This window comes from Pseudochaenichthys georgianus, chromosome 10 (assembly GCF_902827115.2).
Source record: "Pseudochaenichthys georgianus chromosome 10, fPseGeo1.2, whole genome shotgun sequence".
NCBI classification, from domain to species: domain Eukaryota; kingdom Metazoa; phylum Chordata; class Actinopteri; order Perciformes; family Channichthyidae; genus Pseudochaenichthys; species Pseudochaenichthys georgianus.
In genome coordinates, this window is record NC_047512.1 from 2,077,510 (window position 1) to 2,144,749 (window position 67,240).

Genomic DNA, 67,240 nt, shown 5'->3' on the forward strand with positions numbered 1-67,240 from the left:
ACAGGTGCTCCATAGAGAGCATCCTGACCTTCTACAGGTGCACCATAGAGAGGACCCTGACCTTCTACAGGTGCACCATAGAGAGCATCCTGACCTTCTACAGGTGCTCCATAGAGAGGATCCTGACCTTCAGGTGCTCCATAGAGAGGATCCTGACCTTCTACAGGTGCTCCATAGAGAGGACCCTGACCTTCTACAGGTGCTCCATAGAGAGCATCCTGACCTTCTACAGGTGCACCATAGAGAGGACCCTGACCTTCTACAGGTGCTCCATAGAGAGCATCCTGACCTTCTACAGGTGCTCCATAGAGAGGACCCTGACCTTCTACAGGTGCTCCATAGAGAGCATCCTGACCTTCTACAGGTGCACCATAGAGAGGACCCTGACCTTCTACAGGTGCTCCATAGAGAGCATCCTGACCTTCTACAGGTGCACCATAGAGAGGATCCTGACCTTCTACAGGTGCTCCATAGAGAGGATCCTGACCTTCTACAGGTGCTCCATCGAGAGCATCCTGACCTTCTACAGGTGCTCCATAGAGAGGATCCTGACCTTCTACAGGTGCTCCATCGAGAGCATCCTGACCTTCTACAGGTGCTCCATAGAGAGCATCCTGACCTTCTACAGGTGCTCCATAGAGAGGATCCTGACCTTCTACAGGTGCTCCATCGAGAGCATCCTGACCTTCTACAGGTGCACCATAGAGAGGACCCTGACCTTCTACAGGTGCTCCATAGAGAGCATCCTGACCTTCTACAGGTGCACCATAGAGAGGATCCTGACCTTCTACAGGTGCTCCATAGAGAGGATCCTGACCTTCTACAGGTGCTCCATCGAGAGCATCCTGACCTTCTACAGGTGCACCATAGAGAGGACCCTGACCTTCTACAGGTGCTCCATAGAGAGCATCCTGGCCTTCTACAGGTGCTCCATAGAGAGGATCCTGACCTTCTACAGGTGCTCCATAGAGAGGATCCTGACCTTCTACAAGTGCTCCATAGAGAGGATCCTGACCTTCTACAGGCGCTCCATAGAGAGGATCCTGACCTTCTACAGGTGCTCCATAGAGAGGACCCTGACCTTCTACAGGTGCACCATAGAGAGGATCCTGACCTTCTACAGGTGCTCCATAGAGAGGATCCTGACCTTCTACAGGTGCACCATAGAGAGGATCCTGACCTTCTACAGGTGCTCCATAGAGAGGATCCTGACCTTCTTCAGGTGCACCATAGAGAGGATCCTGACCTTCTACAGGTGCTCCATAGAGAGGATCCTGACCTTCTACAGGTGCTCCATAGAGAGGATCCTGACCTTCTACAGGTGCACCATAGAGAGGATCCTGACCTTCTACAGGTGCTCCATAGAGAGGATCCTGACCTTCTACAGGTGCACTAGAGAGCATCCTGACCTTCTACAGGTGCTCCATAGAGAGCATCCTGACCTTCTACAGGTGCTCCATAGAGAGGATCCTGACTGGCTGCATCACGGCCTGGTACGGCAGCTGCTCCGCCCTCAATCGTAAGGCTTTACAGAGGGTGGTGAAAACTGCACAGCACATCTCCAGGACGGAGCTGCCATCCATGGAGGACCTCTACTCCCAGCGGCTCAGGAAGAAATCCCTCAGGATTACAAAAGACCCCCATCACCCCAGCCACACACTGTTCAGTCTGCTGCCGTCTGGCAGGCGGTACCACAACATCCGGACTAAAACCACCAGACTCAGTCAGTTTCATCCCACAGGCCATAAGACTATTAAACACCTGAACTGCTGAAAGAACATCCATAACATCTGTTTGCAACTTACTAATTATTTATCTATTTATCTAATACATCATTCCAATAACTTGCACATAGACTCTTATTGCACTATTTCACTTTTTTAAACTATTTTTCTTTTTGTATTCACTATTTACTTGCACTATATTTGTCTGTTTATCTGTGTGTTGTGTTGCTCTGTTGGAGAAGCCTGTGACCTAAGATTTTCATCGGCATAACTACTCTGTAGCTTCTCAGATGGGTAGGTATTAGCGGTGTAACGGTAGGTATTGTTAGCTAGCTAAGATATATAGATACGATAGATAGAGAGCGAGAGAGATGGATGGATAGATGACTTCTTACCACCAATCAAAACACATGCACACAAACTTTACCAACACAAACAAACACACCGTGAGATGTATCTTATGAAAGGAAATGAGATGGAAAGAGTTCACTCCCTCTTGGATAATCATCATTACCTGTCAAAACATTTAGCACACAGCAGACCCCGACTATGTGGAGTCTTCTCTTTTAGTCAAACAGACAACATGTTTCCAGCTAGGTGTGTCTATCACTTATTCAAATTTGAACTCACTCCCCATGGTCTCCACCCTCTGCTCGTCTTTGAGGACAAACCTCAGCGGGGAGAGGGAGCGGAGAAGAGGGGCAACAGGCTTCCTCAAACTAGAGAGCATCTTAACACGTCAACTCATGTTTCCAGGTGAAAAAGAAAATGTGGGCAAAGAGAAACAAAGGAAATGATGTCTGTTCTGCAACAACATACAGGACATGATAAAGTGCTGCTCTGAGTGTTATCAGGCGTGGGGAGTTTCAGATTACATTTTACGGGATAATCAGGACACAAGGAAAGGAAGTGTGTTCCCTGCAGTTACATCAAAAAGACGTAATCTGATAACGGTTACATTTCTAGCGATATAGAAGCTAGAAAGCTAACATTTGCTAGCTAGCTTGATGGGTAGGTATTGTAAACGGGGTGGGGGAGCATCACATAATTCGGCCTTAAATGTCACCTAATATGCAAAATGCACGTTTTGATGTCTTTGATATAAACATGTGTCCCCGGCGTGTCAGGAGACAAAGTGTCAGAAAATAAAACCCTCTCTTTTCCTCCGTAACCCACATCTCTAAAAACTGGTTATTTGACTTGATGTCATGGTGCATACATAAAAGTAAAACAAAAACAAAAACACACATATAGAGAACTATTTTAAGAAAACTATAATAACATAACAAAATAATACAAATAATACAAAATATAGTAAACTTTGAGAAACCGGCTCGAGATACATTTGTTGTTATATTCCATGGAATGCTCTTAACATCCCGATAGCAATGAATATCTGAAGTGCTTTGACAATAAGTACATACAAAAAACATCATCAGTGGAAGCCGTGGCGCTGTAAAAAGCACGACCAATCATCTGAGCCGGCTAAAGTAACTGGATGGCCTTCCATCTGTGCACAAACTTATCTCGTGCCCTCATGGGTCATGTGCGCGTTCGTGTGTGTTGGAGGAGGGGCTCTCTAAGGAAGTGGCAGATTTTTTCCGGTTGTGTATTTTCAAATTCTCGCGCACTCGAGCTGGTTTCTCCAAAATTACCTACCCCACCTTTAAGAAGTACTTTATTTGATATTATTATATTATATGATATAATCAGGCGCCATCTGCATAGAGCTTTATCTGGGTCTTCTTCATGAGCCTTTTCATGTACTGGCAGAGGAACGGAGGCAACCAGGTGACACCTTTCTCTGTTTCCTGTTTCACAAACAGGATGTGGTCAGAGTCAATGCATTGGTGGCAAAAACTGTGAAAACAAATGAGAGAATTCAGGCACATCTACCTATAATATAAATGTTATTTTAAAGGTCTCCTATCATGCAAATGCACTTTCGGATGTCTTTTATACATAAACATGTGTCCCGGTGTGTCAGGAGACTCACAAAGTGTCAGAAATAAAACCCTCCCTCTTTTCCTCCGTACCCCCCACATCTCTAAAAACAAGGGAACAACGATCCAGATTTGCTGCGTCATGACGACATTACTAAAATGTGGGCTGGCTTTACGTTGAACTCCTGGCAACATCCCGACCAAGCGGCAAACTCTGGGCCACTTCCGGGATGCGAATCAGGAAGTGCCTCAAACTGCAGTTCATCTAGTGGCCAGTAGGAGCAATCTGCAGAAGGGAGCAATTTCCATAGACCCCAATGGTAAAATGCCCAACTTTACAGCAGAAATAAACACGTTTACATCGTGGTTTCAAACATTTATTCTCAGTAGTTAGATTCCCCCTTCCTGTCTATGGATCCTGGAGTGAATTTGTTCTCAACTCATCTGTTTAATTAATATTAAGCCTTAAAGTTATGCATATATTAGGGTGTGGTCACATTGAGTGAAAGCTCTGTCAAGTGACTGCTGCTTCTAGCTTCTTGTCTCTCTGCTAGCTGCTCCATGAAGCTAGCTACAGGGGGACTCTGCCTGGTCAGTTCATCCAGGAAATACAACTTAAAGCCGGCCGTGGTTGTTTGTTCTTCATGCTTATATATCGGACTATTGTGACTCGCTCTGCAGTTAAAACAGACGTGCATGAATGCGGTAAGTGAAATTTGAGTACTTATTTATGTGTTAATGATTTTAATCAGCTACGTAATGAATGTTAAGGCTTGGGTTAGTGTGTAAGCGAGTGGTAGCTACATCGGTGCTAATCGTAGCGTCCAAGTTAAAATCATAGACTGTATATATAAAGGTTGAAACGAAAAAGACACGTGTTAAGCGTTAAATGGGATAATACTGTACAACAAACAGCTTCTGTTTGAGGTTGATAAAATAAGGTCATCCTTGTAACTTAGAGAGATATTTTATTATGAAGGTAGGAACTGTATGCATCGCTAAGGTTAATTTAAATTGGCTATGCTCAAGTATGTAGACAAGCTCATGTCAAAGTAGTGTATGTGAAATCAACCTCACAATAAGATGTGTGTATATTACAAATAATGTCATATTTCAAGATGATTACTTAGATATCACAATATGGTTGGTTGAGCTGGAGTTCATTACTGAGCTTACACGTTAACGTCACAGTCATCTGAAGATCGAACCCAAACCTTGTTGTTTTTATTAATTGCATTACCAAATGGGTATCAAATAAACAGTAAGATGAGATGATGAGAGCCTGGACCAGAACCTGCGTCGCTTTCTGGGTGAGCTGGGGACGTATCCTCCTGATGGTGTAGAGCGTGTATCTGCAGCAGCGGGTTGTAGCAGCGATGTTTGCAGTGAAGGACAGTTTGTTATCTAGGGTCACACCCAGATTCCTTGCAGTCTGAGTCGGGGAAACAACAGAGGGGCCGATGTTGATAGTTAGGTCAAGAGTGGGACAATCTTTTCCCGGAAGGAAAAGCAGTTCAGTTTTGTTGAGCTTGAGGTGATGAGCAGACATCCACTGAGAGATGTCAGCTAGACGAGCAGAGATGCGCGCGACGACCTGGGTCTCTGAGCGGGGAAAGGACAGAATTAATTGGGTGTCGTCAGCGTAGCAGTGGTATGAAAAACCATGCGGGCTAATGACTGATCCGAGCGGGTTTGTGTACAAGGAGAAGAGGAGGGGACCAAGAACAGAGCCCTGAGGGACCCCTGTAGTTAATTGACAAGGGGCGGACTCCGACCCTCTCCAAGTAACCCTATAGGTGTGGTCTTTGAGGTATGAGGTGAGGAGGGAAAGTGCAGAGCCTGACACTCCAAGTTCTTGAGAGTGCGAAGGAGGATCTGATGGTTCACCGTGTTGAATGCAGCAGACAGGTCCAACAGGATGATGACAGAGGAGAGGGAGGCTGCTTTAGCCGTGTGCAGTTCCTTAGTGACAGCAAGGAGGGCAGTTTCTGTGGAGTGACCTGCCTTGAAACCAGACTGGTGCGGATCCAGAAGGTTGTTCTGATGGAGATAACAGGAGAGTTGTTTAAAGACAGCGCGTTCAAGTGTTTTAGACAGGAACGGGAGGAGAGAGACAGGCCTGTAGTTTATAACATCAGACGGGTTGAGAGTGGGTTTCTTTAGGAGAGGGTTTTTACTCTTGCCTCCTTGAGACTGTTTGGAAAGTGACCAGAAGTTAGAGAAGTGTTGATGAAATGGGTGAGAAACGGTAGAATATCAGGAGTGATAGTCTGAAGGAGGTTGAAGGGATAGGGTCCAGAGGACAGGACATTTCTAAATAATTGGAAATATCTGCTCCAGCCTTTACTCTAAATGTCCTGCCTGTTCAAAAGGCCCTTACCCAATTGAACATTCTCCCTCCCATACCCATACTCAATTTGATCAGTAATCCCTCCCTCCACATAGTCATACGCCTTTTCAATGTCAACGTACACTATTGCCATTATCTCTTTCAATTTCAATGTTTTTCCCCCATCATTACTCACTCTTACTAATTCCACATCCAGGGCTGACCTATTATCCTGTCTCTTCTCCTTCACGTTTTCATTCTCTGCTAGTAACTGCTGTTTTTGCTGCCTATGGATATCACTGAGATGCTCCCCACTATGTACTGCTGCAAGTGTCCTTCCTAACATACCTGCCTTCTCTTTATCTGTCACTGCCAGCCTCTCCCCATCAACCAAAGCTGGAATTTTAATGGATTTCCTTTTCCCACTCATCCCCTTACGGACCGTCCACATAGCGGCGTGCGTTGACGCTTGGCGTGTCTGAAGCTTGGGGAGTCAACGTGACCAACAACCAATCACATGAATCTCCCGCCCCCGACATAGCAAAAAAGGAAAAGCCCGGTTCTTCTCCACTAATGCCAAAATGGATGCCGGTTTTGTAGCAAGGGTAGCACGGGCAAGTGTAGTAGCAAGGGTGGCGTCGCTGTTGGGTACATCCGATACTCAGAAAACGTCTGCAACGGGGGGAATACCACGCTCTGGTCCAAGAGCTCCGCCTGGATGATGTACTGTTTCAGCAGTACTTCAGGATGAGCAAAGACGTGTTCGACGAGTTGCTCGGAAAAGTGGGCAGACACCCAAATGCGTTTGTCAATCGGACCCGCCGAGCGACTCGCCATCTGCCTACGGTAAGTTTTGTGTATTTCTACTTCTGTAACCTGACTCTGTATATAAAGAGAGAGAATGCATGCCATGGATGAATGAAGTCTGTGATTTAGTTCAGATGGATGACATTAATTAAGAGAGCTAGGTAAATACAGTATTGTATTGTTATTGTGTGTACATGGTGTGTGTGTGTGCAGTGTGAGAAAAAGTTTTTAGAGAGTACTTGTCCATGGACAAGTGAGTTTGGAAATGTACTTGTCCGAATACATTTTTCACTTGTCCAAAATGGACAAAATTGGGGCCACTGGAATCTTCTTCTTCGTCATCGTATTTTTACATTTTCCCACGGTTTTTACGACACCGCTAACGTAAGTGAGAAGTGAGATTTTACTGCATCACACATAGGGTTGGGTATCGTTTGGATTTTAACGATTGCGGTTCTGCTTTTCGATTCTGGTTATTTTAGGTTCTCGGTTCCGGTTCTTTGAGAGGGTAAATCAGTCCCATGACAAACTGGGAGAAAAATATATTTATGAAAACATTAAGTCACATCTGTATTCCTATTTACAAATCACTTCATACTGTTTAATTCTTACGGTTATTGAATACAATTATATAAAAATAATCTCTGCATTGTTTAGTTAGTTCCAAGTGGTGCAGTTTGAGAATGTACAAAGACTCCAGCTCATTCAACACTCTGCAGCTAGACTACTAACGAATACCAAAAGGAGGGAACACGTTAGTCCTGTCTTAGCTACTCTACACTGGCTTCCTGTAACTTTTAGAATTGATTTGAAGGTGCTTCTCCTCATATACAAGCTCTAAATGGACAAGGACCCGGCTACATTGCTGACTCTCTAATGAACTACACACCTGCCAGAACACTGCGATCATCAGATGCAGGTCCATTAGAGGTCACCAGAAAGAGTCCTAAGAAGATCGGTGATGCAGCCTTTGTAAACTACGCCCCAAAACTGTGGAACATGTTACCCAACAATATTAGGGAAGCCAATACATTAGGCATTTTTAAAAGGCAGCTTAAAACCTATCTCTTTACCAAAGCAAATCTCTTTACCAAAGCATTTTACTGATTTTACAATATTATACTGCTCTATTCTCTGTGATTGACATTGCACTATTTCTCTGTTTTATTCCCCATGTTTTATTTTTAATTATTTTATCCCACTTTATGCTTTGCTCTTGCTGCTTGTTTTACACAGATGTTATGTCTTATTTTTTACTGATGTAAAGCACTTTGAACTGCAATCCCCTGTATGAAAGGTGCTATACAAATAAAGTTATTATTATTATTATATTTATAGCCTATAGGCCTAGCGCTTTTCTACAACTCAAAGACACTTGCACGCTTACACATGTCCTGCAATACACATGCTGCAGCTGCCCAGCTGCTCACTGTTTGTAAAAGTTAATAAATAGTATAAATAGCATTTCAATAATGTACTTTCTATACCCTGCTTCATAAATAATACTGACATCCGTGTGCTCCTCCGAGTCTGGGGTCCGGGGATGTGAGGACAGCGCGAGGACACAGACAGGGAGGCTGCTTCCACTTCATAAAGGAAATGGCGGTCAATATTAACAACACAGGAGCTAAAACGCTTAATAACCTTCATTACGTGTTAGAGAAAGAACACAAGAAAGTTTGACAAAGATGAGGCTGTTAAACAGGCAGCGGATGCGCTGTGTGTAGAAAGAGAGAGAGAGAGACGCTGAGCCGCACCGTGCAGCGATCAGCTGATACGGAGCATAGAGAGAGCTGCGGTCCGGGGCTCGGCCTCGCCTCCTGTCCTCACTACTCTTAATCCTGGGACCGGACAATTGTTATTTGTTCCTACTCGGAACCGAGTTTTGCTTCCCAGCCCTGCCACTGTGCTACACTTCCCACCCCGTCCCCGTCTAACTGTACAGAAAGCGGCGAGATGCATTTCCTTATGAATCGACAAGCAGAACCGAAACTAACACTTCTAAACGAACAATGTCGGACACGTACAATTTGCGAATGAGTTCTGCCTTTTGTAAACTGAATGTATCAATAATTTGTCAATAAATCGGGGCGAAAAACGTCACTTGTCCGTCGGACAAGTCAATTGAAAGATCTACTTGTCCGATATTGTAAATAACACGTCCCGGACGGTGGGACGTGTACTTTTTCGCACACTGGTGTGTAGTTGAACAGAGTGTGTGTGTGTAGTTGAACAGAGAGTGCGTGTGCAGTGTAGTTGAACAGAGTGTGTGGTCTGTGTGTGTGTCTGGTCTGTGTGTGTTGGGGGGGTGGTCTGGGGGGGTCTGTGTGTGTGGGCGGTGTGTCTCTGTGGTCTGTGTGTGTGGGGGTTCTGTGTGTCTGTGGGCTGTGTGTGTGGGGACATATACTTTTTTTTAATCATGTATATTATTTTTTTCTCAGGTACCTGGCAACCGGTGACTCATACAGGACCATAGCATTCAGCTCTCGGGTCGGGCATGCAACCGTGGCTGTCATTGTCAGGGAGGTTGCGGGTGCCATCTTGACCGCCCTGGTTGAGGAGACCATGCCGGTACCACAGACGGAGGACTGGAGAGCCATCGCTTTCCGAATTGCGTTGGTGCCATTGATGGGAAGCACGTGGTGATCCAGGCTCCGGCAAATTCTGGGTCCCTGTACTTCAACTATAAGTCCACCCACTCCTTGGTACTACTGGCTGTCGTGGATGCCCAGTACCTCTTCAGGGTAGTGTCTGAGGTTTTGGAAGGAGCAGCGACGGTGGGAGCCTGCGGAATTCTGCATTTGGAGAGCGCCTCAGAGATGGCAGTCTGCAGCTACCGCCTGACACCCTCATCCCAGGAGCAGAGCGGCTCGGCCTTCTTCCCCATGTCTTCGTTGGAGATGAGGCTTTTCCGCTGATGGACAACCTGCTGCGTCCGTTCCCTGGACGTCACCTCACACGCGAAAAGAGGATGTTCAACTACCGCCTCAGCCGGGCCAGGTTGGTGGTTGAATGTGCGTTTCGCATCCTCTCATCCCAGTGGAGAATGTTCCGGCGTGTCATCACCACCAGCCCGGAGGTAGCAGAGTTGTGTGTGAAGGCCACCTGTGTGTTGCACAACTTCCTCCGCAGGAAGACGATGTCGCAGAGTCCACGGATGAAGCTCCAGCTACTCCAACCCTGCGTGATGCACCGAGGATGGGCTCCAACAACGCCACACGCAGATCCATCCAACTGCGGGAGACCTTCTGCAGCTATTTCAATGAGGAGGGTGCAGTGCCATGGCAGCATAACGTGGTGTAGGGTCACCATGGCTCTTTTAAGAGCCTCCAAACCAAAAGCTCTTTTAAGAGCTACCCATATTTTCTTTAAAAAGCAAATATTCCATATGAGCCATTTTAAAAACAAACATTCCTAATAAACATGTTTCTTAAATTGATATTATGCATTGCTAACGACCTTTTTCCTTCAGCCCTGTTTTTACTGATAAACCACTCGTGATTTCAACAGGTTTTCACATGAACAATTATACAGCACATTATACATCGACATACATGAAGCTTCTGCATCTTCCGTATGTTGTAATTGACAAACGACATAAACAAGTGAAGACACAGTATAGCCATAACATACTTTAAATAACTTTTATTTATAATAATGTATATGTAATATTGTGAGTGAAGTGTGTGCAGTGATGAGTGTAAAACATGTAGTGTGGATCAGTATGGCTGTAAATAACAAAAAAAAAAGTGATGAATCAGTCTTCCTCCTGCTCTGCTTCATAAAATGCCTTATGAATGGCAAATTTCAGCCTTATTTTCTTTGCCATGGACATCCTTCGCAATGAAGGCAAGAGGCCCCGGAGAAACAACTCGTCCTCGTCCTCCTCCACCACCACTGGACGAGGTTGAGGTAGTGGCATGGAGAGAACAGGAGCGATGGCTGACAGCAACCCTTTCTCAAAGGCGGACATCTCCCTTCCCCTTCTTCCCCGGCCCTCAACATTATCCTCCTCCTCTCCTGCCTGCCCTGCCTCAGCTTGCTGACTGAGTCTCACCAAGGCTTTCATCTAGCTGGCTTTGGCTCTCATCCTCTGGCACCTGGCTGGGGTCAGGAGTAGTACAGGGGGGTGGAGGCAGGGTTTTCCGGGGCATATTGCTGGACGTCTCACGGTCAATGAGAAATAGGGTTAAAAAACCCATCACTTATATCTTATATATCTTATATCCCCCTGACGACCCTGCCCCGCTTCTTTTTGCCTCCTTCTCCCTAGGTTTCTCCTTCCAGAACCTGTCCCTCAGAGACTTCCACCTTGTCCTGCACAATTCCTCTAATGAAATGAAATAATAAAGTTAATTTGTTGAACTACTTGAAGAATTGACTAAATTATTCCTACATTAATGAAAAGCAAATTCCTTTATCACTGTCATTTGCATAAAAGGTTTTACATTCACACTTTATATGATGAACATTTATGACATTAATGTCTATGGTGCTATTTTATGCTACATTCCATGCTGGCTAAATATACTGTCTATGCCTGCAAGCTGTCCATTCAATGTTAAAATTAAGTACACTGGATATATCAAATCAAGTTTTATTTATATAGCACATTTATAAACGATTTTTGGTCGAGCCAAAGTGCTGTACATATAATAAAACTAGCCTACAGTAGAGACACGTTACAGCTAATACAACAGCACAGTTTGTTCAGAATATCATATATAATATAAACTCCCCAAACTGGCGAAACCTACCAGTTCCACCCACTGTCTCTGCCACCTCCCTCCATGCCTGGCTTCTCCGGTTTGTATCCCGGTAAATTAACAGAGACTGATCATATAGCACCGGGTGATTCACTACCGCTATAATTAATTTCTCCTCCATTTTTTGGAATATGAGGAAAAGACCTGCGTAGTCTCTCCCAGCATACACCCGGTTTGATTGGCTAGCGCTGTACTGGCAGATTTGCATAAACGGGATTTCATTGGCTCCGTCGAGGCGTCAAAAGTTGAACATTGCTCAACTTTTGACGCCAGTTACGCCAGCAACACTCCACGTCGCTTCCCAAAATGCAGTTCGGCTAAAAGTGACGTCACCCCATTCAAAGTGAATGGGCAGAAGCGTTGGAAGCCTCAACGCACGCCGCTGTGTGGACGGGCCGTTAGAAATGGACCAGACATCACCTCATGTTACTCCTCTGCCAATGGTAGAACACAATTCTCTCCATGTTCTCTTTTTTGTATATTTGATTGTCCTTCGAGCAGCTGCCCTTTTCCTTTGATACTCTATAACATTCTTTTGTGTAATATCTTTCTTTAATTCTCTAAATGTATCGTTTTGCTCTTTAATAGCCCTGCTGCATTCCTCATTCCACCACTTTCTTCCTACCCTTGGTTGTTGCTTTGGGTATACTGTTCTCTGCTGCATTTAGTATATGTTGCGTTATGTGCCTCGTAATGACCTCTATGCTTCCCTCTGATGTTAGCAGGTGTACCGACTCCTCACACCATATCCTACATTTCCCCAATCAGCTTTAGCAAAGCACCACCTGGTTATTACACCTCCTTCCTGCATATACAGTGGGGCAAAAAAGTATTTAGTCAGTCACCAATTGTGCAAGTTCTCCCACTTAAAAAGATGAGGCCTGTAATTTTCATCCTAGATATACCTCAACTATAAGAGACAAAATGAGAAAAAAGAAATCCAGAAAATCACATTGTCTGATTTGTAAAGAATTTATTTGCAAATTATGGTGGAAAATAAGTATTTGGTCAATAACAAAAGTTCATCTCAATACTTGGTTATATAGCCTTTGTTGGCAATGACAGAGGTCAACGTTTTCTGTAAGTCTTCACACACTGTTGCTGGTATTTTGGCCCATTCCTCCATGCAGATCTCCTCTAGAGCAGTGATGTTTTGGGGCTGTCGCTGGGAAACACGGACTTTCAACTCCCTCCAAAGATTTTCTATGGGGTTGAGATCTGGAGACTGGCTAGGCCACTCCAGGACCTTGAAATGCTTCTTACGAAGCCACTCCTTCGTTGCCCGGGCGGTGTGTTTGGGATCATTGTCATGCTGAAAGACCCAGCCACGTTTCATCTTCAATGCTCTTGCTGATGGAAGGAGGTTTGTCACTCAAAATCTCACGATGGAATCTCAGAGGAAGCCTCTTAAAGAAGAAGTTACAGGTCTGTGAGAGCCAGAAATCTTGTTTGTTTGTAGGTGACCAAATACTTATTTTACCGAGGAATTTACCAATTCATTCATTAAAATCCTACAATGTGATTTCCTGGATTCTTTCCCCCCATTCTGTCTCTCATAGTTGAAGTGTACCTAGGATGAAAATGACAGGCCTCTCATCTTTTAAGTGGGAGGAACTTGCACAATTGGTGCTGACTAAATCCTTTTTGCCCCACTGTATACATTATTATTCATTTTAGTAAGCACTGGATAATGGTCACTTCCAACAGTGGTGTTATTCAAAACAAACCATTCACATGTATGAACCAAACAGTTTGACACGAATGTCCAGATCCAGGCACGAAAACTTTCCCCCTGTGTACATCTACTCGTGCCATGTCCATCATTAAGGCATACTAGTGTTCTTTCCTCCAGCATTTCTTCCATTATATTTCCGTTACTGTCTGCATGGTTGCTGCCCCATAGACTGTTGTGTGCATTGAAATCACTAGGGATGGGAATTTGAAAGCAAATGTATATTCGAATATTCGAATCCCCCAAAAAACTGTTAACCGGCGTGTACATATCCTATAAAAAAAAAAATGGGGTCAAAAAAATAAAGAAATACATGTTCAAATAAGTATCGAAACCAAGTCGAATTTGTCAAATGTATTGACTGGTGATCACAGTTTGACAGAAGGCCTACCGCTTTCATGCTTAAAACATCAAAAACCTACAACAGGGCCTAAGCACAGAATGCAGCTATTCAATAGGCTACTCATTCTTGTTTAAAAATATGAGCATGTCTACATGCTCAGGGGAGATGCGGTGCTGAGGCGATTCACAATCAGGCCAACTGTAGAGAAGACCCTCTCAGCTGGAACGGAGGTTGCGGGTATAGCAAGGTATAGTATGTATATATAAGTTTAATTTGGCATAGTTTGACCTCTATACCGCACTCACTAACCTGGTCAAAATATTTCCACACATTACTCCTTTTTGACGCCATGTCTGTGAAGGACTCTTCTTAGAGTGCAAATCATTATTATCATGACTGGTAAAATAAGTTGAATACCGGCAAAACTAAATCTCTCCTTTCAACATTTGTTTGTACTTTGCCGCCACACACGGTTGCCAAGCAGCGTTTATTGTTGTTTAGGCTGGCCACTCATGTGTCGCGAGTGTTGACAGGGGGCGGAGGAGCACGCTCATGAACTGTTAGCGCCGGAACCTCGCAACGGCTGCGGAAGTCATTTGCGCAGCATTTGGGCATAAGATGACAGCAGCCATATAATTTAGCTAGAACTAGCTAGATCTGATGGATTTGGACATAAACGTGATGCGAGAGAGAGAGAGATCAGCACCTGCAGCTCTGCCCGCTGTGAGGGGCCGGTGAGCGGAGCAAAACACACCTTTATACCTAACACATTGAGCTATGGCACTGTCGTATACATTGAATTATTAAATTTGATAATATGTAATCAACTTAGGCATACCTCCCAGAAATTCGAATACCTGAATAATTTCGATTAATCTTTCCCATCCCTAGTAATCACCACACCAAACTTCCTTCCTATGTTTATCGCCTGCTATTTCTTTAAATATGTCAGTGGTTAGATTTGGACATGGGTTGTATAAATTGTAGGGCTGTCAGTCGATTAAAATATTTAATCGCGATTAATCTCATGATTGTCCATAGTTAATCGCAAATTAATCGCACATTTTTTATCTGTTCTAAATGTACCTGAGAGGAATATTTTTCATGTTTTAATACTCTTATCAACATATGAGTGGACAAATATGCTTTATGCTAATGTTTATTATCATTTGAACAATGACAAATATTCTCATGCATATTAAACACAACAACCTCTGAACATTACAAATATTCGCCTCAATTCAACCTGGAACCTCTCTCATACAATACAAATGGTGTGTTGTGTGTGTGTGTGATCGTTGGAGCTATGTGCAACTCAAGGCATATGCTCGAACGGGAGCTGCCTGGACGCTGCAATCATGTTGCTGCAATCATGAGTGTGCTGACTTTTCGTACAATGTCCCACTGTCTGCTTCCTGCATCAAGTCAAGTGCTTGGCGCAGTTGTGTGGATAGAGCGCTCCTCTGTTTTCATTGAAACAGCTCCTTATATCCGTTAGCGCAGCTAGCTAGCACCAGATGCTAACAACAACAATAGCCGCGTTCACACTGCGGTACGGTAATGCACGTAAGGTCTCTCGCTCGCTCGGGCCACACACCCTCCCGGTCCTCCCGATGGCCAGTCGGTGCCTGCCGGTGAGCGTGGAAGTGTGGTCTGCCACAAGCGGCGGCAGGAGCGGGGCTGTCAGCAGCATCAGCTTGTAGATGGTATTTTAAACTCGATGCGCTCTGAAACTACAGGGCGGCCGAGGAAAAAAATACACATGCGTTAATCGCGTTAAAATAATTAGTGGCGTTAACTTGACAGCCCTAATAAATTGATTATCCTAATGTGATCTTGTTTCCTAGGGTTGCAGATTTCCACTATAATACAGTCTCATCAGGAGATTGCACCTCCCTATATACCCACCGTCTTTGAGAAATGACTGCAGGATCTCAGGTATGCAAAGTGGACAGGTAGGCGAGAAAGGCTTTTTTGAGTCTGAGACCAAGGTCCTGAACACAATACGTTTTTAGATGTAAACCTATCATCCATTAGCAGGTGCCATATTTGAGACACCTCAATAATATAATACATTAACTGTGCTTTACGTGAACCTCATCCTGACAAGAGAGGACAGCAGGACTGCAATTTCCCGTGTTCAGTGAATGCAACAGAGGTAAGTCACCTGACCAATCAGAGAGTTGCATGGAAATACACGTGTGCTTGTGTCATTCAAGCTCGGCTCTGTGTGTTTAAAGTCACAACATTTTATTAAACAACAATCTGCAGAGAAACTACTCTGCAGATTAATGAACAGTGAAACTCGCTCATGGATTTTAAAGTGAATACTTTAAGAAAAAGTTTTCCCACACTCTTAACACCACTATGGTTTTAAGAGTGTGTGAAGACGAAGATGTAATTTGAGATGAGTTGATGTAGTGAACATTTTCCCACACTCTTCACAGCTGTACGGTTTTTCACCAGTATGAATACGTTGATGTGTTATGAGACCACCTGATTGAGTGAAAGTTGTCCCACACTCTTCACACCAGTACGGTTTTTCTCCAGTGTGAATACGGTGATGTTTTTTGAGACTACTTGATGTAGTGAACATTTTCCCACACTCTTCACAGCTGTACGGTTTTTCACCAGTATGAATACGTTGATGTGTTATGAGACCACCTGATTGAGTGAAAGTTGTCCCACACTCTTCACACCAGTACGGTTTTTCTCCAGTATGAATACGGTGATGTGATGCGAGAGCATCTGATGTAGTGAACGTTTTCCCACACTCTTCACAGCTGTACGGTTTTTCTCCAGTGTGAATAAGGTGATGTTTTTGGAGATGACTTGATCTAGTGAACGTTTTCCCACACTCTTCACACCAGTACGGTTTTTTTCCAGTATGAATACGTTGATGTCTTTTGAGATTACCTGGTTGAGTGAACGTTTTCCCACACTCTTCACAGCTGTAAGGTTTTTCTCCAGTATGAATACGTTGATGTGATGTGAGAGCACCTGATGAAGTGAAAGTTGTCCCACACTCTACACAGCTGTATGGTTTTTCTCCAGTATGAATACGTTTATGTATTTTGAGATAACCTGATTGAGTGAAAGTGTTCCCACACTCTTCACAGCTGTAAGGTTTTTCTCCTGTGTGAATATGCAGGTGGCGCTTTAAATGTCCAGATGTTGTAAAGGATTTGTCACATTGCTGACAGCTGTGACGTCTCTCTCTTCCTTTCGGTTTCTAGAACAGACAGAGAAAGAGAGAAAGTCAATCGAAAAAGCATAAATACACAAGTTAATACAATAAAAACTCACTTCATATAAACCTTGAGTTATCAAAATACTACTTATCAACTGTTTGTGTTTATTATATTTGATACAGTAATATTATAACCAAAGTATATACCAGAGGTGGGGGACTCGAGTCACATGACTTGACTCGCATATTTTTTTACTTGAGACTTGCTTGACTAACATTGATAAAAGACTCGACTTGACTTTGAATTCATGACTTGAGACTTGACTTAGGCGTGAGACAGATGACTCGAAAGGACTTTACTTTTTAAAATAAAATATTTGCATTGTACTAAGCACCTAGAGGGCAATGAAAAAAAAAAAGAGAAAGTATCTCGTTCGCAGGAGAAAGTAGGAAGTGGAGCGCACAGTAGACAGCCGTTTCATTGCAGACTGTTATGTTTATGTGGGGAAATACATACATTATTTGAGATATATTTCAAACTCGGACTTCATTTTAGGGACATTTCGGCCAGGGGTGTAGAGTTATTTGTTCAAGCACCGGATGGGCAAAACAGGAGAGTCTGTGAACCAGTCTGCCTTGACCTATGTATTCATGTCTGTGACTCATTATCTGCTGCCCACAGCTGTTTTATAGAAGAAAAACCTCCTTCATTTCATGAAATCTCGGCAGCACCAGGAGGCAGTAACGTGTAACTCAGCAGAATCTCAGAAGAGCAGCACCAGCTGCAAAGAGCTGTGCCTTCCCTGTGTTTACCTTCATTAGAACAGCTACCGCATGCTGCTATGTTTTTTTTTACACACACACACACACACACACACACACACACACACACACACTTTATGATTTCAGAGCCCCACTCTCCATTGTTGTTAATGTTGAAAATAAAACCCTAGTTTTCATAACCACTGTCTCTTAACTGATTTAAATGCGGAAATTGGGGTTATTCATCAGGATTTCGTAGGACTTAACTTGTTTGACTCTCACCCCAGTAACTTGAGAGTTGCATGTATGACTTACTCCAACACTTGTCTGGCCATTCAACTTTCCAAGACACACCTGAGTGACAGCACGAACAGGTATGGCGAGGAGACCCGGCCTCTACGCTGCTACAGCCGCCAGGCTATGCTAGAGCTACAATGCGATCGGCTTCCTACGAATACAACAAGCCACCTGTGCTCTTCGATATTAGATGAAATCCCTCGGGAGCCGCTTAGAAACACCAGGAAAAAGAGATGAGGAAGGAGGGGAGGCGTTCAGAATCGCCTACGCCGGATATTCAGCCGGCCACCACTTCCATCATTCTCACAAACCTGCGCTCATTGAGCAACAACATGGACACACTAAGGACATACACAAGGTACTGTCATGAGTTTCTTGAGGCCTCTTTATTATGTTTCACGGAAAGTTGTCTACAATCTACAAAGCCTGAATCTCTTTGAAGTACCCGGACTCACCCTTGTTCGAGCAGACAGTGATGCGAACTCGGGGAAAACCAGAGGAGGCGGTATTTGTGTGTAAGGCAAGGCAAGTTTATTTATATAGCACTTTTCAACACAAGGCTATTCAAAGTGCTTTACAAAAAATGAAAGACATTAAGAAAATGGCATTTAAAATAAGCATTAAAAGAAAAAATACATGGATAAAAGTTACAGTGCAGTCTAAGATATGAATAGTTCAATTAAAAGCAGCGACAAAAAGAAAGTAGTCAGAGTTGCAGCGGACCTGCAGGTTTCTGGGAGTTTGTTCCAGATATTTGGAGCATAATAACTGAACGCTGCTTCTCCATGTTTAGTTCTGACTCTGGGGACAGAAAGTTGACCAGTCCCTGAAGACCTGAGAGATCTGGATGGTTCATAATTTAGCAGGAGGTCAGAAATGTATTTTGGGCCAAAACCATTCAGTGCTTTATAAACCAGCAGCAGTATTTTGAAATATATTCTTTGACACACAGGAAGCCAGTGTAAAGACTTCAGAACTGGAGTGATGTGATCCACTTTCTTAGTGTTAGTGAGGACTCGAGCAGCAGCGTTCTGAATCAGCTGCAGCTTTCTAATAGATTTTTTAGTGAGACCTGTGAAGACACCATTGCAGTAGTCGAGTCTACTGAAGATAAAAGCATGGACAAGTTTTTCCAAATCCTGCTGTGACATTAGTCTTTTAATCCTAGATATATTCTTTAGGTGATAGTAGGCTGATTTAGTAACTGTTTTAATGTCACTGTTGAAACTCAGGTCAGAGTCCATGACTACACCTAGATATCTGGCTTTATCTGTTGGTTTGAACATTGCAGACTGAAGATCAGCGCTAACTTTTATACGTTCTGCCTTGGCTCCAAAAACCATTACCTCAGTGTTATCTTTGTTTAATTGGGAGAAAGTTCTGACACATCCAGTCATTGATTTGTTCAATGCACTTACTCAGTGTTTGAATTGGAGCATAGTCTCCTGGTGAAATTGTTACGTAAATGTGCGTGTCATCCGCATAGCTATGGTAACTTATTTTGTTGTTCTTCATTATCTGAGCCAGGGTAGCATGTAGACGTTAAAGAGAAGAGGCCCAAGATGGAGCCTTGAGGTACCCACATGTCATATTTGTCAACTCAGATGTGTATTTACCTATAGAAACAAAGTTGTTTCTGTCCTTTAAGTAGGATTCAAACCAATTTAGATCTGTTTCCGAAAGTCCCACCAGTTTTCCAGTCGGTCTAGTAATATGTTGTGGTCAACAGTGTCAAACGCAGCACTGAGATCTAATAATACTAACACTGAAGTTCTGCCACTGTCTGTGTTTAAGTGGATGTCATTAAAGACCTTTACAAGAGCAGTCTCAGTGCTGTGGTTTGGACGAAAGCCTGACTGGAACACATCAAAACAGTTATTAAATGCTAACAGGTGCACCATAGAGAGGATCCTGACCTTCTACAGGTGCTCCATAGAGAGGATCCTGACCTCTTCAGGTGCACCATAGAGAGGATCCTGACCTTCTACAGGTGCTCCATAGAGAGGATCCTGACCTTCTACAGGTGCTCCATAGAGAGGATCCTGACCTTCTACAGGTGCACCATAGAGAGGATCCTGACCTTCTACAGGTGCTCCATAGAGAGGATCCTGACCTTCTACAGGTGCACTAGAGAGCATCCTGACCTTCTACAGGTGCTCCATAGAGAGCATCCTGACCTTCTACAGGTGCTCCATAGAGAGGATCCTGACTGGCTGCATCACGGCCTGGTACGGCAGCTGCTCCGCCCTCAATCGTAAGGCTTTACAGAGGGTGGTGAAAACTGCACAGCACATCTCCAGGACGGAGCTGCCATCCATGGAGGACCTCTACTCCCAGCGGCTCAGGAAGAAATCCCTCAGGATTACAAAAGACCCCCATCACCCCAGCCACACACTGTTCAGTCTGCTGCCGTCTGGCAGGCGGTACCACAACATCCGGACTAAAACCACCAGACTCAGTCAGTTTCATCCCACAGGCCATAAGACTATTAAACACCTGAACTGCTGAAAGAACATCCATAACATCTGTTTGCAACTTACTAATTATTATCTATTTATCTAATACATCATTCCAATAACTTGCACATAGACTCTTATTGCACTATTTCACTTTTTTAAACTATTTTTCTTTTTGTATTCACTATTTACTTGCACTATATTTGTCTGTTTATCTGTGTGTTGTGTTGCTCTGTTGGAGAAGCCTGTGACTAAGATTTTCATCGGCATAACTACTCTGTAGCTTCTCAGATGGGTAGGTATTAGCGGTGTAACGGTAGGTATTGTTAGCTAGCTAAGATATATAGATACGATAGATAGAGAGCGAGAGAGATGGATGGATAGATGACTTCTTACCACCAATCAAAACACATGCACACAAACTTTACCAACACAAAACAAACACACCGTGAGATGTATCTTATGAAAGGAAATGAGATGGAAAGAGTTCACTCCCTCTTGGATAATCATCATTACCTGTCAAAACATTTAGCACACAGCAGACCCCGACTATGTGGAGTCTTCTCTTTTAGTCAAACAGACAACATGTTTCCAGCTAGGTGTGTCTATCACTTATTCAAATTTGAACTCACTCCCCATGGTCTCCACCCTCTGCTCGTCTTTGAGGACAAACCTCAGGGGGAGAGGGAGCGGAGAAGAGGGGCAACAGGCTTCCTCAAACTAGAGAGCATCTTAACACGTCAACTCATGTTTCCAGGTGAAAAAGAAAATGTGGGCAAAGAGAAACAAAGGAAATGATGTCTGTTCTGCAACAACATACAGGACATGATAAAGTGCTGCTCTGAGTGTTATCAGGCGTGGGGAGTTTCAGATTACATTTTACGGGATAATCAGGACACAAGGAAAGGAAGTGTGTTCCCTGCAGTTACATCAAAAAGACGTAATCTGATAACGGTTACATTTCTAGCGATATAGAAGCTAGAAAGCTAACATTTGCTAGCTAGCTTGATGGGTAGGTATTGTAAACGGGGTGGGGGAGCATCACATAATTCGGCCTTAAATGTCACCTAATATGCAAAATGCACGTTTTGATGTCTTTGATATAAACATGTGTCCCCGGCGTGTCAGGAGACAAAGTGTCAGAAAATAAAACCCTCTCTTTTCCTCCGTAACCCACATCTCTAAAAACTGGTTATTTGACTTGATGTCATGGTGCATACATAAAAGTAAAACAAAAACAAAAACACACATATAGAGAACTATTTTAAGAAAACTATAATAACATAACAAAATAATACAAATAATACAAAATATAGTAAACTTTGAGAAACCGGCTCGAGATACATTTGTTGTTATATTCCATGGAATGCTCTTAACATCCCGATAGCAATGAATATCTGAAGTGCTTTGACAATAAGTACATACAAAAAACATCATCAGTGGAAGCCGTGGCGCTGTAAAAAGCACGACCAATCATCTGAGCCGGCTAAAGTAACTGGATGGCCTTCCATCTGTGCACAAACTTATCTCGTGCCCTCATGGGTCATGTGCGCGTTCGTGTGTGTTGGAGGAGGGGCTCTCTAAGGAAGTGGCAGATTTTTTCCGGTTGTGTATTTTCAAATTCTCGCGCACTCGAGCTGGTTTCTCCAAAATTACCTACCCCACCTTTAAGAAGTACTTTATTGATATTATTTATTATATGATATAATCAGGCGCCATCTGCATAGAGCTTTATCTGGGTCTTCTTTCATGAGCCTTTTCATGTACTGGCAGAGGAACGGAGGCAACCAGGTGACACCTTTCTCTGTTTCCTGTTTCACAAACAGGATGTGGTCAGAGTCAATGCATTGGTGGCAAAAACTGTGAAAACAAATGAGAGAATTCAGGCACATCTACCTATAATATAAATGTTATTTTAAAGGTCTCCTATCATGCAAAATGCACTTTCGGATGTCTTTTATACATAAACATGTGTCCCCGGTGTGTCAGGAGACTCACAAAGTGTCAGAAATAAAACCCTCCCTCTTTTCCTCCGTACCCCCCACATCTCTAAAAACAAGGGAACAACGATCCAGATTTGCTGCGTCATGACGACATTACTAAAATGTGGGCTGGCTTTACGTTGAACTCCTGGCAACATCCCGACCAAGCGGCAAACTCTGGGCCACTTCCGGGATGCGAATCAGGAAGTGCCTCAAACTGCAGTTCATCTAGTGGCCAGTAGGAGCAATCTGCAGAAGGGAGCAATTTCCATAGACCCCAATGTTAAAATGCCCAACTTTACAGCAGAAATAAACACGTTTACATCGTGGTTTCAAAACATTTATTCTCAGTAGTTAGATTCCCCCTTCCTGTCTATGGATCCTGGAGTGAATTTGTTCTCAACTCATCTGTTTAATTAATATTAAGCCTTAAAGTTATGCATATATTAGGGTGTGGTCACATTGAGTGAAAGCTCTGTCAAGTGACTGCTGCTTCTAGCTTCTTGTCTCTCTGCTAGCTGCTCCATGAAGCTAGCTACAGGGGGACTCTGCCTGGTCAGTTCATCCAGGAAATACAACTTAAAGCCGGCCGTGGTTGTTTGTTCTTCATGCTTATATATCGGACTATTGTGACTCGCTCTGCAGTTAAAACAGACGGTGCATGAATGCGGTAAGTGAAATTTGAGTACTTATTTATGTGTTAATGATTTTAATCAGCTACGTAATGAATGTTAAGGCTTGGGTTAGTGTGTAAGCGAGTGGTAGCTACATCGGTGCTAATCGTAGCGTCCAGTTAAATCATAGACTGTATATATAAGGTTGAAACGAAAAAGACACGTGTTAAGCGTTAAATGGGATAATACTGTACAACAAACAGCTTCTGTTTGAGGTTGATAAAATAAGGTCATCCTTGTAACTTAGAGAGATATTTTATTATGAAGGTAGGAACTGTATGCATCGCTAAGGTTAATTTAAATTGGCTATGCTCAAGTATGTAGACAAGCTCATGTCAAAGTAGTGTATGTGAAATCAACCTCACAATAAGATGTGTGTATATTACAAATAATGTCATATTTCAAGATGATTACTTAGATATCACAATATGGTTGGTTGAGCTGGAGTTCATTACTGAGCTTACACGTTAACGTCACAGTCATCTGAAGATCGAACCCAAACCTTGTTGTTTTTATTAATTGCATTACCAAATGGGTATCAATAAACAGTAAGATGAGATGATGAGAGCCTGGACCAGAACCTGCGTCGCTTTCTGGGTGAGCTGGGGACGTATCCTCCTGATGCTGTAAAGCGTGTATCTGCAGCAGCGGGTTGTAGCAGCGATGTTTGCAGTGAAGGACAGTTTGTTATCTAGGGTCACACCCAGATTCCTTGCAGTCTGAGTCGGGGAAACAACAGAGGGGCCGATGTTGATAGTTAGGTCAAGAGTGGGACAATCTTTTCCCGGAAGGAAAAGCAGTTCAGTTTTGTTGAGCTTGAGGTGATGAGCAGACATCCACTGAGAGATGTCAGCTAGACGAGCAGAGATGCGCGCGACGACCTGGGTCTCTGAGCGGGGAAAGGACAGAATTAATTGGGTGTCGTCAGCGTAGCAGTGGTATGAAAAACCATGCGGGCTAATGACTGATCCGAGCGGGTTTGTGTACAAGGAGAAGAGGAGGGGACCAAGAACAGAGCCCTGAGGGACCCCTGTAGTTAATTGACAAGGGGCGGACTCCGACCCTCTCCAAGTAACCCTATAGGTGGTCTTTGAGGTATGAGGTGAGGAGGGAAAGTGCAGAGCCTGACACTCCAAGTTCTTGAGAGTGCGAAGGAGGATCTGATGGTTCACCGTGTTGAATGCAGCAGACAGGTCCAACAGGATGATGACAGAGGAGAGGGAGGCTGCTTTAGCCGTGTGCAGTTCCTTAGTGACAGCAAGGAGGGCAGTTTCTGTGGAGTGACCTGCCTTGAAACCAGACTGGTGCGGATCCAGAAGGTTGTTCTGATGGAGATAACAGGAGAGTTGTTTAAAGACAGCGCGTTCAAGTGTTTTAGACAGGAACGGGAGGAGAGAGACAGGCCTGTAGTTTATAACATCAGACGGGTTGAGAGTGGGTTTCTTTAGGAGAGGGTTTTTACTCTTGCCTCCTTGAGACTGTTTGGAAAGTGACCAGAAGTTAGAGAAGTGTTGATGAAATGGGTGAGAAACGGTAGAATATCAGGAGTGATAGTCTGAAGGAGGTTGAAGGGATAGGGTCCAGAGGACAGGACATTTCTAAATAATTGGAAATATCTGCTCCAGCCTTTACTCTAAATGTCCTGCCTGTTCAAAAGGCCCTTACCCAATTGAACATTCTCCCTCCCATACCCATACTCAATTTGATCAGTAATCCCTCCTCCACATAGTCATACGCCTTTTCAATGTCAACGTACACTATTGCCATTATCTCTTTCAATTTCAATGTTTTTCCCCCATCATTACTCACTCTTACTAATTCCACATCCAGGGCTGACCTATTATCCTGTCTCTTCTCCTTCACGTTTTCATTCTCTGCTAGTAACTGCTGTTTTTGCTGCCTATGGATATCACTGAGATGCTCCCCACTATGTACTGCTGCAAGTGTCCTTCCTAACATACCTGCCTTCTCTTTATCTGTCACTGCCAGCCTCTCCCCATCAACCAAAGCTGGAATTTTAATGGATTTCCTTTTCCCACTCATCCCCTTACGGACCGTCCACATAGCGGCGTGCGTTGACGCTTGGCGTGTCTGAAGCTTGGGGAGTCAACGTGACCAACAACCAATCACATGAATCTCCCGCCCCCGACATAGCAAAAAGGAAAAGCCCGGTTCTTCTCCACTAATGCCAAAATGGATGCCGGTTTTGTAGCAAGGGTAGCACGGGCAAGTGTAGTAGCAAGGGTGGCGTCGCTGTTGGGTACATCCGATACTCAGAAAACGTCTGCAACGGGGGGAATACCACGCTCTGGTCCAAGAGCTCCGCCTGGATGATGTACTGTTTCAGCAGTACTTCAGGATGAGCAAAGACGTGTTCGACGAGTTGCTCGGAAAAGTGGGCAGACACCCAAATGCGTTTGTCAATCGGACCCGCCGAGCGACTCGCCATCTGCCTACGGTAAGTTTTGTGTATTTCTACTTCTGTAACCTGACTCTGTATATAAAGAGAGAGAATGCATGCCATGGATGAATGAAGTCTGTGATTTAGTTCAGATGGATGACATTAATTAAGAGAGCTAGGTAAATACAGTATTGTATTGTTATTGTGTGTACATGGTGTGTGTGTGTGCAGTGTGAGAAAAAGTTTTTAGAGAGTACTTGTCCATGGACAAGTGAGTTTGGAAATGTACTTGTCCGAATACATTTTTCACTTGTCCAAAATGGACAAAAATTGGGGCCACTGGAATCTTCTTCTTCGTCATCGTATTTTTTACATTTTCCCACGGTTTTTACGACACCGCTAACGTAAGTGAGAAGTGAGATTTTACTGCATCACACATAGGGTTGGGTATCGTTTGGATTTTAACGATTGCGGTTCTGCTTTTCGATTCTGGTTATTTTAGGTTCTCGGTTCCGGTTCTTTGAGAGGGTAAATCAGTCCCATGACAAACTGGGAGAAAAATATATTTATGAAAACATTAAGTCACATCTGTATTCCTATTTACAAATCACTTCATACTGTTTAATTTCTTACGGTTATTGAATACAATTATATAAAAATAATCTCTGCATTGTTTAGTTAGTTCCAAGTGGTGCAGTTTGAGAATGTACAAAGACTCCAGCTCATTCAACACTCTGCAGCTAGACTACTAACGAATACCAAAAGGAGGGAACACGTTAGTCCTGTCTTAGCTACTCTACACTGGCTTCCTGTAACTTTTAGAATTGATTTGAAGGTGCTTCTCCTCATATACAAAGCTCTAAATGGACAAGGACCCGGCTACATTGCTGACTCTCTAATGAACTACACACCTGCCAGAACACTGCGATCATCAGATGCAGGTCCATTAGAGGTCACCAGAAAGAGTCCTAAGAAGATCGGTGATGCAGCCTTTGTAAACTACGCCCCAAAACTGTGGAACATGTTACCCAACAATATTAGGGAAGCCAATACATTAGGCATTTTTAAAAGGCAGCTTAAAACCTATCTCTTTACCAAAGCAAATCTCTTTACCAAAGCATTTTACTGATTTTACAATATTATACTGCTCTATTCTCTGTGATTGACATTGCACTATTTCTCTGTTTTATTCCCCATGTTTTTATTTTTAATTATTTTATCCCACTTTATGCTTTGCTCTTGCTGCTTGTTTTACACAGATGTTATGTCTTATTTTTTACTGATGTAAAGCACTTTGAACTGCAATCCCCTGTATGAAAGGTGCTATACAAATAAAGTTATTATTATTATTATATTTATAGCCTATAGGCCTAGCGCTTTTCTACAACTCAAAGACACTTGCACGCTTACACATGTCCTGCAATACACATGCTGCAGCTGCCCAGCTGCTCACTGTTTGTAAAAGTTAATAAATAGTATAAATAGCATTTCAATAATGTACTTTCTATACCCTGCTTCATAAATAATACTGACATCCGTGTGCTCCTCCGAGTCTGGGGGTCCGGGGATGTGAGGACAGCGCGAGGACACAGACAGGGAGGCTGCTTCACTTCATAAAGGAAATGGCGGTCAATATTAACAACACAGGAGCTAAAACGCTTAATAACCTTCATTACGTGTTAGAGAAAGAACACAAGAAAGTTTGACAAAGATGAGGCTGTTAAACAGGCAGCGGATGCGCTGTGTGTAGAAAGAGAGAGAGAGAGACGCTGAGCCGCACCGTGCAGCGATCAGCTGATACGGAGCATAGAGAGAGCTGCGGTCCGGGGCTCGGCCTCGCCTCCTGTCCTCACTACTCTTAATCCTGGGACCGGACAATTGTTATTTGTTCCTACTCGGAACCGAGTTTTGCTTCCCAGCCCTGCCACTGTGCTACACTTCCCACCCCGTCCCCGTCTAACTGTACAGAAAGCGGCGAGATGCATTTCCTTATGAATCGACAAGCAGAACCGAAACTAACACTTCTAAACGAACAATGTCGGACACGTACAATTTGCGAATGAGTTCTGCCTTTTGTAAACTGAATGTATCAATAATTTGTCAATAAATCGGGGCGAAAAACGTCACTTGTCCGTCGGACAAGTCAATTGAAAGATCTACTTGTCCGATATTGTAAATAACACGTCCCGGACGGTGGGACGTGTACTTTTTCGCACACTGGTGTGTAGTTGAACAGAGTGTGTGTGGTTGAACAGAGAGTGTGTGCAGTGTATTGAACAGAGTGTGTGGTCTGTGTGGTGTGGTCTGTGTGTGTTGGGGGTGGTCTGGGGGGGTCTGTGTGTGTGTGGGTGTGTCTCTGTGGTCTGTGTGTGTGGGGTTCTGGTCTGTGTGTGTGTGTGGGGACATATACTTTTTTTTAATCATGTATATTACTTTTTTCTCAGGTACCTGGCAACCGGTGACTCATACAGGACCATAGCATTCAGCTATCGGGTCGGGCATGCAACCGTGGCTGTCATTGTCAGGGAGGTTGCGGGTGCCATCTGACCGCCCTGGTTGAGGAACCATGCCGGTACCACAGACGGAGGACTGGAGAGCCATCGCTTTCCGAATTGCGTTGGTGCCATTGATGGGAAGCACGTGGTGATCCAGGCTCCGGCAAATTCTGGGTCCCTGTACTTCAACTATAAGTCCACCCACTCCTTGGTACTGCTGGCTGTCGTGGATGCCCAGTACCTCTTCAGGGTAGTGTCGGAGGTTTTGGAAGGAGCAGCGACGGTGGGAGCCTGCGGAATTCTGCATTTGGAGAGCGCCTCAGAGATGGCAGTCTGCAGCTACCACCTGACACCGTCATCCCAGGAGCAGAGCGGCTCGGCCTTCTTCCCCATGTGTTGTTGGAGATGAGGCTTTTCCGCTGATGGACAACCTGCTGCGTCCGTTCCCTGGACGTCACCTCACACGCGAAAAGAGGATGTTCAACTACCGCCTCAGCCGGGCCAGGTTGGTGGTTGAATGTGCGTTTCGCATCCTCTCATCCCAGTGGAGAATGTTCCGGCGTGTCATCACCACCAGCCCGGAGGTAGCAGAGTTGTGTGTGAAGGCCACCTGTGTGTTGCACAACTTCCTCCGCAGGAAGACGATCGCAGAGTCCACGGATGAAGCTCCAGCTACTCCAACCCTGCGTGATGCACCGAGGATGGGCTCCAACAACGCCACACGCAGATCCATCCAACTGCGGGAGACCTTCTGCAGCTATTTCAATGAGGAGGGTGCAGTGCCATGGCAGCATAACGTGGTGTAGGGTCACCATGGCTCTTTTAAGAGCCTCCAAACCAAAAAGCTCTTTTAAGAGCTACCCATATTTTCTTTAAAAAGCAAAATATTCCATATGAGCCATTTTAACAACAAACATTCCTAATAAACATGTTTCTTAAATTGATATTATGCATTGCTAACGACCTTTTTCCTTCAGCCCTGTTTTTACTGATAAACCACTCGTGATTTCAACAGGTTTTCACTGACACAATTAATACAGCACATTATACATCGACATACATGAAGCTTCTGCATCTTCCGTATGTTGTATTGACAAACGACATAAACAAGTGAAGACACAGTATAGCCATAACATACTTTAAATAACTTTTATTTATAATAATGTATATGTAATATTTGTGAGTGACGTGTGTGCAGTGATGAGTGTAAAACATGTAGTGTGGATCAGTATGGCTGTAAATAACAAAAAAAAAAGTGATGAATCAGTCTTCCTCCTGCTCTGCTTCATAAAATGCCTTATGAAATGGCAAATTTCAGCCTTATTTTCTTTGCCATGGACATGCCTTCGCAATGAAGGCAAGAGGCCCCCGGAGAAACAACTCGTCCTCGTCCTCCTCCACCACCACTGGACGAGGTTGAGGTAGTGGCTGGCATGGAGAGAACAGGAGCGATGGCTGACAGCAACCCTTTCTCAAAGGCGGACATCTCCCTTCCCCTTCTTCCCCGGCCCTCAACATTATCCTCCTCCTCTCCTGCCTGCCCTGCCTCAGCTTGCTGACTGAGTCTCACCAAGGCTTTCATCTAGCTGGCTTTGGCTCTCATCCTCTGGCACCTGGCTGGGGGTCAGGAGTAGTACAGGGGGGTGGAGGCAGGGTTTTTCCGGGGCATATTGCTGGACGTCTCACGGTCAATGAGAAATAGGGTTAAAAAACCCATCACTTATATCTTATATATCTTATATCCCCTGACGACCCTGCCCGCTTCTTTTTGCCTCCTTCTCCCTAGGTTTCTCCTTCCAGAACCTGGCCCTCAGAGACTTCCACCTTGTCCTGCACAATTCCTCTAATGAAATGAAATAATAAAGTTAATTTGTTGAACTACTTGAAGAATTGACTAAATTATTCCTACATTAATGAAAAGCAAATTCCTTTATCACTGTCATTTGCATAAAAGGTTTTACATTCACACTTTATATGATGAACATTTATGACATTAATGTCTATGGTGCTATTTTATGCTACATTCCATGCTGGCTAAATATACTGTCTATGCCTGCAAGCTGTCCATTCAATGTTAAAATTAAGTACACTGGATATATCAAATCAAGTTTTATTTATATAGCACATTTATAAACGATTTTTGGTCGAGCCAAAGTGCTGTACATATAATAAAACTAGCCTACAGTAGAGACACGTTACAGCTAATACAACAGCACAGTTTGTTCAGAATATCATATATAATATAAACTCCCCAAACTGGCGAAAACCTACCAGTTCCACCCACTGTCTCTGCCACCTCCCTCCATGCCTGGCTTCTCCGGTTTGTATCCCGGTAAATTAACAGAGACTGATCATATAGCACCGGGTGATTCACTACCGCTATAATTAATTTCTCCTCCATTTTTTGGAATATGAGGAAAAGACCTGCGTAGTCTCTCCCAGCATACACCCGGTTTGATTGGCTAGCGCTGTACTGGCAGATTTGCATAAACGGGATTTCATTGGCTCCGTCGAGGCGTCAAAAGTTGAACATTGCTCAACTTTTGACGCCAGTTACGCCAGCAACACTCCACGTCGCTTCCCCAAAATGCAGTTCGGCTAAAAGTGACGTCACCCCATTCAAAGTGAATGGGCAAGAAGCGTTGGAAGCCTCAACGCACGCCGCTGTGTGGACGGGCCGTTAGAAATGGACCAGACATCACCTCATGTTACTCCTCTGCCAATGGTAGAAACACAATTCTCTCCATGTTCTCTTTTTTGTATATTTGATTGTCCTTCGAGCAGCTGCCCTTTTCCTTTGATACTCTATAACCATTCTTTTGTGTAATATCTTTCTTTATTCTCTAAATGTATCGTTTTGCTCTTTAATAGCCCTGCTGCATTCCTCATTCCAACACTTTCTTCCTACCCTTGGTTGTTGCTTTGGGTATACTGTTCTCTGCTGCATTTAGTATATGTTGCGTTATGTGCCTCGTAATGACCTCTATGCTTCCCTCTGATGTTAGGCAGGTGTACCGACCTCCTCACACCATATCCTACATTTCCCCAATCAGCTTTAGCAAAGCACCACCTGGTTATACACCTCCTTCCTGCATATACAGTGGGGCAAAAAGTATTTAGTCAGTCACCAATTGTGCAAGTTCTCCCACTTAAAAAGATGAGGCCTGTAATTTTCATCCTAGATATACCTCAACTATAAGAGACAAAATGAGAAAAAAGAAATCCAGAAAATCACATTGTCTGATTGTAAAGAATTATTTGCAATTATGGTGGAAAATAAGTATTTGGTCAATAACAAAAGTTCATCTCAATACTTGGTTATATAGCCTTTGTTGGCAATGACAGAGGTCAAACGTTTTCTGTAAGTCTTCACACACTGTTGCTGGTATTTTTGGCCCATTCCTCCATGCAGATCTCCTCTAGAGCAGTGATGTTTTGGGGCTGTCGCTGGGAAACACGGACTTTCAACTCCCTCCAAAGATTTTCTATGGGGTTGAGATCTGGAGACTGGCTAGGCCACTCCAGGACCTTGAAATGCTTCTTACGAAGCCACTCCTTCGTTGCCCGGGCGGTGTGTTTGGGATCATTGTCATGCTGAAAGACCCAGCCACGTTTCATCTTCAATGCTCTTGCTGATGGAAGGAGGTTGTCACTCAAAATCTCACGATGGAATCTCAGAGGAAGCTCTTAAAGAAGAAGTTACAGGTCTGTGAGAGCCAGAAATCTTGTTTGTTTGTAGGTGACCAAATACTTATTTTACCGAGGAATTTACCAATTCATTCATTAAAAATCCTACAATGTGATTTCCTGGATTCTTTCCCCCCATTCTGTCTCTCATAGTTGAAGTGTACCTAGGATGAAAATGACAGGCCTCTCATCTTTTTAAGTGGGAGAACTTGCACAATTGGTGGCTGACTAAATCCTTTTTTGCCCCACTGTATACATTATTATTCATTTTAGTAAGCACTGGATAATGGTCACTTCCAACAGTGGTGTTATTCAAAACAAACCATTCACATGTATGAACCAAACAGTTTGACACGAATGTCAGATCCAGGCACGAAACTTTCCCCCTGTGTACATCTACTCGTGCCATGTCCATCATTAAGGCATACTAGTGTTCTTTCCTCCAGCATTTCTTCCATTATATTTCCGTTACTGTCTGCATGGTTGCTGCCCCATAGACTGTTGTGTGCATTGAAATCACTAGGGATGGGAATTTGAAAGCAAATGTATATTCGAATATTCGATCCCCCAAAAAACGGTTAACCGGCGTGTACATATCCTATAAAAAAAAAATTGGGTCAAAAAAATAAAGAAATACATGTTCAAATAAGTATCGAAACCAAGTCGAATTTGTCAAATGTATTGAACTGGTGATCACAGTTTGACAGAAGGCCTACCGCTTTCATGCTTAAAACATCAAAAACCTACAACAGGGCCTAAGCACAGAATGCAGCTATTCAATAGGCTACTCATTCTTGTTTAAAAATATGAGCATGTCTACATGCTCAGGGGAGATGCGGTGCTGAGGCGATTCACAATCAGGCCAACTGTAGAGAAGACCCTCTCAGCTGGAACGGAGGGTTGCGGGTATAGCAAGGTATAGTATGTATATATAAGTTTAATTTGGCATAGTTTGACCTCTATACCGCACTCACTAACCTGGTCAAAATATTTCCACACATTACTCCTTTTTGACGCCATGGTCTGTGAAGACTCTTCTTAGAGTGCAAATCATTATTATCATGACTGGTAAAATAAGTTGAATACCGGCAAAACTAAATCTCTCCTTTCAACATTTGTTTGTACTTTGCCGCCACACACGGTTGCCAAGCAGCGTTTATTGTTGTTTAGGCTGGCCACTCATGTGTCGCGAGTGTTGACAGGGGGCGGAGGAGCACGCTCATGAATGTTAGCGCCGGAACCCTCGCAACGGCTGCGGAAGTCAGTTTGCGCAGCATTTGGGCATAAGATGACAGCAGCCATATAATTTAGCTAGAACTAGCTTAGATCTGATGGATTTGGACATAACGTGATGCGAGAGAGAGAGAGATCAGCACCTGCAGCTCTGCCCGCTGTGAGGGGCCGGTGAGCGGAGCAAAACACACCTTTATACCTAACACATTGAGCTATGGCACTGTCGTATACATTGGAATTATTAATTTGATAATATGTAATCAACTTAGGCATACCTCACAGAAATTCGAATACCTGAATAATTTCGATTAATCTTTCCCATCCCTAGTAATCACCACACCAAAACTTCCTTCCTATGTTTATCGCCTGCTATTTCTTTAAATATGTCAGTGGTTAGATTTGGACATGGGTTGTATAAATTGTAGGGCTGTCAGTCGATTAAAATATTTAATCGCGATTAATCTCATGATTGTCCATAGTTAATCGCAAATTAATCGCACATTTTTTATCTGTTCTAAATGTACCTGAGAGGAATATTTTTCATGTTTTTAATACTCTTATCAACATATGAGTGGACAAATATGCTTTATGCTAATGTTTATTATCATTTGAACAATGACAAATATTCTCATGCATATTAAACACAACAACCTCTGAACATTACAAATATTCGCCTCAATTCAACCTGGAACCTCTCTCATACAATACAAATGGTGTGTGTGTGTGTGTGTGTGATCGTTGGAGCTATGTGCAACTCAAGGCATATGCTCGAACGGGAGCTGCCTGGACGCTGCAATCATGTTGCTGCAATCATGAGTGTGCTGACTTTTCGTACAATGTCCCACTGTCTGCTTCCTGCATCAAGTCAAGTGCTTGGCGCAGTTGTGTGGATAGAGCGCTCCTCTGTTTTCATTTAAACAGCTCCTTATATCCGTTAGCGCAGCTAGCTAGCACCAGATGCTAACAACAACAATAGCCGCGTTCACACTGCGGTACGGTAATGCACGTAAGGTCTCTCTCTCGCTCGGGCCACACACACCCTCCCGGTCCTCCCGATGGCCAGTCGGTGCCTGCCGGTGAGCGTGGAAGTGTGGTCTGCCACAAGCGGGCGGCAGGAGCGGGGCTGTCAGCAGCATCAGCTTGTAGATGGTATTTTAAACTCGATGCGCTCTGAAACTACAGGGCGGCCGAGGAAAAAAATACACATGCGTTAATCGCGTTAAAATAATTAGTGGCGTTAACTTGACAGCCCTAATAAATTGATTATCCTAATGTGATCTTGTTTCCTAGGGTTGCAGATTTCCACTATAATACAGTCTCATCAGGAGATTGCACCTCCCTATATACCCACCGTCTTTGAGAAATGACTGCAGGATCTCAGGTATGCAAAGTGGACAGGTAGGCGAGAAAGGCTTTTTTGAGTCTGAGACCAAGGTCCTGAACACAATACGTTTTTAGATGTAAACCTATCATCCATTAGCAGGTGCCATATTTGAGACACCTCAATAATATAATACATTAACTGTTGCTTTACGTGAACCTCATCCTGACAAGAGAGGACAGCAGGACTGCAATTTCCCGTGTTCAGTGAATGCAACAGAGGTAAGTCACCTGACCAATCAGAGAGTTGCATGGAATACACGTGTGCTTGTGTCATTCAAGCTCGGCTCTGTGTGTTTAAAGTCACAACATTTTATTAAACAACAATCTGCAGAGAAACTACTCTGCAGATTAATGAACAGTGAAACTCGCTCATGGATTTTAAAGTGAATACTTTAAGAAAAAGTTTTCCCACACTCTTAACACCACTATGGTTTTAAGAGTGTGTGAACACGAAGATGTGATTTGAGATGACTTGATGTAGTGAACGTTTTCCCACACTCTTCACAGCTGTACGGTTTTTCACCAGTATGAATACGTTGATGTGTTATGAGACCACCTGATTGAGTGAAAGTTTTCCCACACTCTTCACACCAGTACGGTTTTTCTCCAGTGTGAATACGTTGATGTTTTTTGAGACTACTTGATGTAGTGAACATTTTCCCACACTCTTCACAGCTGTCGGTTTTTCACCAGTATGAATACGTTGATGTGTTATGAGACCACCTGATTGAGTGAAAGTTGTCCCACACTCTTCACACCAGTACGGTTTTTCTCCAGTATGAATACGGTGATGTGATGCGAGAGCATCTGATGTAGTGAACGTTTTCCCACACTCTTCACAGCTGTACGGTTTTTCTCCAGTGTGAATAAGGTGATGTTTTGGAGATGACTTGATCTAGTGAACGTTTTCCCACACTCTTCACACCAGGTACGGTTTTTGTCCAGTATGAATACGTTGATGTCTTTTGAGATTACCTGGTTGAGTGAACGTTTTCCCACACTCTTCACAGCTGTAAGGTTTTTCTCCAGTATGAATACGTTGATGTGATGTGAGAGCACCTGATGAAGTGAAAGTTGTCCCACACTCTACACAGCTGTATGGTTTTTCTCCAGTATGAATACGTTTATGTATTTTGAGATAACCTGATTGAGTGAAAGTGTTCCCACACTCTTCACAGCTGTAAGGTTTTTCTCCTGTGTGAATATGCAGGTGGCGCTTTAAATGTCCAGATGTTGTAAAGGATTTGTCACATTGCTGACAGCTGTGACGTCTCTCTCTTCCTTTCGGTTTCTAGAACAGACAGAGAAAGAGAGAAAGTCAATCGAAAAAGCATAAATACACAAGTTAATACAATAAAAACTCACTTCATATAAACCTTGAGTTAACAAAATACTACTTATCAACTGTTTGTGTTTATTATATTTGTATTATATTTGATACAGTAATATTATAACCAAAGTATATACCAGAGGTGGGGGACTCGAGTCACATGACTTGACTCGCATATTTTTTTACTTGAGACTTGCTTGACTAACATTGATAAAAGACTCGACTTGACTTTGAATTCATGACTTGAGACTTGACTTAGGCGTGAGACAGATGACTCGAAAGGACTTTACTTTTTAAAATAAAATATTTGCATTGTACTAAGCACCTAGAGGGCAATGAAAAAAAAAAAGAGAAAGTATCTCGTTCGCAGGAGAAAGTAGGAAGTGGAGCGCACAGTAGACAGCCGTTTCATTGCAGACTGTTATGTTTATGTGGGGAAATACATACATTATTTGAGATATATTTCAAACTCGGACTTCATTTTAGGGACATTTCGGCCAGGGGTGTAGAGTTATTTGTTCAAGCACCGGATGGGCAAAACAGGAGAGTCTGTGAACCAGTCTGCCTTGACCTATGTATTCATGTCTGTGACTCATTATCTGCTGCCCACAGCTGTTTTATAGAAGAAAAACCTCCTTCATTTCATGAAATCTCGGCAGCACCAGGAGGCAGTAACGTGTAACTCAGCAGAATCTCAGAAGAGCAGCACCAGCTGCAAAGAGCTGTGCCTTCCCTGTGTTTACCTTCATTAGAACAGCTACCGCATGCTGCTATGTTTTTTTTTACACACACACACACACACACACACACACACACACACACACACACACTTTATGATTTCAGAGCCCCACTCTCCATTGTTGTTAATGTTGAAAATAAAACCCTAGTTTTCATAACCACTGTCTCTTAACTGATTTAAATGCGGAAATTGGGGTTATTCATCAGGATTTCGTAGGACTTAACTTGTTTGACTCTCACCCCAGTAACTTGAGAGTTGCATGTATGACTTACTCCAACACTTGTCTGGCCATTCACTTTCCAAGACACACCTGAGTGACAGCACGAACAGGTATGGCGAGGAGACCCGGCCTCTACGCTGCTACAGCCGCCAGGCTATGCTAGAGCTACAATGCGATCGGCTTCCTACGAATACAACAAGCCACCTGTGCTCTTCGATATTAGATGAAATCCCTCGGGAGCCGCTTAGAAACACCAGGAAAAAGAGATGAGGAAGGAGGGGAGGCGTTCAGAATCGCCTACGCCGGATATTCAGCCGGCCACCACTTCCATCATTCTCACAAACCTGCGCTCATTGAGCAACAACATGGACACACTAAGGACATACACAAGGTACTGTCATGAGTTTCTTGAGGCCTCTTTATTATGTTTCACGGAAAGTTGTCTACAATCTACAAAGCCTGAATCTCTTTGAAGTACCCGGACTCACCCTTGTTCGAGCAGACAGTGATGCGAACTCGGGGAAAACCAGAGGAGGCGGTATTTGTGTGTAAGGCAAGGCAAGTTTATTTATATAGCACTTTTCAACACAAGGCTATTCAAAGTGCTTTACAAAAAATGAAAGACATTAAGAAAATGGCATTTAAAATAAGCATTAAAAGAAAAAATACATGGATAAAAGTTACAGTGCAGTCTAAGATATGAATAGTTCAATTAAAAGCAGCGACAAAAAGAAAGTAGTCAGAGTTGCAGCGGACCTGCAGGTTTCTGGGAGTTTGTTCCAGATATTTGGAGCATAATAACTGAACGCTGCTTCTCCATGTTTAGTTCTGACTCTGGGGACAGAAAGTTGACCAGTCCCTGAAGACCTGAGAGATCTGGATGGTTCATAATTTAGCAGGAGGTCAGAAATGTATTTTGGGCCAAAACCATTCAGTGCTTTATAAACCAGCAGCAGTATTTTGAAATATATTCTTTGACACACAGGAAGCCAGTGTAAAGACTTCAGAACTGGAGTGATGTGATCCACTTTCTTAGTGTTAGTGAGGACTCGAGCAGCAGCGTTCTGAATCAGCTGCAGCTTTCTAATAGATTTTTTAGTGAGACCTGTGAAGACACCATTGCAGTAGTCGAGTCTACTGAAGATAAAAGCATGGACAAGTTTTTCCAAATCCTGCTGTGACATTAGTCTTTTAATCCTAGATATATTCTTTAGGTGATAGTAGGCTGATTTAGTAACTGTTTTAATGTCACTGTTGAAACTCAGGTCAGAGTCCATGACTACACCTAGATATCTGGCTTTATCTGTTGGTTTGAACATTGCAGACTGAAGATCAGCGCTAACTTTTATACGTTCTGCCTTGGCTCCAAAAACCATTACCTCAGTGTTATCTTTGTTTAATTGGAGAAAGTTCTGACACATCCAGTCATTGATTTGTTCAATGCACTTACTCAGTGTTTGAATTGGAGCATAGTCTCCTGGTGAAATTGTTACGTAAATGTGCGTGTCATCCGCATAGCTATGGTAACTTATTTTGTTGTTCTTCATTATCTGAGCCAGTGGTAGCATGTAGACGTTAAAGAGAAGAGGCCCCAAGATGGAGCCTTGAGGTACCCCACATGTCATATTTGTCAACTCAGATGTGTATTTACCTATAGAAACAAAGTTGTTTCTGTCCTTTAAGTAGGATTCAAACCAATTTAGATCTGTTTCCGAAAGTCCCACCCAGTTTTCCAGTCGGTCTAGTAATATGTTGTGGTCAACAGTGTCAAACGCAGCACTGAGATCTAATAATACTAACACTGAAGTTCTGCCACTGTCTGTGTTTAAGTGGATGTCATTAAAGACCTTTACAAGAGCAGTCTCAGTGCTGTGGTTTGGACGAAAGCCTGACTGGAACACATCAAAACAGTTATTTAAATGCTAGAAATTACTCAACTGTTGAAAAACAACTTTTTCAATGATTTTACTTAGAAATGGGAGGTTTGATATGGGCCTGTAATTGTTCATTACGGAAGCATCTAGATTATTCTTTTTTAAGAGCTGTTTAATGACTGCAGTTTTCAGGGCCTGTGGAAAAATACCTGAGTGAAGAGATTTGTTTACTATATGAAGTAAATCTGAGGCCATGCAAGGCAAAACATCTTTGACAAATCCTGTTGTGTCATGGTGTTTGAATTGATATTAGTTGGACACAAAGACAACACATTTGCTGTTCCTGATGCAGAGGCACTGACTGCTTGTCTGATTTTCTGAATGTTGTCAGTGAAAAAGGAGGCAAAATCATTGCAGGCCCTGGTGGATAGAAATTCAGAGGCTACTGACACTGGGGGGTTAGTTAGCCTGTCGACGGTAGCAAACAAGGCACGTGCGTTGTTTTTGTTTTTGGTAATGATGTCAGAGAAGAACGATTGTCGTGCGTTTTTCAATTCCAAATTATAAAGGCCAAGTAACTCTTTATAGATTTCAAAGTGAACCTGGAGATTTGTTTTTCGCCACCTGCGTTCAGCTTTTCGACATTCTCTTTTTTCTGTTTTAACGGTCATGGCCTTTCTCCATGAAGATATTTTCTTGCCAGTCACTTCCTTTACCTTAATTGGAGCAATGGCATCTATAACATTTTTAATTTTTGAATTAAAATGATCTACTAGCTCATTTACTGAGATTTTAGCAGGGGCAAGTGTGGAAAAAAGATTCTGAGTAAACATTTCCCTAGTATTTTCAGTTAAATATCGCTTTGTGGTTACCTCTTGTTGAACATTTTTGTGAACAGAAATAGAGCTCTCAAAGAAAACACAGGAATGGTCAGAGAGTGCAACATCAGTCACCACCAGAGATGGGGTCGTTACTAAAAAAAAAAGTAATATATTACATATTACTTTAAAAAAAAAAAAGTAATACATTACACTACTTCGTTACTCTCTACATAAAGTCATTCGTTACTTTACTCGCAGGGCCGGCCCGCCCCTCCCTACAGGCAGATCACGCAGACTGCTAAAGTTTCAAATGTTCCCTTTAGTTCAGTTTCCATAAGACTGATCCAGATAGCTCCTGAATGTTTTCATATCTGACCATGGCTGTCCTCTGTCTCCTGCCATCTGTATATTTTGCGCAGTCTATCTCTGCTCACGCTGTTGCGTCAGCGTGTTCTCCTGTGTGTTGGCGATGTGTTGCACTGGAGCCAGACTGGAGCACACCGCAAAGACTTCAGCCGAGCACGTACGAACTGCGCATGCGTAAGTGGCAATAACTCTCCTTACCAGCAGGCGGCGGTAGTGTGTATTCTTCATTCAAAAACAGGCAACAACCGGAAAACAGAGAAGAAGAACAAACTGATATAAACAAACAACAAATAGCGTGTGCGGTAGCTCCACCTGTGTTCCACATGTGTTCTTTGCGAATTAGCTATATTTTGTTATTCTTAATGCTCGTCATTCACACGTTGAGAAAAGACGGACTCCACCGCCCGGACCTAACGGAGCCGCAGTGGGCTGGCTCCGGGACACCGGCTGGAGCTAGCCCCCTATGGCTCCATTAGCTCCGGCGGCCACCACTGGGATAATTGGGTCCCCTATTAACATTTGCTCCCGTTTAGCATTATGGGCGTCATAGCCATAGACTATAAAAGTCTTACCCAAGATTGAATCATAAACTAAAATGTAAATGTATGTATAAAGGGTTACGTCCTTAAATGGCTAATAAGTAGCAAGCTAAGCTACCAAGCACACAAACACCGGCGAACGGGGTTAACATGTATAATATTATAATTTTAGACTTCTTGGAAGTTCTGTTCGTACATTCAAGGGCACAGCACAACATTTTAATTGTCTGGTATTTGTAACAATATTCCCTAAAAGGCACAATCACCACGAACACGGCTAAAGGGTCAAGTACAGTAACTACAACTAACTAACGTTGTAGCCTCTATGGTTGTAGCCTAGCAGAGTGGACAAGTTGCTGTTAGCTGACAGTGAGACATGTACATCAAAGTGACCACGCCCTAATTTATGCAAAAGCTTTAAGGCTTAATATTAATTAAACCGATGAGTTGAGAAAAAATTCATCCCCCACACAGTAGTCATGAAGGGGGAATCTAACTATACACAGAATTTGGTTTTTTGAACCACGATGTAAACATGTTTATTTCTGCTGTAAAGTAGGGCATTTTAACATGGGGGTCTATGGAAATTGCTCCCTTCTGCAGCCTGCTCCTACTGGCCACTAGATGAACTGCAGTGTGTGGCACTTCCTTATTGGCGTCCTGGCTCTTCCCCAGAGTTTGCCGCTTGGTCAAAACTAGCATTGTGATCCATGTTTATTCATACGTTAGACCGGCCGCTCTCCCCCATGTTACGTCACGTGCGGAGGCTTATATGTATATTTCTGTATATCATTTTTGAAAATCTAGTGTATTCATCATTTTCCTACACATGTATTCACGGATCTCTAACATGCAAGTTGCTCTTTAACACTCAGTTAATGGGGCTCATTGTTGAGCTTCCACAAACAACAATCAACTTAATTATTACATTCAAATGATGTACAAGACTACATTCACTTTGGATAATAACTAGGGTTGCAAAGGGGCGGAAAGTTTCTGGTAAATTTCCGGAAAGTTTCCATGGGAATTTAAGCTGGTGAATTTTGGAAATATTCGATGCAAAATTAAACAAAAAACATGACATTTCAGTTTTTTTTTTTTTTTTTTAAGTAGAACAGAACAAGTTTTAATTATTTTATTGAACAATAATTTGTTTCATTGAAGAACGAAAACAGGAATGTTGAGTTAAATATTACTCATCTGTGCATGTGATGGAGGAATGCACAGTGCCTGTAGGGGGTGTGGTCCCAATAGCCATGCAGTGAGCAGTGTGCTATGGCATGGATATGGAAGTGTACTTGAACGGCATCCGTTTGTTTTAGTCAAGATTATGCTAAAATATACTTTTCCCAACTATATTTAAGTTCCCCACGAAGAGCAAACATTCAACTTTGAAAATTCCGAGTTTATTTCCATAAATTCCCATGGAAAATGTCCATCTTTGAAAATTCCCGGAATTTTGCAACCCTAATAATAACACGGGAGAAATGAGCGGAAGCGCTCTCTTTTCCTCTCTCCCTCTCCTGACAGCCTGTCAGTATCTCATGCAGCTCACTGATCCAGTAATGAGTGACCCGACAGTGAAGAATAAATATATGTATATCTAGTGTAGCTAGTTCCAGAGGTAGATCAAATAGCTAAGTGTGTCAGGTCTAACTCTTGTGTGTTTTGCTCCGCTTACCGGTGCGGCGGGCGCAGCTGCAGGATTTCAGCTTCACGTTGCATACCACTATTTTACTGTCTTTTTCGGACATATTAAAATACTGCCAGACCGGTGAAGCCATTCTGGCGAGTTTGTTTTGCCGCACAGAGAAAAGTGTCATGTATTTTACGTCATGCAATCGGCATGTTTAGAGAGCACCGATCGATCGGTAGAGAGTGAGTATCGGCCGATCTCGATCGGAGACCGATCGATCGGAGCATCCCTAAAGACTATATTAACTTCTGTGTTCCCACTAAAGAAATACAAATCTATCCAAGTAATGAATCATATGTGACTAACGACATTAAAAAAAGTTATAAAAACCAGGAAAATAGCTATGGGAGCACTTGGACAGAGAAATAACTGAAAGTCAAATTGAGGGAATCAAAACTGGCACACAGAGAGCTTTTGGGAAATGCTTTTAAAAGCCAAAGACCCCAAAAAAGTGTGGGACACCATGAGAAGAATGACCTCTTCAGCTAAACCTATTGTGACGGACAAGACATACTCGATCCATACCAATTTGCCTGTAAGCAAGGGGGTGGTACTGTTGCTACTCTGGGTCATATCATCACTAAACATTTAGATAAACGTCACACCTATGCAAGAGCGCTCTTCCTAGACTTCTCAGCAGCAACACAATACAAGCAGACATCTTGGTGTCAAAAATGGCCAAAATTGAAGTAAATCCATACCTGATTTACTGGTATGCCGCTTTCCTCACCAGGAGAGAGCAACTTGTGAAGGTTAACAAAACCCTGTCATCTGCCATCACAACCAATGTAGGGGCCCCCCAGGGCCGCGGGAGTTCAGCTGTGCTCTTAGCTTCTTTTAGCTTCTTTTGATGACTTTACTGAGCTGCTGTCTATAGTGTGTTTTGACTTTGACCATCTAGTCAGTGTTGGTGATTTTAACATGTTGACAACCCCCAGGACAGAGGGGCTGTCTTGATAACTATGGACTGACTCAGCATGTGACGGAGCCCGCTCAAAATAAGGGGCACACTGGACTTAAGGATCTCAAAGGGTCTGAATATCTCTGAGGTTGTGGTGACTGATGTTGCGCTCTCTGATCATTCCTTTGAGAGCTCTATTTCTGTTGACACAAATGTTCAAAAAGAGGTAACCACAAAGCGATATTTAACTGAAAATACTAGGGAAATGTTTACTCTGAATGTTTCTTCCACACTTGCCCCTGCTAACATCTCAGTAAATGAGCTAGTAGATCATTTTAATTCAAAAATAAAAATGTTATAGATGCCATTGCTCCAACTAGGGTAAAGGAAGTGACTGGCAATAACATATCTCCATGGAGAAAGGCCATGACCGTGAGAACAGAAAAAAGAGTGTTGAAAATCTGAACGTAGGTAGAGAAAAACAAATCTCCAGGTTCACTTTGAAATCTATAAAGAGAGACTTGGCCTTTATCATTTGGAATTGAAAATTGCTCGACAGTCTTTCTTCTCGGACATCATTGCCAAAAACAAAAACAACGCACGTGCCTTGTTTGCTACCGTCGACAGACTAACTAACCCCCCAGTGGCAGAAGCCTCTGAACTTCTATCCACCAGGGCCTGCAATGACTTTGCCTTCTTCACTGACAACATTCAGAAAATCAGACAAGAAGTCAGTGCCTCTGCATCAGGAACAGCAAATGTGTTGTCTCTGTGTCCAACTAAAATCAATTCAGACACCATGACACAGTTCCATCAGATTAATGATAAAAACAGTTTGCGAAGTACACGTCCCACCGTCCAGGACGTGTTATTTACAATATCGGACAAGTAGATCTTTCAATTGACTTGTCCGGCGGACAAGTGACGTTTTTCGCCCTGATTTCTTGACAAATTATTGATACATTCAGTTTACAAAAGGCAGAACTCATTCACAAATTGTACGTGTCCTCCATTGTTCGTTTAGAAATGTAGTTTCGGTTCTGCTTGTCGATTCCTAAGGAAATGCATCTCGCCGCTTTCTGTACAGTTAACGGGGCGGGCGGAGCGGAGCGGGAAGTGTAGCGGGAAGTGTAGCACAGTGGCAGGGTTGGGAAGCAAAACTCGGTTCCGAGTAGGAACAAATAACAATTGCCCGGTACTGGGATTAATAAGAGTTGTGAGGACAGGAGGCGAGGCCGAGCCCCGCGGACTGCAGCTCTCTCATATGCTCCGTATCAGCTGATCGCTGCACCGTGCAGCTCAGCGTCTCTCTCTCTCTCTCTTTCTACACACAGCGGACCCGCTGCCTGTTTAACACTAGAACCGCCAGAGGTCGCTGTATACCTAAAACCGCCAACGGGTAAAATGTACCCGCTATTGATTTTCAAGGTACAATGTTCATTTATTTATCATACAGAACAGTGAGTTTTGATCGCACAGGGATGAAACTTATACCAATAGAATCTGTGGACTCTCAGCTTTTCACATGACATAGTTTGTGCAGATAACATGAAGCATAAAATATCTCTAAGAGTGCTGATTTAAACGCTTGTGTTTTGTTTAGGTACAAATCTCTCTATCTCTCTCTATCTATCTATAACTATCTATCGATCTGTAATCTTCTGTTCTATGGACATATAATTGTCTACATAAACAGACGACGCGGACTACTTCTCTCATTCCGAGTGTCCATCTTTATTCAACTGGCACGTAACCTGCACACATGCATTACGTCCTCAACGTGAGCTCAGTCATCCAAGATCTTGTATTCTCCAAGATGTTACACTATCTAGCTCTCTATCCATCTATCTCTCTATCTATCTATAAGGAACCGCAGTAGACAAAAGGCGTTGCTATAGCAACACGTCATGTTTACGCTGCATTTTCTATGAGGTAAATATTACCTGCTGGCGGATATAGGTATAAATGGCATTTTTTTTTTAAATCTGACTTCATATTGACAATTGTTAACAACAGAGGGTGCTACATAACACACTTTCAGGAAAAGTCACGGACTGGGAGACTTTAATATGTTATTGAAAAAAAGTTACACACAATCAAAAAACAGCTGCGGGTAAAATGTACCCGTTGGCGGTTCTAGTGTTAATGGCCGCATCTTTGTCAAACTTTCTTATTTTTTTTTCTGGCTTAGTTTCAACCAAAATAGACTAATGCTAATAATAGTAATAGTATTAATCATTGTAAATGGCCATTGGTCACACCACCAGTTTGTTTTAATGTAAACTTGGAGGAAGCCTGCATGCATTGCAGAGCAGACTGCTGCTGCAGCACACACCGACACACATGCGTGGAACCAGAGTACAGGGTCCCGGGCCGTACTACAATGACCACACGTATTGAAAAGCTGTACAAGGATAAGGCAGAAGATCTGCGCAGAAGCTTGTCAACTGTCTCAAAGGTGTCGATAACCACCGACGGGTGGACAGCACTCACAACAGAATCGTACGTTACCATAACCTGCCATTACATCGACAGTGAATGGGAGATGAAGAGTGCGGTTCTACAGACCCGTGCAACGCCCGAACGGCACACGGCAGAGAATTTAGCCGAGGGGCTCCGCAGTGCTACCGAGTCCTGGGGGATACTGGAGAAAGTGACTGCGTGTGTACATGACAACGCGAGCAATGTCACTCTCGCCAATAATGAGTACTTGGATTGGGATTCAAGTCCATGTTATGCCCATACACTCCAACTTGCAATCAATGATGGATTCAAGCTGAAGGCCATCCATCATATTGTCGCTGGTGCCAGTCGACTTGTGTCACATTTCCACCACAGCACAGTAGCAACACAGGCGCTGTGTCAGAAACGGGTTTCTTTGTTTCTTTGTTTGCACCCCCTTTCTTTTTCCTTTTCTTTTTTATGGAAGTAACAAAAATGATAGAACTTGCATACAAACACGTTTTTGCTTCTTTTCTTTTACTTAAAACTGTGATGTGACAAAGCTAATTCTGATTATGTTTCAGGTTGATCAAACACTGCCAGTTCACCGCCTGATACAGTACTGCCGTACAAGGTGGAATTCCATCTACGACATGTTTGATCGCCTGCTGGAGCAGCGCTGGGCTGTTGCTGCGGTTCTTTCTGACCGAAGTGTCACAACTCTGTCAGACGCTAGGACCCTTGACCTAGCCGATGACAGCTGGATCGTGATGGAAGAGATGCTGCCGGTGTTGCGCTCCCTGAAATGCGCTACTACTGCCCTGTGTGGAGAGTCAGGGGTTTCCAGCTCCATGATTTATCCTGTCACGGCAACTTTGCTGACCAAACACCTGCCTGTTGCTCCAGGAGAGTCTAAAAAGGTTGCGGAGTACAAGCAAACCGTGTCTGTGTCACTGAAACGGCGACCGAAACCCGACAAAGTGGAGAGTGCCAAGAACGTTCCGTTCATCGCATCGTTTCTTGACCCACGGCATAAACATCTGAAGTTTGCTAACGATGCGCTCAGGGATGCTGTCAAGGCCAGAGTCAAGGAGCTGCTTTCAGCTTTAGGAGCAGACGCCAGACCAGAGATCACCGAGGACTCCTCCTCCTCCTCCTCCTCCTCTGAGTCAGCGAGGGGGTCTGCAGCGACCAAGAGACCACGTTACGACAACAAGTCAGCAATGCTAACATTGTTTGGAGAAGAATACCACGCGGAGGAACCTGTAACTCCTGAAATGGAGTTAAGTCACTACTGTGATGAAAAGTGCATCGCTCCCCATTTGGATCCCCTCGATTGGTGGAGAGTAAATGAGACGAAGTACGGAAGGTTGGCAAAACTTGCGAGGTCATATTTGTGTGTGCCGGCCACATCTGTGCCCTCGGAAAGGGTTTTCTCGGCGGCAGGACTAATCCTTAACCGGCTGCGCTCTCGGCTACACCCTGACCACGTTGACCAGCTCATCTTTTTGAACAAGAACAACTAAATAGTAAGACGTTTTGTTGTTGCAAGTGAAGCTTTAATTTGTATTATTTGGAGCCTAATTTCTATAGCCTAAAAGACTCACTCGCTACTGTTTGTTAATGTTCAATACAATAGGCCTACTGTTATTTATAGACTATAATGCCATTTTGATTTATTATTTCGATGCATAAGCAAGTGATGCTATTGTATTTGTTAACTGATTACTGCATTATTATTTATTCGTGATTGTTAACTAGGCTATGAAGGTGAAATTGTACGGCCTATTGTTCTAGTGCCTGCCATTGACTTTTTTTTGAAGATGCGAGATGCACGCACACACAATAGGCTATTTATTGAATGTATTTAAATGCTGCTTATTAATACAGGCTACATGATGGTGGTTTATTTTTTGTTATTGTCTAAAGTGCCTGCTATTGCCTTTATTTGAAGATGCGCGCACAATTTATTTATTGCAATGCTGCTATTATTAATAATAGTCTATAGCCTGTATTAATAATAGCATTGCAATAAATAAATTGCTATAATAATATGTATTGCAATACTGATATTATTAATACAAGCTGTAGCCTGTATTTAATAATGGCTGTATTGCAATAAATACATTGTGCGCGCATAGCGCATCTCCAAATAAAAGCAATGGCAGGCACTTTAGAAAATAACCAAAAATAAACCAACATCATGTTGATGAAGGCTTATTTGTCGTTTATTTTGTTTGTACTGTTAAACATGTTCCAGTAAAGAAAACAATGGAATTCCTTTTGTCTGAGTTTTGTTTGGGGGGGGGGGGGGGGGGGGTGGCGGCGGTCGGTCGAATAATCGATTATTATTCGCCAGGGCTGCCGAATAATCGATTTTGATCATGGTCGGTTTCTGGCAACCCTAATAGGTAGGCCAGGCTCACTTGATCCTGCGTTTCCAATACAGTTTAGAAACTGGGGCAGTAACTATAGTAACGCAGTGTAGGCGGAGCCGTGACGTCATCTTCAATGTGAACCACAAAACCAACATCAGCCGTTAGCTGTTAGCCCTCAGAGCTCACAGCTCCTCGTATCTGTTCAGAAACTAGACACAAGTGAAACAAGTCCAAACCACAGACTGCCTGTGTCATGGCGAATACAGTCGCTGGTTTATTTCTGTCTGTAGGCCGTTGTTGTGAGTGTGGACGGTCGGAGCATATACTGCGTTAGCTTAGCCGATCTCCATTCAGAAAACACACATTTTAAAAGGAGTAAACAGGTATTATCTTGAACTGTATTGAAGTGAACATGTATTATTTGGGACTGTTTTTAAGTAATCCTATATATATATAAACCTTCTTACATACACTTTCCCAGACACCCTGACAAACACACACAATACACTCCCTGACCCACACACACACACACACCCACACACACACACTTTCTCTGACACCCTGACACACATACACTCCCTGTCCAAGATATCAACACACACACACTTCCTCTTTACCAAACGCACACACATGTCCTTTTCAAGGTTCTTTTTGGGGCCAATGTTTGATTGTTTGAGAAAGAACAGTTTGTGGGAAACCTTCCCTGGGAAATTAAAGGAGTAGAATCCAGTGGAAGATAAGAAGTGACTCTCCGCCCCAAAAAGGTTCATATATACTGTTGTTTATTCATGCCAAATGCCCCCTGTTGCTGACTGGCCGGTCCCGATACCTGTATCGCACGGCAGTGGAGCGGGGAGCCCGGAGTGCTCCGTTACGGGGCACTCTGTATTTTCGTATTTTGTCTTTTTACCATTAAAATCAGATTATTGTTATAACTTGTATGCCGGTGTTTTGAACTCCTTTTCTTATTAATCTGACCAGGCTCATCTAAACGGACGGCGCGGAGCAGAGCTGGGCTTTAAGCCACCACAACTGAGTCTGCTCCTACACTTGTCAAAGCATTAATTCATGGTTTTTACTAACCGGTATCAGGATGTTGTTACTTCGGCAAAACTGCTCCACCTGTTAGAAATCTGCTCAAAGATTGTTGGTCACCCTGCCAGAGACTTTCTGACTCACAGACCATAATAACCTGAGAGGCTGTCCACCAGCATCACCTGGGACCCAAAGCATGCTCCAACAGAGAATCTGAACTGCTACCATCTGATGGAGATTCACTGAAGTCAGCCTGAAGCATCCTTTGTGCTCCAGTCAGTCCTCTCAGGGAACACAGAGCTGCAGATCAGATGCAGGCTGAAGGCTCTTTGAGCAGCTCTCACTGGTCCTGCTGTTATGTTACATGTTAGTTGTTTGTTTCTCATGTATTGTGTTTGTCTTATGTGTCTATGTTGATGTTACTCATGGAGCAGCTGTGATGCAAGTCACATTTCAGACTTGATCTGACAACTAAAGAACCGTAGACAACAACGTTCTAACCTCCATCTAACCATATTGTGCATTCATATTGTATATTTCAAACGGGTTGTGATCTTTCATTTGGGGATAACAGTGTTAGGCATTCGTGAGGTGCAACAACGTGAACGTGAACCTTTCTGTTGGCTGCTTGTTAGCAGACCCTTCACGCGATAGCAGAGCGAACAGGTACAGCCAGCGAGGGATCATTGTCCACTAGCAAATCGATTGCAGATGGCGTCGTGCTCGCGGACGGATACAAAAATAATAATGAATGGGTCGGGAAATATCCTTTGGTGGCCGTTAAACCTGGGCGGCCCAAGTGAAGGCTCTGTGAGGGGAAACCCTGGACTTGAATTTTGAATTGAGCCGTCCCTTACAGATACTATCTCTTCACGTATTAGTGATGGGAATCCCGGCTCTTTTTAGTGAGTCGGATCATTTGGCTCGGCTCACTAAGAAGAGCCGGCTCTTTCGGCTCCCAAGCGGCTCTTCATGTTACCACAGTTTACCAGAGCCTCAGTTTCGCCGCTGCGAGGCTCCGGCGCTCGCAGTTCACGCGCGTGCTCCACTAGCACAGGAACACGCTTTGCTGGCGGTGAAAAGAATCCCACCAGACTCCTTTGCCCCTCCAGCAGAGGGATGTCCTTCTCCTGTTTCCTCATTTCAAGCGATAAAAACTCTTCTGGACGCCCTCGGCTCGAGTCCAGGGCGTTCCGAGCTGAATAAGGGCGTCAAATGACGGCAAGACGCCCGCCTGGCGGAAACGATGGAATTAGGAATATATTGTGATGAAGTGCACACTGACCTGAGCTCCAGGGGTCTCCTTGTTCTCCTCCATGCTGCTCTCAGTGCTCCTTCTCCGGCTGGGTCTCTGAAATAATCAACACAACTACAGCTGACACAAAACAAGACAACTCAATACAACCGACACACACAACCAAACTAATCCACAGCTACTTCGTAGGTTCATAGCAGAGGTGAGAAGTAACCAAGTACATTTACTCAAGTACTGTACTTAAGTACTATTTAGAGGTACTTTTACTTTACTTGAATATTTCCATGTAGTGCTACTTTGTCTGCGACAATAGGAGACAGTAATAAAGCTGCTTCTCTGAAGAGGAGAAACTCACAGCTCCAGGACTCTAAGTCAGGAGGAGACTAGAAACAACAAGTCAATAAACTGAGGCTTCATCCTGTAACATAAAGGAGTTACCTCACAGAAACCAGTATGCTAACGGCAATAAAGAAGAGTTACCGTACTAACACAATATGCTGAAGGCACAAGGGGAGCGTTTACTCAAACTAAACGGTATGCATATAACTTATGAATATACTGTGGGATAAATAATGTACTCAAACTAAACGTGTGTAATGCCTGAAAACACTTCTGCTGTGACACAATCATTTCTCAGTTTAAGGTAAATAATTATTTAAATAAAGTATATCTATTTATCTAATGAGCTGAACCGTCGCTTAGCTTAGCGCTAGCTGCTAACTGAAGAACCCCATTCATTTCAATGGGAAAATGCTGCGTCACAGAATTGCGATGCTAACAAGCATATATTTAAAACTATATCTATGGTAAAGACACCAACACAACAACTCAAACTGTCTTAAAGACAACTGGTGTAATAAATAACTAACATAAAGTCAGCTTAGCATTACAAATCAACTGTTCCTCACCCAGAGCCGCACTGGAATAATAACTGTAGCTGTTAGACTTTTAGACTTTAGCTGTTAGGCTTTATTTAAAGATAATTTGAGACTGTTTTTGGCGCATAATTTCACACGTTTTTTTGTGAGTTTCTTTCTTCCAATATTACAGCTGTGTTAAATAAGATAACTTCTGATTCGTGATTAACTGTAAACTAAGCTAACAGGTGTAAATACACGTAATGAAACCTCTGCGTGTGTTTAATCCACTCACCTCTTCTTCTTGTTCTTCTCTCGGTTTTTGTCGGATTGCAAAGAACTTTAAAATCACGTCCATCTACTTCCTTCTTTTTCTTCTTCTTCCGTGTTTATTGGCAAACCAACCTGTAGGTGCATTACCGCCACCAACTGGACTGGAGTGTGGACAAGAGACTAAGCAGAAAACAATAAACAAAAGAAACAAAACAAAGAACCAAAACTCTAGATTATTTTAAATGTATCAATTTCTCTTAGAAACGTAATAATCTCTCAATATATATTGCCTGATGTTTTCCCTAACAGCCCTGATAGCGACAAGTCATGGCATTTTGCTTTCTTCAGTGTCTGGAAAAGCACATTTCTCTGAGTACTATATTTCCTGCAAAGCAGTAAAACATGCTCAACAGTTCCTGGCTGGCTGCAGTGTATACACTTTCCGGTTGGATGCTTTCCTATTATACTTAATGTATGATTGAGACCTGTATGACCTATTCTCATCCGAGAAATGACATTTTCCTCTCTTCTTTTAAACCCACCTTCCTTCCATCCCCCACATACCTTTGAATGTTATAAGATGTCTTCCTGTATCACTAAGGTCCCAATGATCTTGCCATGTTGTTTGTGCATATTTCTGAATGAATGTTTGAACCTCCGCTTTGCTGAGTGGAACTTCTATGTCTATGTTCATACTTCTGAGTGTTTGTTTGGCCAGAATATCCCCCTGTTCATTACCCTCCACACCAACATGAGCAGGAACCAGATGAAACGAGTTGCTATGCCTTTGATTTGCATTTTATATAACATTAGAAATACTTCATTTATTATGTCCGTTCTAGATGAAGATCTGCCTGATCGTATACTCGATAATGCTGAAAAGCTGTCAGATGCAATTACACTGTTATGTATTTCTTTCTCCTCTATCCATTTCAATGACGGCACCAATGCCAACAGCTCTGTGGTGTATACTGACACATGGTCTGTTACCCTTTTCTCTATATGTGTATTCCTCACTGGGATATAAGCTGCTGCCCCTGCACGCCCTGTCTCTGGATCTTTGGAGCCATCTGTAAATATGAGTGTTGAGTCTGAGTGATATCTTGCAAAGTGATTCTGGACTATGCGCCATACTGGTAGTTCTTTCTTGTCCTTTAACTCCTCTCGTATATTGAGGTCTTTGGCAATGGGAACAACCAGGGTGGAATGGACGAGATTGGAGCTGTGGGGCAATACTTGCTGCTTTGACGGGACGGGTGGCGCAGTGGTCTGTGCATCTGATCATCAGATCAAGGGGGGTGCTGGGGGACTCCTGTTCGAAACCCGCTCCCGTTGCCACTGCGTCAGGCCGTTGTGTCCTTGGGCAAGACACTTCACCCGGATTTGCTCCTGTGGGTATTGTCCACAGTACATGTATGATACTAATGTGTACTTGTAAAAGCGCCTCGATGACCTCGAGGCGTGAAGATGGACGGTGTGGCGCAGTGCGCTGCGCAATGATCATCAGATCAAGGGGTGAAACCCGCTGCTGCTGCGTCTGTAAAGCCGGTGTGTCCTTGGGCAAGACACTTCACCTGAACTTGCTCCTGTGGGTATTGTCCACAGTTTCTGACCATTGCATGTATGATCACACGTTGATGTAGAAGAGACACGAAGAAGAGGGGACACATGTTGATGTAGAAGAGACAGGAAGAAGAGGGGACACTTGTTGATGTAGAAGAGACACGAAGAAGAGGGGACACATGTTGATGTAGAAGATACACGAAGAAGAGGGGACACATGTTGATGTAGAAGAGACACGAAGAAGAGGGGACACATGTTGATGTAGAAGAGACATGAAGAAGAGGGGACACATGTTGATGTAGAAGAGACATGAAGAAGAGGGGACACGTGTTGATGTAGAAGAGACATGGAGAAGAGGGGACACGTGTTGATGTAGAAGAGACAGGAAGAAGTGGGGACACATGTTGATGTAGAAGAGACACGGAGAAGAGGGGACACATGTTGATGTAGAAGAGACACGAAGAAGAGGGGACACATGTTGATGTAGAAGAGACAGGAAGAAGAGGGGACACTTGTTGATGTAGAAGAGACAGGAAGAAGAGGGGACACATGTTGATGTAGAAGATACACGAAGAAGAGGGGACACATGTTGATGTAGAAGAGACACGAAGAAGAGGGGACACATGTTGATGTAGAAGAGACACGAAGAAGAGGGGACACATGTTGATGTAGAAGAGACATGGAGAAGAGGGGACACTTGTTGATGTAGAAGAGACATGGAGAAGAGGGGACACATGTTGATGTAGAAGAGACAGGAAGAAGTGGGGACACATGTTGATGTAGAAGAGACACGAAGAAGAGGGGACACATGTTGACGTAGAAGAGACATGAAGAAGAGGGGACACTTGTTGATGTAGAAGAGACATGAAGAAGAGGGACACATGTTGACGTAGAAGAGACAGGAAGAAGTGGATCATGAGAGGTGACCTTAAACAAAAGCTTGCCTTTACTTGCCTCCCTGTTTGCGAGCTGTCCTTCATGCAGGTCCCAGAGTCCCGTCCCTCCTGGCTGGCTCCCAAATTCATGTTGGAGGTTGAACATCCATGTTCGGGCCAGGATATGAACACGGACTTCCTTACCACCGTTTGCTCTTCAGCACAGTTAGAGTAACAGACTCTGATTGCACAGAACAAAGGAGAGTTTGATGTGTAGCTTATTCTTAAAAGACAGAATTGAACTTTAGTCCATGGAGAGTTTAGTACTTTCTTCTCTTTTCTATCACTTATCTCTTCGTAAAGCTCTTTAGTCAAACTGTGCTGTTTTTAAATGTGCTTCATAACTAAACTTAACGAAACGTAGGAAAGACAAAAGTGCCTGAATGAATAGAAAATATTTTATTGAAAGTATTTTAGAAACATAAGAAGATATGGGACAGTAAAACTCTGTGTGTGTGTGTGTGTGTGTGTGTGTGTGTGTGTGTGTGTGATGGTGAACACACCGAGCTGACTTCAGCAGCTGATCTGCAGTCAGTTTCTGTCCACAGGAAAGACTCTCAGCCCTTCAGAGGACACAGAGACACTGAAGCAGGAAGAGACCCGCACCCAGACCCAGTCAACAACCCAAACCCAAAGCCAAAGCCAGCATAGAGAGGTTCAGTGAATGTGGTTCTGAAGGTGTGGAGGTGGATCAGTCTGTCTCTGGAGGAGACTCTGTAGAAGGAGAGAGAGCCAGCAGGATGGTCCAGATACACTGCTAGTCTACTAGAGGAGGGGTAGGTGGAGGCTAAGAGGGGGAAGGAGTAGAAGCTTGTTCTGATGTTATTGTGACTGACGGAGTAATCATCACCAACAGCGCACTCCAGACTCCAGGACTGATCATTCCCTCCACACCTACAGTCCCCTCTGTCTCCTCTGTAAGTCACTGATATATAAACCTCTCCTCTGTACTCGACCTCCCAGTAGCAGCGACCAGTCAGAGCTTCTCTACACATCAGCTGAGGCTCCTTCTCTAACATCCCTGGGTGATCAGGATATGGCCACTCCTCCTCCTCAGATGTCACCGTCCTGTTGTCTTCAGACAGTTTGAGTTTCCGGTGAGCTGTGTTTGGGTCCAGCTCCAGCTCACAGGCATCTGATGGAGAGAACACAGCTGCAGGTTATCATCTGTTCATTTTAGGGCTGGACTCGAATATCCGAATATTCGGTCGTTGGCCGACTATTCGGTTTTCAATTTGGTTATTTTAAACGTTATAGACATAGGTCACATTCACACCAGCCTTGTATAGCCACCTGTCGTCGGTGAAACGTCTTTACTGCAGAACGCCTCTCATATGGGTTATGTTTGTTATCGCACGTTGTCTGTATAATCATATGTGCCGTTGCTAGAGTCTGTTGAAGTCCAGATTAACTATTTGATACTATCGACCATGATATCCTATTGCAAAGACTAGAGCACTTAGTTGGCATACAGGGAACTGCTTTAGGCTGGTTTAGGTCCTATCTATCTGAACGCTCTCAGTTTGTACGTGTTAACGATGAATCTTCCACGCAAACCAAAGTTAGCCATGGAGTGCCACAGGGCTCAGTGCTCGGACCTATTTTGTTCACATTATATATGCTTCCGTTAGGCAATATTATAAGGAATCATTCTGTAAACTTTCATTGTTATGCGGATGATACTCAACTATATTTATCAATCAAGCCTGATGAAATTAATTATCTAAATAAAATTCAAGACTGCCTTAAGGACTTAAAAACGTGGATGACCTTAAACTTTTTGATGTTAAACACGACCAAAACTGAAGTTATTGTACTTGGCCCGAATAATCTACGAAACAAACTATCTAAAGACATACTAACTATGGATGGCATTAATTTGGCCTCCAGTGAGACTGTAAGGAATCTTGGTGTTATAGTTGATCAGGATTTATCCTTTAACGCCCACATAAAATCAATCTCAAGGCCCGCCTACTTCCATCTACGTAACATTGCAAAAATCAGGCATATCTTGCCTCAAAACGATGCAGAGAAACTAGTCCATGCATTTGTTACTTCAAGGCTGGATTATTGTAACTCTTTATTATCAGGGAGTACCAAGAAGTCAGTCAAGTGGCTTCAGCTGATTCAAAATGCTGCGGCTCGTGTACTAACCAGAGTTAAGAAAAGGGACCACATTACTCCTGTTCTGGCTGCCTTACACTGGCTCCCTATAGAACACAGGATAGAATTTAAAATTCTTCTTCTCGCCTACAAAGCCCTTAACGGGCAGGCGCCATCTTACCTTAAAGAACTCATTATACCCTACTGTCCTACTAGGGCATTGCGTTCCAAGAATGCAGGGTTGTTGGTTGTTCCTAGAGTCTCTAAAAGTACAATGGGAGCCAGAGCCTTTTCTTATCAAGCTCCACATTTGTGGAATCAGCTTCCAGTTTGTGTTCGGGCGGCAGACACCCTATCCGTTTTTAAGAGTGCGCTTAAGACCTTCCTTTTTGATAAAGCGTATAGTTAGGGCTGATTAGATTCAGCCCCTAGTTTTGCTGATATAGGCTTAGTTTGTCGGGGGACATCTTACTTCTTCCTTCTCTCTGTCTGTACCTGTGTCCTCTCAAGTTCCGATTAACCCAGCTTCCCCACATCTCTTTCTTTTTGGTGTCTATATACGCTGGGATCCGGAGTCATGGATGGTCCTGCGGTCCTATGTCCTAGATCGCGAGCCCTGATTGATTGATAATAATACAATTCATGGTATTTATAAAGCACTTTTCCTGGAGCTCAGAGACGTTACTTTCAGTCTTCGTCTTTAAATGCAGCAGGTGGAAACCTGATGAGTTCAAATCACTGGTGCTACCAACACGTATACTGTAGGAAGAGCAGACTGGGTTTCTTGTGAAAGGAGCAGGTTTTATTTATTTCTTTAACGATGGGGAGAAGAAGTGAGCTTTCTGTTAAGAAATGTATTTGTATTGGTTCTGTTGGATCACTGTGTTCACTTTGTAGTGTCTGTGGATCTCATGTGCAGTGTAACATATGCAGCTCTCATGAATCAAACTGAAAACACTCACACTTCCTCAGACCAGGTTTCAACCACTGAGGTCCACCGTGGTCCATCCTGCAGGAAGAAACACAGAATCAACTTCATACACCTTCACTCATATCCACCATCACACAGGAAGCGGAGTCCTTCAGTTAGTGACGGAGACACAGCCTGTCTGTCCGTCCGTCCGTCCGTCCGTCCGTCTGTCTGTCCGTCCTCCGTCCGTCCGTCCTCCGTCCGTCCTGTCTGTTCATCTGTCTGTGTCTGTTCGTCTGTCTGTTCGTCTGTCTGTTCGTCTGTCTGTCTCTGTTCGTCTGTCTGTTCGTCTGTCTGTCTGTCTGTGTCTGTTCGTCTGTCTGTCTGTCTGTCTGTGTCTGTCCGTCTGTCTGTCTGTCTGTCTGTCTGTGTCTGTCCGTCTGTCCGTCCGTCCGTCCGTCTGTCCGTCCGTCTGTCCGTCTATCTGTCCGTCTGTCCGTCTGTTCGTCCGTCCGTCTGTTCGTCTGTCCGTCCGTCCGTCCGTCTGTCCGTCTGTCCGTCTGTCCGTCCGTCCGTCCGTCCGTCCATCCGTCCATACCTGAGTGTCTCCAGGCTCCAGAGTGGATCCTCCAGTCCCACAGACAGCAGCTTCTCTCCTGAGTCTCCTGGATGATTGTAGCTCAGGTCCAGCTCTCTCAGATGGGAGGGGTTGGAGCTCAGAGCTGAAGCCAGAGAACCACAGCCTTCTTCTGTGACCAGACAGCCTGACAGACTGAACACACACACACACACACACACACACACACACACACACACACACACACACACACACACACACACACACACACACACACACACACACACACACACACACACACACACACACACACACACACACACACACACACACACACACACACACACACACACACACACACACACACACACACACACACACACACACACACACACACACACACACACACACAAAAGTTTCAATATATAACTTGCATTGTAACTCAGCTCTCTCAGACAAAAAGCTGATCAGCTCTACACTAACCTGAGGGTCTCCAGTTCACAGCGTGGACTCTCTAGTCCAGCACACAGCAGCTTCACTCCTGAATCCTGCAGGTCGTTGTTACTCAGGTCCAGCTCTCTCAGATGGGAGGGGTTGGAGCTCAGAGCTGAAGCCAGAGGAACACAGCCTTCCTCTGTGACCAGACAACCTGACAGACTACACACACACACACACACACAACTAAAAAGTTTCAAAATATAACTTGCATTGTAACTCGGCTCTCTCAGACAGAAAGCTGGACAGCTCTACACTAACCTGAGGGTCTCCAGAGTACAGTGTGGACTCAGCAGTCCAGCACAAAGCAGCTTCACTCCTGAATCCTGCAGGTTGTTGTTACTCAGGTCCAGCTCTCTCAGACTAGAGGGCTGGGAGCTGAGGACTGAGGACAGAGCCTCACAGCTTCTCTCCGACAGGTTACAGCCACTCAGTCTGAGGAGGAATCAGAAACTTATTACAAACTGTTTTTGTTGCAGAGTTAATAAGAACACATTTCATCTGGATAGTTGTGTGTTCACCTACATAGCTTTCCTGGCGGCTTTGACCACTGGCAGCAGCCTCAGAAGAGCCTCCTCTGAAGCAGAGTATTTCTTCAGGTCAAACCCGTCCAGATCTTCTTCTGATGACAGTAAGATGAAGGCCAGCACTGACCACTCAGCAGGAGACAGATAGTCAGAGAGATGTCCTGAACTCAGGTACTCTTGGATCTGCTCCACTAGAGAATGATCATTCAGTTCATTCAGACAGTGGAACAGGTTGATGCTTCTCTCTGCAGACAGACCCTCATCCATCTTCTCCTTGATGTACTGGACTGTTTCCTTATTGGTCTGATAGCTACTTCCTGTCTCTGTCAACAGGCCTCGTAGGATATGCTGATTGGTCTGCAGTGAAAGACCCAGGAGGAAGCGGAGGAACAAGTCCAGGTGTCCGTTTGGACTCTGTAAGGCCTGGTCCACAGCACTCTGGTAGAAATGTGTTAGTTCCGGTTCATCTTCAGACTGCTGGGAGGTTGCTGGTTCTTCTGACAGCAGGTTGACTCCAGAGTCGATGAAGGTCAGATGGACATGAAGAGCAGCCAGAAACTCCTGAACGCTCAGATGGACGAAGCAGAACACCTGGTCCTGGTACAGTCCTCTCTCCTCTCTGAAGACCTGTGTGAACACTCCTGAGTACACTGAGGCTGCTCTGATATCGATGCCGCACTCTGTCAGGTCGGACTCGTAGAAGATCAGGTTGCCTTTCTGCAGCTGCTCGAAAGCCAGTTTCCCCAGAGACTCCATCATCTTCCTGCTCTTTGGACTCCAGTGTGGATCTGTCTCAGCTCCTCCATCATACTTGATGTTCTTCACTTTGGACTGAACCACCAGGAAGTGGATGTACATCTCAGTCAGGGTCTTGGGCAGCTCTCCTCCCTCTCTGGTTTTCAACATGTCCTCCAGAACTGAAGCAGAGATCCAGCAGAAGACTGGGATGTGGCACATGATGTGGAGGCTTCGTGAGGTCTTGATGTGGGAGATGATGGTGCCGGCCTGCTCCTGATCTCTGAACCTCTTCCTGAAGTACTCCTCCTTCTGTGGGTCAGTGAACCCTCGGACCTCTGTCACCATGTCCACACACTCAGGAGGGATCTGATTGGCTGCTGCAGGTCGTGTGGTTATCCAGAGGCGAGCAGAGGGAAGCAGCTTCCCCCTGATGAGGTTTGGCAGCAGCACATCCACTGAGGTGGACTCTGTGACGTCAGTCAGGACCTCAGTGGTGAGGAAGTCCAGAGGAAGTCGACTCATCCAGACCGTCAAAGATGAACACGACCGGGAACTGATCGAACCTGCAGATTCCTGCGTCTCTGGTTTCAGGGAAGAAGAGATGAACGAGTTCCACCAAGCTGAACTTGTTCTCTCTCACCACGTTCAGCTCTCTGAAGGTGAATGGAAATATGAACTGGATGTCCTGGTGGGCTTTGCCTTCAGCCCAGTCCAGAGTGAACTTCTGTGTTAAGACTGTTTTCCCAATGCCAGCCACGCCCTTTGTCAGCACTGCTCTGATTGGTGCATCTCTTCCAGGTGGGGCTTTAAAGAGGTCTTCTCGTCTGATGGGTGTTTCTGGTCGGTCTGGTTTCCTGGATGCCGTTTCAATCTGTCTGACCTCATGTTCAGCATTGACCTCTGCAGACCCCCCCTCTGTGATGTAGAGCTCTGTGTAGATCCGGTTCAGAAGGGTTGGGTGTCCTGCTTTAGCGATGCCCTCAAACACACACTGGAACCTCTCCTTCAGGGTGGATTTAAGTTCACGCTGACACTCAGCAGCAGCAGTTCCTGAATGAACAAACAAGTGAAATCAGTGAGTGGATCCTGCACTGAGAATCTTAACATTGAAGTGAGGCTGTATAGTTTGAACCAGCTGATCAGAGGACACCCTGATGCAGATGTTTGCAGCACATGAACAGCAGAGTTTGTAAATGTAAACTTCTCCATGTTCCTCCATCTCCTCTCCATCATGTGAAATGTGTTAAACCCTCTTACTGCGGTGCAGACGCTCAGCCAGCTCCTCCTGCTTCATGCTCCTCAGGAAGCGCAGTGTGATGTTCAGGAATGCCTCTCTGCTGCTCCTCCTCCTCTGCTCTTCATCCTCACCGTCCAACCCTTCCTCATCCTCCCTCTGATTCTCTAAGTATTCTGGGCAATCTGAACTCAGAGCCTTCTGGATTTTCTTCAGCTCGCTCTTCACAAAAGTGACGATGTTCTCCTCCAGCAGCTGGAACAGATTGATGAACACTGATAAGATTTTTGCACAAAAAACTCTGTTCCGTCCCTTCGGTCTGCTTTTGTGTAACTTTAGTCCACAACCCTTTCTGTTAATCTCTTTCCATCCGTCCCTTGATCCTGCTTAGTAGCGGGGATGTTATCGAGTATCAATAAGCTCTGAAAGGTCCCAATTTAACCTGCCGACATAAAGATTGTACCTTTGAAGATTGGTCGGATGTTTAAAATAAAATAAATGTAAACCGGTGAATTATTGATTATATCTTAGAAGGAGGATGTGGCTGAGTGGGCTAGTGCGTTGATATTCAGATCAGGGGAGAGCAAATTCGAGTCCCACTGCAGTCAGCTTGTCATTGTGTCCCTGAAGACACTTCACTCCAAAGTGCTCCTGTGGGGACTGCTCACAGTACTGAATGTCGCTTTGGATAAAAGGGTCTAACAAGTGACAAGATTACTCCGGAGGGAAATAACTGTCCCAATGTAACGAGAGAAGGTAAGAACCCAGTAAAAGAGAGGACCATTTCTTTCAATGAAATCATCCCACCCATTTGGATTGGGAAAACGTTTAAGCAACTCTTTGCTGTCCTCTCCTGCTTTAAGGTACATACTCACACTTAGGAAGGGCCACACCTCAAAGCAGATTCTAGAATACTCTGGGATCTCTTAAGCAGATTTAGTCATTTGTCTGCCATAACCTGTTCACCCCTGAGCCTGTTTTACCAACACACTCTCACTCCATAATCGTCCAGGAGCGACGTTTGGTCAGTGTCCGTGGCGTCCAATTGTGACGCTCCTAGGCTCCTTCAGCGTCATAAAGGGACGCAAATAGCTTTCAACTGATTGCAATGTATTCCCATCTGCGTCGGGATTTGACGCTCATGGAAGCACGGCATTCGTTTGTGTCGGCTGCCCTTAAAGGCAATGTGAGCGTCCATTCCCATTGGATAACGGAGAATTGTACACCCGGAAGTAAGTATTCCCCTTACTGTCGATTGATTTTACATTGATATCTGCACTCCTCATCGACTAAAAAACACCAGATTATCCTTGTTAATTACACAACATTGATTGGTTTAAATTGTGACATTTAGAAAGTGTTTCATCACTTAACTGGGCTGCCATGAATTCTTCCCGAGTGGCAGGCAGTTGTACAAGCTCTGAGCTGTTACTGGGTGATCCAGCACCAGCAGACCGGGCCTCCTCTGGCAGTCGGTCCGACACTGTCATGTCTTCAAGAAACTGCCCTGTAGCAAGAAAAGAATCAGACAAGTCCTCTCCGTATTTCTTTGACTGTGCCCTTGTAACAACACAAGCAGGACAGATTTCGGGAGGTACTTCAGCTGATTTCTCTGCGTCTAAACTTAGATCAGGAGAATCAATGACCTCAGGTACTGGCTTAACTTTGCCCCCAGCCAAGTCATTACTGAGGATGAAATCAACACCTTTGATGGGCAAGGCAGGGAGGACAGCTACTTTAAAGAACCCTTTGACAAGAGATGAGTGAATATAAACATTGTGCAAAGGAGCCGCAACTAGTGTCATGCCTACCCCTTGAACAACAGCACTTGATCCACATGATGATCTGGAGGTTAAAGGTAAGATGCCTTCCCTAATAATGGACTGAGAACCTCCTGTGTCCCTAAGTACCTGTACTGGCAGCTGGTCTTTAGGATCCCCTGTTAAAGAAACAAAGCCCTTGGAAATAAAGGGTTTGAAACAGGGATCAGGTACATCATCTTCCTGGGACATTTCTATGTCTGATAGGGAAACTCCTTTAATGAGTCCCATGCCTTTTGGCGTTTGAAAGCGTTGCGAAAATTGTTGTTTACGCTTTAAGAAATGACACCCTGAAATAAGGTGTCCTGTTTTATGGCAGTAGTTACACTCACGGGGCCCCCGTGGAGGTGATGGTGGTCCTCTAGACCTTTCAAAAGTTGTTAGGCCAAGATCAGGTCTTCCGGTTTGTAATATTGAAGCTCTATCTGGGCGCAAGGGTGAAGAAAACAGTCTTGTGAGTGAGCATAAATTCATCCGCTAAAACAGCTGCCTTAGCCAGTGAAGTAACCTTCTGTTCATTTAAGAATATCACAATCCTTTCAGGCAAAGAATTCTTAAAATCTTCCAAGAGAAGTAACTGACGAAGACTCTCAAAATGATCCTTCACTTCATTAGCCGCACACCATTTATCAAAGAGAATACCCTTCTCTCGCGCAAACTCAACAAATGTCTGCGTAGCAGACTTTTTATGGTTTCTGAACTTTTGTCTGTAGGCCTCCGGCACAAGCTCATAAGCACGCAATATCGACTCTTTAAGCACTTCGTACTGCAAGCTTTCTTCCAAAGAAAGTGAAGATACCACTTCCTGAGCCTTACCTACTAATTTGCACTGAAGTAGGATTGGCCACATGTCTTTAGGCCAGACTAGTGCGGTAGCAATTCTCTCAAAAGCACAAAAATATGAGTCAACCTCTGACTCTCTAAAAGTTGGCACTAAAGCAATATTTGTACTAACATCAAAACTCTTTGTATGAGAGACTGTATGTGAAGGTCTTGACCTCTCAAATGTCTGCTCTGAAGAGATTCTCAGGGCATCAACGTCAAGCCGCTTTAACGTGATTTCTTTCTCAGTTTCTATCTCTAACTTGCGAATCTGCAGCCTGTGTTCATAGTCCGCTCTACGCTCCTTTTCCTGGCCCTCCATCTGAAGACGGACAAGACGAACTTTTAGTTTGGCATCACTACTTGCACCTAAGCTACCCGGAGAGAAAGCCTCAAACCTAGGAAGCGTTGCAGGAGCTTGAGGACTAAACTTGTCAACTCTAGGTGTAGCTAACTCTTTCCCTATCATCTTCAATAGACACCTCAGCCCTAGGCTGAGTTGACATGCTTGGGATTTCAAGAATCTTTAACTCCTCTAGTTTTTGCAGGATTTTCTCTCTTATCTCTTTTTTTACTTTATACTTGTCTACTGTAATGTTAAAGTGAGCTGCAATACATAACATGTCATCTTTGCGACAGGAATACAACGTATCAACACTTGGACGTTCAATAAAGTCCTGTAAGTCAAAACCCATTTTTCAGCCAATGTACAACACCTACAATAACTTCTCAATTATTGGTTGTTTTTATTTCAGGAAAATAGAGATCCCGGACGAGCCCCCATTCGTTACGTCCCCACTAAGGTCTAGGGGACCTGGAGACAATAACGTACAACCAATAATTATGAGAGAGTCAGAGTAAAGGTTGACAAAAGGTTTATTCCTTGTAACCTATCATATCATACAATTAAACAGAAACACTCTGTTGGTGAGGAGGAGGAGGAGGAGGAGGAGGAGGAGGAGGAGGAGTCAAAGGATTGTGCCAAACAAAAGAAACAAGCATAACAAAACCAGGCCTATCTCTACAACTATCCTTTGAAACCAAACTCAAACCCTCACTAACTAACTACAAAGAATTTGACAAAACAATATACAGGGGTGGCAACAATCCGCCAGTGTTGGGAAAGTTCACTTTATACATGAACTAGTTCAGTTCACAAATTTTAAAATGAACTAGTTCAGTTCATAGTTCATAATTCAAAATGTTGAACTAAAGTTCATGGTTTCAAAAATGAACTAATTTATAGTTTATAGTTCTTTTTTCAATACGTTGCTGCGAGCTATTATTTGTCTCCTGTACGATGTTAATGGGATTTGGGTGGTAGTGGATCTGTTTTGGCGCTCTTTTTTATTCGCCACTCGCACATACCGTGAAAGGCTAGTCGTGTGCTTATTCTCAATGTGCCGTTTAAGGTTTGTTGTCGTCGATGTACGGACTTGCTATTTCAAACCGGGCGGACACAGTTTACAGGCAAACGTTAGATTTTTCCGTCCGAGTCAGTACTGACTTTAACGTAAAACTATTTAAAATGATCATACGCCGACGTCGTAGAGCAGGGGTCTTCAACTAAAATTCAACGAGGTCCAGTTAGAGAAAATGTCCCCATGCAAAGGTCCGGAACATCAAAATGTCTAACTTGCTTCATGAATTAGTGTGATATATATTGAAGTAGCCTGTAGCTTTATCAACATCTGTATGTAATCAACAGCTGACTGCCAATCAAATAAAGAAAGTACAATTCAAAAACAACAATATATATTGTCAATTAACATTAAATACTGTGGATATGTGTAATGTTCCTCTTGGGCTGCATTTACAAATAAACTAGAGAAAATAAATAAAATAGCTTTTGAAAATATATGCATCTTAAAAGTGCTTAATTTGAGATAAATACAATAAAGTGTAGCAGCAGCTTGAGTGTCCCTTTTTCTTTGTTAACCGTTTCACATCATGACTTAACAGTTTCAGCCGATTATAGAACAATATCAGTCTTTACACATCATAACAATTGAACAGTTTCAAAGTTTCTCTTTCTGTCCCTCTTATATTGCAGTCCCCAACTCACTTTTGTTAAATTCAGTGTGAGAATTGAGCTTGAGCTTGTCCTGCCAGGAGTTTGTAAATCTGGGCTGACATGGAGTCAAGTTGTACTTTTTACAGTATTACGGCTTCTACAGATGACGTTTTTTTAATGGATTTTTTGTCAAAGCACTTCAGATATTCATTGCTATCGGGATGTTAAGAGCATTCCATGGAATATAACAAAAAGTGTATCTCGAGCCGGTTTCTGAAACTTACCTACCCCACCTTTAAGTTAAAAATCAAGGGTTTTTATTATTATTTACAGCAGGGGTGGGGAACCTTTTTCCTTTCAATTTTTACAACATCCTCCGAGGGTCGTACAAATTATTGAACTCAACCTTTGCTTAAAATATTGAAGTTAAATGCATCAATCTGGTACACTTTGAGAGCAACATTAAGAGATCTATGGATACATCTCTCAACACCCATATGAAACAGAACTGTAAGCATATTTTTCTTTTTGGATATTTTACAAATCACTCCCCTTTTAAACTCTATTCTTGTTATTTTTAACAACTTTTTTGTTACTGTCATATATTATTTTATACCTGTTTTTCATTTAGTCTCATTAATAACTATAATGATCATATCAAGGTGTGCCTTAACCTCACTGAGCTGAGGATATTTGAGCCTCTCAGGAGAGCTCTCTTCCACCTGGCTGTAGAAAAGCTCTTTAAATCCGTTAGCATAGCTAGCTAACCAGATGCTAACAACAACAGATCGCCACTGTGTTTACAACTAAAGACACAGCCACGCAAACACTGCGGCACGTGTACGGCTCCTTGTGGATTATTATCCTTATATGAAATATTTTAAGGGCTGGAGCGGCGTTCCGGTGCTCAGCACTCCTTTCAGACGAGACATATACCACGTGAAGACAGGTTACGCTCGTGTTGTGTTCAATGAACCTGTCCTTGGCCAGGAAAAACAGGAACTCGCTTGTTTAATTATTTTTGCGGTCTAGATTTCTTCTTCTTTTGTGAAGTGAGAAGTTGTCCGTCAGTCGAAAACTCTTCGGTTCTCCACGAATTACACAAGTCACCCAAATCAGCGTTAAAAAAGCGGGAGGCGCCGAAAAATCCCCTATTAATGTATTGATTATAGCTCGGGTCCGTATAGGTCGGCGTCTGGGTCCGGATCCGGACCGCGGTCCGCCTGTTGCCGACCCCTGCCGGAGAGTCTCTGAGCAAGTGCTGCTGCAGCTGCTCTCGGCTTCGTCCATACTAATTCATTCATTCATTCAATGCACGCCGGTTCCGCGGTTCCACATTGTTTGTTGTGAGGAGTCTGATATATTTATTATATTATATTTTAGTGCGACAGCCAGGGGTGACAGGCGCGTACGCGTCACAGGCAGCTTGCTGTTGCCAGATTGGGTGGTTTTCCGCATTATTTTGAAGCCTGTTTACGGTGTGTTTTAACTGGGGTTTCGGCTGAAAGGCATATGAAATCTGGCACACTTTTGAACGCCGTTATAATACAGTGCTGAGAATGAACGCACTTTTGAACGCCGTTATACAGCGCTGAGAATGAACGCGTTCTCAATTACGTTCATCTAGCGGAAATACAGTACGTTCAGTTCACGTTCGCCCAAAATATGAACGCGTTCATGAACGATCGTTCATTGAACGCGTTCAGGTACATCACTGCAATCCGCTTACCTAGTGTGTCTAAACAATAGTTAGCTCGGTGGTGAGAAATGTACAGGGTACCCCAGACTTACCTAACTCCTCCACCTCTCAACACACACACACATTAACAAAGTTCAGAGTATTCAAATAGCTTTAGTTGCTAAACACAGCCGTGTTCCTTCCTCAGCAACAGGCCCAGAGTGAGAGAGAGAAGACCTCCTGGGTGCCTCCTTTATGGTCGGCCCTGGTTGCTGATAGGCCAGCTGAGGGTGAGAGGATCCAGTCAGCCATCAGACTCAGGTGCACAGGCAGATACCGATCAGCTGTGCAGAAGACAGGGAGAAGAGAGAAACACAGGAGGGAAGGAAAACCACACATGTACAGCCTGCCTGGCACGTAACAGCAATGCTTTTGTATTTTTCCCCTTCGATTCGGAGAAACAAATGTTTTTTCTGAGTAAAGGATGGCAGAAGACACTACACTACCCAGAATCCCCAGCTATCGTTTGGAATACACCATGTGCTCTGTTTGACAAACCCCGTGATCTTCAAATTTCTCCCTGCAGAAAAAGAAAACATGGCCGCACTTCATTTTATTCTCGGTGGAAAATGCCTATTTTAAAGTTAGTATGGCCATTAAAATGCATTTTGATGTCATTTGATGCGAGAAATATGAGTTGTTATTTCAGATTATGTGTGCAGTGGATGTACATGATTTTTAGTTTGCTAGTTATTACGAAGATTACTTCAGGAAATTGCGACGTTTTCATTGTTACCAAGGTGGTTGCTAGGGACGCTGCTATCGATATTATTTCTGTTATGTTGTGTAACTGTTTAATGGTGTTATCTTTATTGCTATCCCCTTCCCCGTCAA

At 43.7% G+C, this 67,240-nt stretch overlaps 2 pseudogenes; both read right to left on the reverse strand.

Moving 5' to 3' along the window:
- Nucleotides 1-15,326: 15,326 nt before the first annotated feature.
- LOC117453981 (zinc finger protein 420-like) lies at nucleotides 15,327-51,139 on the reverse strand (annotated as a pseudogene).
- Nucleotides 51,140-53,806: 2,667 nt separating this feature from the next.
- LOC117453980 (NLR family CARD domain-containing protein 3-like) lies at nucleotides 53,807-60,273 on the reverse strand (annotated as a pseudogene).
- Between the last annotated feature and the right edge of the window lie 6,967 nt (nucleotides 60,274-67,240).